The following is a 71,059-nucleotide window of genomic DNA, read 5'->3' as shown; positions in this document are numbered from 1 at the left end:
TAAAATGTATATTTTATGTATATATATTAATATTATTAGTGGCAGACTGACAATGACGTCTATTACTTCAGTAAAACTACGACTTTAGCTCAAACCTTTTTTTGTGTGTGAAAAAAAAAAAGTAAATAGAATTACACGTGTATTTTACATGCACACTTTTGAGACTCAAATTCTTCCACTCCAGTTGCCTGTTGATTTTTAAGAATGATAAGATTTTTTTCGTCTAAATGATAAGCATTGTTGACCTGTAACTATTCAATACCCTTATGAAAAGTTGATCATATCGGAACGAATTAAGGGAGAATGACGAAACTGAACCCCGCATGGTGAATTCACAATTCGCCTATCATATTAAGAACAGGAACAAACAGCCAGCATACGGCTTGAGGGTTCGGCTGAACTCAGTAACTTTGATTCAAATCCTGTATTTGTCTTAAAAAATTCATTGAATAGATATAAATTGTTACTTTCGAACCTAGTAACTTAAACGAATTAGCATCCCGAACCCAGAAGCTTCAAATCCTGGATTCGCCTCTGAGAACAAAGGAGAATTTTAGAATAAATTGCCATCCTTTTGCTCAAAACATACACGTCTAAATTGTGAATCTGTCACTTCATTATATTCCTCAAATGAGGGAAAAGGACAATGTTAGAAAAGGAACACAGGTCACGGATATGAAAAAGACAATAAAGAGTATAGGAAATAACTTATTGAATGTTAGTTTTTGGTTGTGGGCATGAATAATAGTGTGTACGGAATACAGACATTGCATGAGCGAAACTGTAAAGTGAGTCCGTGATGCTGCTTTGTCTTTATACCTAAAATAGTTTTAGAAAATGAAAAGAATATCTGTAGATTAATATTTTACCCTTCACTTATTGTGCCAAGCATGAGTCATTTTGATGAATGATTTTGTAATATTATTTCCATTATTGTTTGGTTTAACTTCTCCAGACATTTGGACATATACAGGCCTCACACCACGAGGGACCAAGCTACAATATTATGTACGGATTTTGATAATAAAATGAGCTATGGCCTATGAGTACGATGATAGCTTGACAAGTTCAAAACTCATAAACTTCAAATTTTGACTCTGTCTGCAAACCATTGGTCGAGAGATGAGCCTCATCAGGAGATTCAGAAAAATTCACTTATATATACAGTACAACATCTCGAGGAAGGGGATTCAATTGAGCCCATTTCGATAAATGTGGCTCTGCCTCTGCCCCACTCCATACACAAAATAAAGAGAAAACAACACGAGAAATGACAGAAATTACAAAAAATATTTGAAGAATTAGATAGTAATTTTTCCTTTTAAAATAGAAAAGGATATTTATATATATACAAGTCCCTTTAACAAAATGCGCAGTCAATATTACAACAAACAACATTGTGTATTTTGTACAAGTGACTTGTGGACTTAAAATGTGTTCATCTTGAAATGAGGATCTTTTTCAATCCTCCCCCTTGAGAACATCTAACTCTAAGAATTACATAAGAAATGAACCTGTAAAGCAAGATAAAACAAACCATAATGAGCAAATTCTTCCTTCTACTTCCTTCACCACCATATCCTTCTTCTTTAAGCACTTGTTCACCACTAGCCAAACACATCCCAAACATGTATTGCAAGCATTTTCCAGAACCAGAAAACTCATTAATCAAGAACCCTTCAAAAGGGTACTTAAAAAGTGACACATAATGCATCCCAATCCAATAATTTGGAATCTCATTTTTTGAAACAAAGTATCCAGAGAACAAAGCACATGATCCCATCACAGCACAAACCAATGAGTTCCCAATGATGAAATTTGGTACTAAGGCACTACAGCAAACAACAACTGAGTTTGCTGTGTATAAAGTCAGCCAAATTAGTAGCAAAAAGTGCATGAATGCCATAAACTGCTTTTTCAAACCAACCATCCAGTATAATGGGGTTGAAAAAAGCAATGCGAGAATGAGCAAAAATGGCAAGTAGACAAGGCTGTTTGCTATGACATATGATGAAACTCTATAGCTCCCACAAGAAGTTTCTTTCATTAGTATTTCCCTTTCTTGCAAGAATATTGGTAATGCTTCTGTTGTGCTTGACAATAAATATGTCAAGATGAAGGCAAAAAGGCCTACCCTTGCTTGTGCTCCAACTAAATTTTGTTCAAGATTGTAAAATACCGATCCTAACACAAGCCCTGAGACTAACATTTGTAGTGTCTTACAACCAAAAAGCTCCTTTGTTCTGTATATGATTTTGCAAAATCTTATAGTAAGAATCACAATCTCTTGCAATCTTGAATTTGCAAAACCACTTGGGAAATCATTATGGATAGGCTTTGGCATAGACTCTTCATCAATTAGCTTAGATTCTTGAAAAAGTTGCTGCAGAGTGGACTTACCTGCAAATGCTTGGTATCAATACAAACTTAGCTAAAGATATGGCACAATGAAAGAAAAAGATCCATATAGGTGATACTACTAGTTGAGGATAGGTTTTAGACTCGTATGGAACTTTTTTTTTTTTTTTTTTTTATAATTATTAGTATTACTTTTATATATTTTTAACGCTTTCTCACTTTTATTTCAATTTCAATTTATGAAGAATTAACCTAATTATACACAATTTAAAATTTGTGTATAATTAGTGTATAATCTATGTATACTGGATAAGAAAAAGTGAAATGTGAATCCGGTCGGTTGTTTGTGTAAAGATCCCATTTCATTTATTATGATGATGATATGATATGAGCTTAATTGAAGAAATGAGGATTCTTGTAGCCGACCCTACTTAAGACTTAAAGAGTGAACTTACCTGAATTCTTTATCATGAGCGTTGATTGAGGCAGCAATGTGTGGCTTTGTTTCTGGATTATATCGATCGATTCGATGGCGAATTCCAGGATGTTAACATGAAGGGGAAGTTGTAATCCCATTAGGATCAACCTTAAACTAAGTTGTTCAATGGTTCCATGATGCAAGATTGCACCATTAGCCAAAAGTAGGATGGAATTGAACAACTTCATGATCCTGAAACATGGCTGATGAATACTAAGAATTATCGTTCTACCACGAGTAACAGCCATGGTTTTAAGCATGTCAATGATCTGCAATGCTGAAGTACTGTCAAGACCTGAAGCAATGGCAAAGTCAGAAATTTCGATAAGGGTGTTCAAGTTCAATATATATATATATGTATAAAGAGTAATTTTTTACTTATATGCACAATACAATTTTCTATATACACAGTATAATTTTCCGAGTAAGGGTGTTCAACTGACCACCTTACCTGAAGTTGGCTCATCAAGAATCAATACTCTAGGGTCATGGATTAGTTCAACTCCAATGGAAACTCTCCTCCTTTCACCACCTGAAATCCCTCGAATTCGATCATCACCAATCCTTGCACCAGCAACATGTTGTAAGCCAAGTTCTTGAATCAAACACTTGACCCTTGAATTCAATTCTTTAGCAGGAAGTTTAAGTCTAAGGTTTGCACTAAAACTTAAAGTTTCTTGAACTGTTAATAGAGGAAATAGAGTGTCCTTTTGTGTAACATAGCCTGAAATCTTCTTGAACCTTGCTTTATCTACTGGTTTTTGGTTCACAAAAATGGACCCACTTTCTGGCTCAATCTTGCCTGCTAAAACTTCTAAAAAAGTAGACTTTCCAGCACCACTTGGACCAACAATGGCTAAAATTTCACCTGATTTTGCTCTGCATTTCACATCCTTAAGCACATGCCTTGTAGCCTTTGGATTATTTCCCTTTTCCAATTCTTTAACTTCATGCAATTCTTGAACTCCACTAGAACACTTGTGATGTTGGTTTCTGCGAAAAAAATTAAAAGGGGTATCTCTTTTTTGTGTATAGATTGTGTAGTTGATGCCTATTGCTTCAATTTCACAACCTTGTTTCTTCATTGAACAAGTTTAACTATAGCTAACTCACACTCACAAATTTGCTTTGTTCTTTGTACCTTTTTTACTCTCTTTTTCCCAAGTTTCTAGATTTTTATTTTGTACTTTAAACTCTTCTTAATATATTTTATTCATGAGATTCAAGAAATATTGGCAGTTAGTGGCTGGGAGTTGTCAAATTATAATGACCTCTAGTTTCTATTAGAGTTTTTGTTTGATAGTTTCACGTGAACTTGTTTCGTTGAATATAGGTTCACGTGTCACCTTGCATGACAATCTAGAATTCCAATTCAATTGGGAGTATAGTAGTAGTATTATTGATTCTTCAAGTTCATAGCATTATTGATTCTTCAAGTTCATAGCCTTATAGATTGTTCTTCACCACCTTCCAAAAAAAAAATGGTAAATTTAATTTAGTGTGTTGAAAAAAGATGATTTTTATGAGTTTTTTTTTTTTTGTTGTACTACAATGATGTCACCAGATTAGAGAAATATATTATCAACAAGGGTTATGATGGAGTGTTAAGTATTTTCAGAGACGAAGTAAGAATTTGAATTTATGAGTTTTGAATTTTAGAAGGCAAGTTACTGAGTGCTAGTGAAATTATTTATATATAAGTGAATTAAGTTCTTCTGAACCCGTAAGTTGCATTGTGATTCTGCTCGATCCGGAGTACTCTTTCATCCTAAACCATAGATATCGAATTAAAGTCCTTGATGTGAAGCCGCCTTGTTAAAGAACGTTTTATCCTTCTAAAGGTGGAATTTCCGGCGTGAATCCATCATTTAGTCGGCCCATTGCATGTTCCCAACACAGGGTGCAGTGGGAAAAAAACACGAATGGTATTATAGACATGATTGTGGCTTTGGATATTTTACTTTGCCAAGATAATGTTAGTCTCCTTGCAACTTGCAAGCTCTTTTGTGGCATTTATTTTTCTAAGTTGATATGTATAACCCGTGATTCTTCCTATTGTACAAAGTCAATTAAAAATTTTAAAAGAAAATTGGAAAAGATTAGAGTATCAAAAAGTAAAGTCATTTCATTAGAAACAAATATAGTTCATCATAACATTATATCCATGAAGTTGGCTGGATGATGCAAATTAAATATTACTAGCTTTAATTTACAATACTCCTTTTTGACTTGTAATATTTGGTTGTACAATCGTCGAAGCAGCTTTCCATTTTCTTTTCATCTGCAACCAAAAGAATAAAAAAGAACAAATATTAAGTTTGGATTCATGGTTTCAGAAAAAATTAGAGGGCTTAGTAACAAAAGCCTTGAAGGTTGGTTCTGGAAATACCTATCATTTTCTTTTGCGCGGATTGTCCTTCTTTTAGGGTGGTCTTTAATTTTTGTCCCTCAAATTGGTGGTCTTTAATTTTTATCCTTCGCCTAATACTCCAAGATTCTGGGTTCGAACCCCAGCTCAGTAAAAAAAAAAAAAAATCGCAAGGTAGAGGTTTGGCTTCGCAAGACAGAATTTTGCCTTCAAAACTCTGCCTTAAGGTAAAATTTGCCTAAAGGTAGGCCGATAAAATTCTGCCTTAAGGCAGAGCTTTCAAGTCGCTTTTGCTGCATTTTGAATTTCTATTTTCTAAATGCTTTGATGTTTGTAAAATTGCAAGCAGTGATTGCTGTGCATGATGACGTAAATGGGTCGATTGAAAAATCAAGCAGTGGCATGGATGAGTTGCCAATTTTCCATGCTGAGAATATGCAAAACAACATGAAAGTCATTTAGGCGAAATTCTGCCTTCAAGCAGAAACTCTCCCTTAAAATTCTACCTGAATCATGCAAAACTCTGCCTTAAGGTTCCAAACTTTGTCTTGCGATTTTTTATTTTTTTTTAAATTTGACTGACGACGGTTCGAACCCAAAACCGAAGGGTTCTAATGAAGGACAAAAATTAAAGACCACCAATTTAATGGGCAAAAATTACAGACCACCCCAAAATAGGGCATTCCTGTTAATCGCCCAATAGCTATTGGACTTGGTCCATCATAATAGGTGTTATTAGCCCGTTAGCCTATTGATTTGTCTTCCTAAACCCTACCTATAAATACACTATTATGGGTATTGGAAAATACAAGTTTTTTCACCATAATAAGTTGGCTAGGATTTAACCAAAAAAAAACGATATGCATCTTCTGGATGATATCTGGGTTATGGATAAAGGAAATTTGTCTGCTTTGAAGGATTCCGATGACACAAATTGTGGTTGCTGCATATCCGCATATAAGTCTCCTAACTAATATTTACAAGATTTAAAACTACAGTTGGCTTTTCCATATGAAAGATGAGGGTTCTACTTTCTCTGATTTACATATTTGCTAAGAATTTATAGTCCTGATTATATACAAATTATTGGTTTTCTATTTCCTTTTCTTTTTTGGAATCCAAAACTAATTAGATCACTTCAAACAATGAATTTTATAAATTGAAATCTTGGTTCCATCCCTGAAAATCAGGGGCGCAGCTAGCTAGGAGACGCAAGGGGTCGGGTTTCATTCAAATCCCAACAGCAACAACATAGGGGAGGGTAGAATGTACGCAAACTTTACTCTTACATTGGGAGGGTAGAGAGGTTGCTTTTGGTAGGTCCTCGGCATAAGGACAAGCGATTCAAAGCATGATGAAAAAGAAATAACAAATAAATCATGGCAACATATTATAAAAGCATGATAGAACAGTAATACTATTACTAGTATGGTTCATTCGAATCCCCTTCAAGTAAAAATTATACTGTATATAAAAGGTCAAAATTATACCTGTGTTGACATTGGCGCAGTTCTCATAACAACTAGTGTTATGAGTCATAGCTTGATAAATTCTAGGAATTGTGCATCTTTTTGTGCAAGCATGATTGCAGATGACAGGTTGAGCAGAAAGAATACATGTAAGTCTGCATAAGGTTTTGCAAGATATTTTACTGTCACTAATATTTGCTGCAATAACATGATTTGCTACCATCATGAAAAATATTGCAAATCCAAACACCATTCTGAGATGATTCATGGTTGTAATATATGTTTTTGATTTGATTAACAATGTTTAAAATAAAAAGATGATGCTATTTGTAAGTCAAGTTTGTTCACTCTGCATTTATTATATTGCATAAATGTTCAGGTATAATCAGATTTTGCTATTCTGTCTGTCCTTATCTTCTTCCATTCTCACCTGGTCAAAGTCAAAAAATGAATTAAATTTCTTTCTCTATACTAGTTCTTAGATTACTTTCTTGCTACTCCTTTAGTCCAAAATTATTCTAATTTTTTGCTTCTCAAGATTTAAATTAAGTGAATTTTGACTAATATTTTAAAATGTATCTCTTCATCATATTAACATGGAAAAAAAATGCAACATAAATACTACTTTATGTATAATCTTTTAATATCTATAAAGGGCAGCCTAGTGCACTAAGCTCCCGCTATGCATGGGGTCCGGGGAAGGGCCAGACCACAAGGGTCTATTGTACGCAGTCTTACCTTGCATTTCTGCAAGAGGCTGTTTCCACATATATTAAAATATTTTGTTATCTAACCGTATCTGACTTCTTTTTATGCTTTTATTGAGCCGGGGGTCTTTCGGAAACAGCCGTCCTACCTTGGTAGGAGTCAGGTCTGCGTACACTCTACCCTCCCCAGACCTTACGATGTGGGATTTCACTGGGATGTTGTTGTTGTTGTTGTTGTTGTTGATCTAATGTATTCGTAAACTAGTTAAATTGACTCTCGGAAAGAAAAAAAATAATACTTACTTTGAATAGAAGGGTAATTCGAGTTTTTTTTTTTTAATTATTTTTTACTTGCATAGTCCTCCAGACAGACAAAAATTGCAATCGCATATCATTATAACTTCGAACAAGCAATACTATATATTATGCCAAACTAAGCTTAACAACTCAAATTCACTCAGCCAATCAAGTCCAATTAATCCATGTTTAAATTCCAAATCGAAACGAGTTACAGGAATCATATCAATTACATATGGTTGTAACAAATACTCATGGTGATTGCTCTTAATTTTAGGATTAATTGCGGTCAGCATTGGTCTTTATAGTTTATATGATCCAAACCAATTTTAATGCATTAGTTAGTGGAAAACAACCAAGTTTAATGTTGTCTATATTAGTTAGTGAAATTCTTTGTGTGTGTGTGTTCTAACGACAGAAATATTAATAATTAATATGCATCATAACAAAATAGCAAATCCAGAATACATCATATTACATCCTAATCTATATGTATAAATTATCCAATGCACACTAATTGGTTACACATTTATCCAAGAGTCCGGAACTAAAATGACTCAATAAAAAATCAAGTGAACCAAAATACCCCAACAAAAAAAAAGTTACAAAACTACTTTTAGCGCAGTATTTTACTGCGCTAATTTTTTATTTTTTTTTGCATAGCGCAGTAAAATACTGCGCTACAGCGAGCACTAAAAAAAATTTTGGTAAACTTTTTTTTTTGCAACACTTAGTGTGTTTTTTCATACTTTGATCAATGATTAGTCGTGTGTCAAGACTCCAAAACGTCAATATTTTATATAGAACCTGATATTTTTTTGTGTACAATAATGTAGGCTCAATACATCAAGGATACGTAGACGTTCGGATCGTCATTTTAGGGGTTGCAAAGGTGCCCGAAGTAAGTTTTGTTTGAAAAACATTTAGTGTTTTTTTCATACTTTGACCAATGATTAGTCGTGTGTCAAGACTCCGAAACGTCAATATTTTATATAGAACCTGATATTTTTTTTTTGCGTATAATGATGTAGGCCTAATACATCAAGGATACGTAGACGTTCGAATAGTCATTTTAGGGGTTGAAAAGGTGCCCGAAGTAAGTTTTGTTTGAAAAAATTTAGTGTTTTTTTCATACTTTGACCACCGATTAGTCGTGTGTCAAGACTCCGAAACGTCAAAATTTTATATAGAACTTGATATTTTTTCTGCATACAATAATGTAGGCTCAATACATCAAGGAAACGTAGACGTTCAGATAGTCATTTTAGGGGTTGAAAAGGTACCCGAAGTAAGTTTTGTTTGGAAACTTTAGGGTGTTTTATTTTTTAAGACTTTGATTTAAGCGTGTTATTTTTTAATCAAGACATAACTTTATTTTGAATATAAATATAATTCTAAAAAATATAGGGAGAAAAACTAGTTGTAAAGTGGTCAAACTTTAGATGGTCATAACTTTGCGCTCGGGTGTCCGTTTTACGCGGTTGTTTTTTATTTGAACTTGTGTATTTTTTCGAGATCTATGCGAATAAACAGCCATAAGGCGGTTTGGCCGAGCCGATTTTTAAAAAAACACCTTTTATCCCGTTCAATTTCAATTTTCCCCCAAATTGGCCTGAAATTTTCAGTTTTATTTACTTATAAGATGATGATACGCAATAGATTTCAACGTAAAAATCCCGGGGTAATGTAGCTGTGAATGTCAATTACACTTCTGCGGTTTCAGTTTTTGAAAATAAAGCTGACTAATTTTCTCGACATATAAAGTTGACTAAAATAACCTTACAGTTAAACACTAAGTTTTTTCAAACAAAACTTACTTCAGACACCTTTTCAACCCCCTAAAATGACGATCTGAACGTCTACGTATCCTTGATGTATTGAGCCTACATTATTGTACGCAGAAAAAAATATCAGGTTCTATATAAAATATTGACGTTTCGGAGTCTTCACACACGACTAATCATTGGTCAAAGTATGAAAAACACACTAAGTGTTGCCAAAAAAAAAAAAAAAGTTTACCAAATTTTTTTTTTAGTGCTCGCTATTGCGCAGTATTTTACTGCGCTATGCAAAAAAAAAAAAACTTTAGCGCAGTATTTTACTGCGCTAAAGGTATTTTTGTAACATTTTTTTTTGTTGGGGTATTTTGGTTCAAAATGGTTTTTTTGGGGGCATTTTGATTCCGGACTCTTTATCCAACTGGCTGTTGATATTTCTGAAAATTTCATAATTAATTGGTTACACATTTATTTTACAACTAACTTAATTGTAGCAATATTGTTTAAAATAAATGCCCTTTGGTACTTTACTATAGTTCGGGGACAATGTACAACGTGATTACTTTTTTTCATTATTATTTGTGTATTATGCGGGTACTTATACTACTACAGCTACCTAACAACAAAAGTAATTTCTAGTTTACACTTTACATGCACCACATTACATTTTCATATGGGGAAAACGATCCACAATTAAAGTAAACCGCACTAGCTAGTTAAGTTGTGAGTAAGGTTAGATATATTGAATTTTTGGCTCTTCCTAAACATTGACGAGTGGATTTTAGAGGGTCACAACAATTCACATCAGTCTTTCCCAAAACTAAAAAAAGCTTTTTCTTTTAAAATAAAAAATTGAGCTTGTAGTAACTCAACTTTTAACTTTAATTTGCTCTTTCAACGTAACAAGTAGTTTGTGGATTGTGAACAAACAGCTGCATGATTTGCTGTCCAAAGGAACAACCAAACTTTTTTCCTTTGGTCTTATTCTTTTGAGAACGCACACATACACATCAAACTTTAATCTTCATTAGTTCAATCACTACATATAAAAGCTTTAATCAGAACAAGACATATATGCATAGATGGAGAAAAAAGCAAGGCTATCAATTCCTATTTTTGTCGGTAAAGATAATGTACTCTCAAATAAGACAATGTTCGGAGGCGAAAGCATGGTAAGTGTGAAAGTGATGTGAGTGATTTCATGCTGATAATATGCATGTCTACACAATTCCAGAAGTTGACGTTCGTAGGGTGTTTTATTTGTGGTTTTTCTCTGTAATACTTCACTTTTCTCTCCTTCATTCTCACATCTGTCCCTTATTTTGCTCTGATCTTTAATTTTTTCCCCTCAAGACAAACAATTTTTTTCGCGGGACATAAGTTTATATTTTCGCTTCATAATATTTCACAATTTATGTTGTACGCATCCCTCAAATAACTTATGCCCCGGTAGGCATATATAAGTTTAATTTTAAAGGGCAAAAAATTAAGAAACATCCATTTGAAGGGTAAACCGTACAATTGCCTTGTTATTATATTTGTTAGGTGTGTGAACAAAGTATTAAGGTGTATGACTCTTAATGACATGAGGCTTTTCATGGGAAATCGCGTGGGTTTAGCACAACAATTTACTAGCTCTAATATATTCAAACATTTAAAATTAATTTGAGACGAAGACTAGCTACTAACTAATCTTTATGTATACCCGTTCTGATTATACACAAATTCTATTCACAGTTTTATTAATTAGGAAAATACTGCCATATATATGGGGTTTTGGTCATTTAATTTGATTTTGGTATGCTTTGACGTTGTTGCTTTTCTATTTTTCATGATGATTGATGTTTCCTTACAAGGACTCCTGGACTATTCGGACACGAAGAAAAGAACTTATCATACTCAAATTTCATGCTTTGATTCCCTTTTTTACAATCTTGTCATTTTCGACAACATTTTTACGTGTGCATCTTTGTATTTGCACACGGAAAATCTTAGTAATACTACTGGTTTCTACTTTTGTGTCATATTTGATCATCATCATGAACATGGTCATCCACTCAGTTTATTAAATTCCACTAATTAAGCTAAGCAACCAAACGATGCTTATCTCAATAGAACTGTCTTTTTTTAGTATTAAAAGAGAATTAAACGACAAAAACATGCAAAGATGTTTGTAAGTGAAGTTACTTCAAATTAAAGGGAAAAAATATCCACTTCCTGCAAAAACAATTCATCAATACTTGTCTAACTTTGTTACCAGCCGCCGGTGAACTCTCAAGAAACCTTATCAAAATTCAAAATCTCCAATGTTTCATTTCTAATCAACACGTACCCTAAATCAGTGGCAAAGCCATAAAGGATAGTCAGTTGAATATTTTTAACCAAAAAATTAGCATGGTGTATATAAAATTTTGTATCGCATATATAAGTCATGAATTATACTTTTTATATATACATATTACCTTTTGAATATTTTTAACAAAATTCTTAATTTTGCCACCCCAGTACGAAACCCACGATCCATGGATTTAAAATTCTTATTATTAGATATAGATTATATTCACCATTATAACGGGATGTAATAGGATAAATGGGTTTGCCGCCCTTAACCAAAGGAAGCATTTTCCTCACATGAGTACTACGTGATTCTAATTAATCTGACTTAGTCAGACCAGTAAACTTCAAATATCAAATAATTAAAATGAAAAAGAATATGTAAATCATGTTCACATACCTATGGTATTACAAACATTTAGCAAAATCGCCACATGTAAGTCATGAATAGCAGATGTTATATATATATACATTATATATAATTATAATAAGGCTTTAAAAGAATACTTCAAATTTTGATAATTTGAACAATACATCACTAAGTTGACGACTTTAAGTTTCTCTTATAACATTAATTTAACAGCAGCCTTTGAAAACTTGTAACTTCAAACTTGATTCATCACAATTGCACGCTCTTCATTTGTAATCAACCTTAGCTTCACTACCTATCCTCGGCAAAATCAAATTAGTTTTATAGTCCATTACAATTAACGTTCCTTAGTATCTTAGTTAAATGACCTTTTTCATAGGAGATTTATACAGGTAAGAGATGCACGGTTTGGAATAGAGGTAGAGTAGTGTGGGGTCATGTTACTATATAATTCTTCTATAAAAAGAAAACAGCAGCATTCGTCAACTCTTATATATTTCATTCTTACTTCTTCTTCTTTAATTATCAACTCCCAAACTGACCCTAATTAAAGGGAAACCTATATAACTAGCCAGAAGAAGAAGCTTTATAAATATTCACTCTATATATAGTTCTCTGCTAGCTAGCTAGCTAGCTCATATTTATTTTGTTAGTGATGCTGATGGAGGATCAAAGGGTTGGTGATCTTCCTCCAGGATTTAGCTTTGATCCAACGGATGAAGAGCTTGTGTTATATTATCTCAAAAGTAAATTAGCTGCAAGTAATTTGCCGCTCTACCCAAGCATCAATATTCCTGTTCTTGATTTTTCTTCTTCTGATCCTTGGGAACTCAATGGTATGTTTATTGATATTTCTCCATTAGCACTTGTTTGTATTTTCGTTTTGCCCTTAATTAAAAGGATTAAATAGTTCTAATTTCTTGGATCAGCTAGCTTAACGATCACCTTTAATTAGAATCGTCTCCCACGAGAAAATATCATTTTTGGAGCTTGAGAAGGCCTTTCATAAAGTTTATTTTATAGTTTTACTATATATATATATATATATATATATATATCCCATTAAATTACATATTTTTCTTGTACGTCTATTCTTGAGTAATATGATCAATCTTCATTTTCAAACTTCTTGAAAGAAAAAGAAAAAAAACATTTTTGGAGCTTGAGATGACCTATTTTTAGTTGATTTTATTGTTTTACTATCCCATTAAAATACATTTTTCTTGGATATTCTAAATTATGTGATCAATCTTTCATTTTCAAACTTCTTGAGATGAATATTTTCAAAAAAGAAGATCAATTTTCCAAAATGTGTACTGTATTTATAAGACTTCTCTTAACAAACTTTACATATTAACATTTCAACTGAAAGATATTCTGCACCTCGTACTGTTTTTTATAGTTCAATTATGAACTTTCAAATTCTACTTTTATAAGACAAAACTTGTTCAAATCCACGTCAAATTAGCCCTGAACAAATTAAATCGCCCCACTTTCCTAGTTGATCAAATTAAGATGGAAGGGTAAAATATACTAGTATCTTTTATTTTTTCCTCTTATTCTAATTAATTGAAGTTCATGGGGATAATTTTCTTGGACTAATTTAAATATTTTTACCTGTTTCTTCTATGTTTGGATGATTATTAGAGAGGGCTTTGTGGAGCAAAAACAAGTGGTATTTCTTCAGCCAAGTGAAGGAAAATATTCGAGCTACTGCAAAAGGATATTGGAAGGAACTAAATATGAGTGAGCCAATTATACTCATAAGTTGTGGAGAGAAAATAGTAGGAATAAAAGAGTACTTTGTGTACTATATTAGTAATATTCATGAAAAAGTACAGACTAGTTGGATTATGGAACAATTTCACCTCTCTAGCAATAATTCCTTCAAGAAGAGAGAAAATGAGAAGCTATCGGTAAGTAAATACTAGTATTACTCCTTCCTTCTTATCTCATAGGATTTAATTCAAAGTTTCAAATTATGTAAACAAAAATTCAAGTTATGATCTATGTTGCTCGGATTGTAATTCAAAAATACTCCTGGGTGCGTGTCGGATTCCTAAAATTAAATGCATTTTTTTAGGACCCGACAGTACGGATGCGACAATATACTTTTGGAGAGTCAGAGCAACACAGATCGGTTGAATTTTTGTTTAGACAGTGTAAAAAACTTTTACATTATCAGTATTACATTAACAGTTTAACAAGCGATAATATACTTATTTATCGGTTGACAACACAAAAATTATGACAGCACAAAAATTATGTACACAATGTAAAAATTAATTGAAAGTTCATATCAAATGTTTTATACTAGGGAGTTATTTAGGTTTTCAATAAAAATTAATGTTGAATTTCAAATTTTCCCTTCGCTTAATGTTGAATTTAACCAGTCTGTTATGTTAAATCATCCTCTAAATCCATCTAAGAAAATTTATAAATGGAAAAACTTAAACTTTTATTTATATATGACGTGTGATAAAAACCACCTCTCTTGGAATTCATGAATTTTTCACCTTGCATTTTTTTCTTTTCGAATTTATATTTTTCTCTTTTCATTTTCAGGAATGGGTTCTATGTAGAGTGCATGAATCGATCAACGATTCTCAAGGCAAAAATTGTGATGATGAAGTTGAGCTCTCAGCTTTGGACGAAGTTTTTTTATCAATGGATTATGATCAAGAAGAGGAGGAAATAAGTTTTCCATGTTAATTAATTATATTAGAGCTAATTAATTGAAAGTATGGCTTGCAAGGACAGACTATATGTCTTAATTAATGTTGTAACACACGGTCTGTCATATAATTATACTTTAAGTACATATATATATATATATATATATATATATAATATCAATGTAATACTGGTTGATAACATGTAGTCTTTTATATCAATATACTTTTGAGTACATGTACATTTATGTAATATTATAGCACCATGTCTCTCATATAATTATACGTTGTGTATATATAATATTGAATGTGTTTCTCATATAAAATATCAATGTAATACTGGTTGATAACATGTAGTCTTTTATATCAATATACTTTTGAGTACATGTACATTTATGTAATATTATAGCACCATGTCTCTCATATAATTATACGTTGTGTATATATAATATTGAATGTGTTTCTCATATATTTTTATTGGTGGATTTGAATATTTTTCTCATAGGCGTATAGAAAATATTATAAAATTTGGGGTAGACACCTATATATAGGGCATACAATAAATTCCAACCCATTTATTGGTATGGGCTAACAAGAAATTAACCAATTTGCCTTGTCTAGCTAGTGTGCCCAAATTCATTTCTTGCTTGATCATCTAATTTACTAATAATATCCTCGCATAGGCTTATAGTTTTCCTCATTGTATACGGTAAAAAACGGATGCGAGGTAAACTGGTGGAGCGAGGGTACCGACTGATCTGCCTTCTTCGTCATTGGAACGACCAAGCCCGGTGACCCGAGCATTCGTGACCGTTGGTCCGAATTGATCGTGGTCGCTGGTCCGTTTGATCATAGTCGTTGGTCCGAATTGATCGTGGCCGCTGGTTCGTTTGATCATAGCCGTTGGTCCGTTTAATCGTGGCCGTTAGTCCGGGAAATTGTGGCCGTTAGTCCGGGAAATCGTGGCCGTTAGTCTGGGAGATCCTGGCGTTAGTCCGTTTTGGTCATGGCCGTTGATCCGGGAGATCCGTTACGCGGTTGCCACGCGTCGATAGCGTCCTGCCATGGTCAACCACCAACCATGCGTGCGTCAGATCGTACGGCCAACCTAATCCCACCAAATCTGCTCAGAGCTGTCCTTTTTATTATTATTCTAATCATTTGTATGGGAAGAGGCCCATAGAGGCACCACTATAAATAGAGCACATCCCCCTCCTTTGTAAGGGTTGGCTCATTTACTTTCCAAGAACATTTATAATAAAAGAGCTCATATACACAATCTCTCTCCCTCAATATCTGATCCGGCCAAGGCCATTTGTTTCCATTTATATTGTGCTTCTTCCATTAAGTATTAAACATAGCTTCTACATGTTCATGTCCATAGCAAATCGAGCAAATTATCGTTATTAGTCGTTTTATTACTAAATACTCACACGCTTATTTTCCACTATCAAACATATATCAAGATCCAAGCACATATCTTATACCCACATACAAATTCAATTGATTTCCCAAATTCGGGGTAAACAGTTTGGCGCCCACCGTGGGGCTAGGATAATAGTGGTCTTTGATCTTGATCTCTATCTTACCCATCAAAATCAGAAACATCTGTTGTCCGTCTCTGAAAAAACGGACCAACTGGCTAACAGTGGGCAATCTGGTCACGTCAACAACAACGAGATCGTGGCCGAAAATGAAGGCAGCGGGCCACGAGGATTGCCAAACCCCACTGACCCTTTAAATACTAACAATTCAATTACTTTGTCTGGGACACAAGTCCGGAAAGAACCAGATACCCCGAATGATAATATTGACTTGCGTTTAATTTTTGAAATGTTGCAGGACAGAGAGCGGCGATTGCCGAACAGGGAATCACAATAGCCCAGCTGCAGAACGGAGGAGATAAAACGACCCCGGAAAAGGCGAAGAGTGTTGCTGAACCCAGAAAAGATGAGGCACGGATGGTTGAAAGCAATGGCTCCGGAGCTGGTCCATCCACCGAGGTTCTGAGAATGCTCGAAACGTTGGCGAAGCGGGTGGACTCGACCGAAAAAAGGGTGGAGACATACAATTCTCGGGTGGATCAAATCCCGGGGGCTCCGCCTATCTTGAAAGGGCCGGATTCAAAGAGGTACATCCAAAGGCCTTTTCCTCCGAGTGCAGCTCCGAAATTGATCCCGAAGAGGTTCAAAATGCCGGATATCCAAAAATATGACGGCACAACGGACCTTCACGAACACGTGACCTCATACGCCTGTGATATAAAAGGCAATGATATGGAAGATGATGAAATCGAATCTGTGTTGCTGAAAAAGTTCGGGGAAACTCTGTCAAAAGGAGCATTGACTTGGTACGATCATCTGCCCGAGCATTCAATCACTTCTTTCGAAATGCTCGTCGATGCCTTCATAAAAGCACACGCCGGAGCCAAAAAGGTGCAGGCTCGAAAGGCGGATATTTTCCGTATAGCCCAAAGAGATAAGGAGCTATTGCGTGAATTTGTCAACCGGTTCCAAAGGGAACGAATGGAGCTCCCCCCGGTTCCGGAGGAATGGGTCGCACAAGTTTTCACAAAGGGGCTCAATGTTCAGAGCTCGACGGCTTCGTTCAAATTAAAGGAAAGCTTGCTGGAATACGAGGCTGTGACCTGGGCGGATGTCCATAACCGATACGAATCAAAAATTCGGATAGAGGACGACCACCTCGAGCTTCCCCCGGGGCCCGTAAAAATGAACAAAAGCTCGGAGAGATCACGAAAGAATTACGAACCGGAGGCCAGACCATCGAGGGAAAGGTATCGGCCATACTCTCGAAAACCAAGCTTCAAGTCGGAAAAATCAAGGGATGGCCCGAGTCATTTCTCCGGGCGGGGGTGATAAACTGGCCGAGTCCCCGGTTCAGGTATACCACCGAGGAGTCAAACGAGGAGGCCACGGCTGTGAAACTCGATCTCACGGATGAACTTCGCAAAAACGCGTTGGTCCGTATTGCAACCCAGAAGCAGAGAATGGAAAGGTACTACAATCGGAGAGCCAATTTTTGACATTTCTAAGTTGGGGACTTGGTGCTTCGGAAAGATACCTTGAGCACCAAGAATTCCAACGGAGGAAAACTGGGTCCGAACTGGGAAAGACCGTACAAGATAACCGAGGTAACGGGCAAAGGATCGTGTCAGCTGGAATCCGTGGACGGGCAACGATTGTGCAACAACCGGAACGTGGCTCATTTGAAGGGATATTACTGCTAAGGTATGGACACCTCATGTCCAACCTTTTTTTTTTTTTTGCAGGAAGTCAAGTACCGGATAAAGTTAGGATCTAGGTCTGAAAACGCGTGTTGCACTCTTTTCCTTAGTACGGTTTTGTCCCAAAATGGGTTTTTCGACAAGGTTTTTAATGAGGCAACAAGTATAACGTGTTACTTAACAAAATTAAGGACAAACGGCCGGGAACTCGGGGTCACGGCCTACGAGTGGGGACTTGATAGCGCTCGCCTGATCTTGCAGCTCGGATAAACACTAGGGGACTTATACCCACATCGAGGTTTACCCCGGTTAGTGGAAAACGGAGGAGCTCAACAAATCAAAACCGGACCTTCTGCATTAGGTTTCGGTGTAAGGACCAAACGATCATAATGAATCGTGTCCCATTTAGCATTTGCTACGACAAAACTAAGGCCCGGTCACCGGCCATAACCTCCAATGTAAGGACCAAACGATCATAATGAATCGTGTCTCATTTAGCATTTGCTACGGCAAAACTAAGGCCCGGTCACCGGCCATAGCCTTCGATGTAAGGACCAAACGATCGTAACGAATCATGTCCCGTTGTATATTTGCTACAGCAAAGGCAGAAGGAATTAAAATTCTCATATGTACAAACATTTTGCAAACGCAAAGTTATCAAAAGCTGGTATAACAAAATCTTGGGTGTCTTTCTATTAAAAGGACTTCGCCCCGATGGTAACCGCCGTATTCCGGCACTGCCCCACTCACATACTCTATATCGAGGATTGTGCCCGAAATTCAACAAAGGCGACAAGGTCACAATGACCCAAGCCAAAGCTCGGCAAATTCCCCCAAAACGGGGACTGCTACATCAAAAACTTTGCCAAGGTGGAAAAAATACCGACCCTAAAGAAACTGCCTATCGTAATTCGGAGACATCTGAACTTATGAAACATCGGATAAGTCCCACGGGCACGGTGAATTAACGACTATGAGTCGACCTGTCCTAAAACGGACCAACGATCATGACAAAAATAATGGCAAACATTCAAAACGAAGAAATAAGAAGGTAACGACGAGTTGACAGGGCCACCGGTTTCGGAAGTTATCCACTCCCCGTTACTCCGATAGATCGGAGATCCGGGAAGTGTGGGGCTATCTGTATACGGTAAAAACCGGATGCGAGGCAAACCGTTGGAGCGAGGGTACCGACTGATCTGCCTTCTTCGTCATTGGAACGACCAAGCCCGGTGACCCGAGCATTCGTGACCGTTGGTCCGAATTGATCGTAGCCGATGGTCCGTTTGATCATAGCCGTTGGTCCGAATTGATCGTGGCCGCTGGTCTGTTTGATCATAGCCGTTGGTCCGTTTAATCGTGGCCGTTAGTCCGGGAAATTGTGGCCGTTAGTCCGGGAAATCGTGGCCGTTAGTCTGGGAGATCCTGGCTGTTAGTCCGTTTTGGTCATGGCCGTTGATCCGGGAGATCCGTTACGCGGTTGCCACGCGTCGATAGCGTCCTGCCATGGTCAACCACCAACCATGCGTGCGTCAGATCGTACGGCCAACCTAATCCCACCAAATCTGCTCAGAGCTGTCCTTTTTATTATTATTCTAATCATTTGTATGGGAAGAGGCCCATAGAGGCACCACTATAAATAGAGCACATCCCCCTCCTTTGTAAGGGTTGACTCATTTACTTTCCAAGAACATTTATAATAAAAGAGCTCATATACACAATCTCTCTCCCTCAATATCTGATCCGGCCAAGGCCACTTGTTTCCATTTATATTGTGCTTCTTCCATTAAGTATTAAACATAGCTTCTACATGTTCATGTCCATAGCAAATCGAGCAAATTATCGTTATTAGCCGTTTTATTACTAAATACGCACACGCTTATTTTCCACTATCAAACATATATCAAGATCCAAGCACATATCCTATACCCGCATACAAATTCAATTGATTTCCCAAATTCGGGGTAAACACTCATGACTTACACATGTGAAATATTTGACTATGATATTATATGATTACCAGTGGGAAGAAGCCCCAATTTTTTGCGCGGATTGCACTTCAAAGGCACTGGTCTTTAATTTTTGCCCTTCGTTTAAAAAAGTGACCGAAAATATTTTGAGATTTCGGGTTCGAATTCCTGTTCAGTCAAAAATTAAAAAAATCGCAAGGCAGAGTTTGCCCTGCCTTAAGTTAGAGTATGCTACCTTAAGGAAAACTTTGCCTTGCGATTTTTGTTTTTTAATTTTTGACCGAGCGAGGGTTCAAACCCAGAACTCAGAGATTTTTAGGCGAAGGGCAAAAATTAAAGACCAGCAATTGGACTGCCCCCGAATAAGGGCAATCGTTGAGGGGCAATTCGCAGAATTGCCCTTCTTTTGGGGTGGTCTTTAAATTTTGCCCCTCATATTTGAAATCTTTAAGTTTTGCCCTTCGGCTAAACCCCATAGGTTCCAGGTTCGAACCCCCACACAATCAAAATTTTAAAAAAAAATTGCAAGGGAGAGTTTAAATTCGCTATGCCCCCACCGGCATACACTTGTGAAGGAATTACCAACGTTATGCTGGACCCGGCATACTTATGCCTTATGGGCAGACTTGGCATAAGTATGCCGGGTCCGGCATAACTTTGGTAATTCCTTCACAAGTTTATACCGGATCCGGCATAAAAGTTTGCCCATTAAAGGTATGCCCCTAACGACATAAACTTGTTAAGGAATTACCAAACTTATGTCGGTCCCGGCATACTTATACCTTATGGGCAGACTTGGCATAAGTATGTCGGGTCCGGCATAACTTTGATAATTCCTTCACAAGTTTATGCCTGGTCCGGCATAAAATTTTGCCTATTAAAAGTATGCCCCCACCGGATGAGGGTACCTAGGAAGAATTTCATTGTCCTCCTTCCAATATTATTACAGAACTAAAAGGCTTCATGGTAAAAACTTTGTGCGTGGCCTCTTCCACTCATCGTCATGCAAATGCTGTCAACAATTATCATAGTGTTAATACTCATGAAAAACTAGGCTTAGATATAATGGAACAAAATCACGACAACTACTCTTTTCTAACACTACCCCATAATATATTAACAAGAGCAATTATAATATATCCAATACAGGAAATGTAGCAAAGAAAGTCTTTAGGTCACATTGACACAAAAACCACTTGAATTTTAATAGAGCATTTTGATGTCACTAAAAATCTGTAAAAAGTTGACATGAGATCTCAAAGTTATGCCGGACCCGGCATAAACTTATGAAGGAATTACCAAAGTTATGTCGGACCCGGCATACTTATGCCAAGTTTGCCCATAAGGCATGAGTATGCCGGGTCCGGCATAACTTTGGTAATTCCTTCATAAGTTTATGCCGAGTCCGGCATACACGCGACCCAAACCTCGCCTTGCAGTTTTCTTTTTTAATTTATGCTTGAGCGGGGGTTCGAACTCAGAACCTCATGATTTCTGCGTGAACGCTCAGTGTTGCAGTGCGAAGGGCAAAAATTAAAGACCAGCAATATGAGGGACATAATTTAAAGACCACAAATATAAGGGGCAAAATTTAAAGACCACCCAAAAAGAAGGGCAATCCGCGCAAAAAAATGTAAGTGGATCCACGTCATAAAGCAGCCCGAACAAAAGGTACATACACAACGTCAGCAACCTTAATGCTAATTTACCAAAATGGTCTTCGGGGAAGTTTTATTTACAAAAAATAAGAGATAAAGTAAGTGTAAATAGAAGCAAGACTAGGAGATGCCGCCACTGCAAAGTAGAGATGCGGCACCACAAAGTGGAGATGCGGTCCCAAGTTCTTTACACGAATCAACAGAGAGTTTTCAAAAATATAACAAGATGCGAAGCAATATGCGGCACCGCAAACTCCAATATGCGGTCGCATACTCCAGCTCCGAGCAACCAGTGAATTAGACAAATTGCACCAGATTGCGGAGTACATGTGATACCGCAAACTCCAGATGCGGTCACATACTCATGCTACGAACGCATACTTGGTGCCGCATGTCGTTATTTAGGCAATTTTTGTACCTTTTGTTCTCCCTCTATAAATACTCTTGCCTAGGTTTTTGTGAACATCTTTGAATATTCCTTAGACAGACATTATTGTTGTCTTTTAGCATTTAGAGCATTGAATAGTGGTGGTTGAAGTTTTCAAAGAAAATCTTTCACTTTTGTCATCATCTTCCATTAATCATTGTAGGCTTTACGAATATTCTTTTTATCATTGCTTTGTATGTAATGAACATGAGTAGCTAAACCAGTTAGCTAACGTTGTGAGACCAAATGTGTTAGTTATGTGATTGAATTTTTATATTTCATCTACATTTGTATGTTAAAGGTATTTTCTATCAACTCTCCAAGCTTTAATGTCATTTAATCGTGGCCAACATTATTTGTGCCTAAATAATCTTACTTTGCTTGGAAAAGAAAGTAAGGGTTAGGAAAAGAGTTAATAGCAAGAATTTTGGGCTTTAAATCCCATCTAATAGCTTGAGCTACGAACAGGAAAGCTACTTGAAGCTAAAAATGGGGATTCAAATTTGTAACATTCTAAGGCTTGGAAAAGCTTAGTAATGAAGTTTACTAATTTGGTTGAAAGACTTTTGGTAAAATCAAGCAACCCATTGTTTATCACACTTAAACATATAAATTAGTGGAATCGATACCCAAATGCATTACTTTCCTTTGGAACCACAACCTTAGTCCTTTTATCAATAGATTATCTTTTTAACAATAATTAGCGAGAAATTAGTTAACAAACGTCAAACCAATCATTATTATCCCTTTTCCCTAGAAATATAGACTAATAGCCGAGCGTTACACTTAGTAAGTATATTTCTTCATCATATTCTCTATGAGATTCGACCTCAACCTCGTTGAGTTCTATATTTAAAAAAATGACTGCTTTACTCCTATTTTAAAGGTATAATTTGGACGTATTACTAAGAAGGAATGTCAACGAAGACATACCTGCTTCAGCTACTCACTGCCTCTTCTTATATATAGGAGAAAGAAATCTAAGTGGGCCCCACGTCAAAAAGCAGCCCGAACAAAAGATGCATACACAACGTCAGCAGCCTAAATGCTAATTTACCAAAATGGTCTTCAGGGAAGTTTTATTTACAAAAAATAACAGATAAAGTAAGTGTAAATAGAAGCAAGACCATGAGCAAATAATAAATAAGCTAAGCAGGCCTGCTTCAGCTACTCATGACTGCCTCTTCTTACCTAGGAGAAAGAAAGTTTGGATATTATAATTCAAATTCAAAGATATAATAACAAAAGTAAAGCTTAGTCAATGCGGAAATGATAAGTTTACTGTTAAGTTGCCACCACTAATGTATATTTGGCCATTAGTAGGGATGTTCATTGTTCGATTTGGGTCGGTTATTGATTAAAATCATAATCAAACCAATTTAGTCGGTTTTTAAATGTCTAAAATCATAATCAAACCAAATAAAATAATAACCACCGGTTTGGTTATTGTCGGTTTGGTTCGGTTTGGTTGGATTTTTCGGTTTATGACTAGCAGCCATGAGACTTATCAGTAAAACATTAAAAAGTTGAAAAAGACATGTCTTTTTTTTTTTGTTCAAACGATAACTTTTATTTATTGTTTAAGGTGGAACATACATCATAGAAATATTTTCACTATTAGTGATAGTGTCATACTCAAGTTACTCAAAGTTGCTAAATTATTACATATAGAGCTAAAAACTAACTAAGTAGTGGTTGCACCATTTTTGTCATCTTAATACACATACCTGAAAATAAAGTAGAGCATAGGAGTTTTTAGTTGTTGTTACAAACATACATATTAATTAAACATAAAGACTACCTAAAATTAAAATGAAAATATATGAAATAAAAAAACTTTGTGTAATGATTCCAAACTTTGGGGCAATACTTGCATTTTGTCCTCAATTCTCCCATTTTATTAAAAACACTTTGTGTAATGATCCCAAACTTCAGATGTTTTTCTATCATTATCCCTAAGGCTAGGGTCTCGACTACAAAGAGTTGTTCTTTTCTGCCTTTTAGGAGGATTACCCACGGAAGAAGTATTAGGGCATTACCATGTGCTTGAGTTGCAGCAAATGCTGATGTTACTGAAGTATTTTCTATAGGAACCTCCAAATCTACAACCTCTGTCCTTTTCACATGAAAAATATTAGAAATTTAGGACTCATTCAGGCAAGAAAAAAGAAAGGTATAAATTCGGGGAAAAAAAAAAAGAAACAACCTAAAATCAAATGGCTGACAAAGAAAGGCTAAAAATTTAAGTTAAAGACATTAGACTCTAACATGAGCTTCTGTTAGTAGGTTTACACTTAACACTTAGTTAAAAGACTTAAAGACATGAGCTTGGACATATTCTTAAAAACATGGGCCTTAAACAATCATGTGAAATAAGTAGACCAAAAATCAAATTAATGATTAAAAAGTATAAAATATTTATAATTATTTATGAAAAACTAATATTATACATATAAATAATTATAAAATTTATGTATATAATTTATCGGTTTGATTCGGTTATTTATTCGGTTATTTTTTAATATAATCATAACCAAACCAAATATTATCGGTTTTTAAAATTTAAAACCAAATCAAACCAAACCAAATCAAATGTCGATTTTTTTATTCAATTTGGTTTTGGTTTTAACTAAAACCGTGAACAGCCCTAACCATTAGCAATGTATTAGTGTACTTTTTTGGGTTGTTGAACTAAGAGGGTAAGAAAGAGACACATGAGAAAACTATGAAGAAATAGCTTCAATTAGTCACTGTTTGTCGTCTTTAAGAAATAATCACATTGTACAGTGAGTTACATGATAATATAGTGAAGTTTCACTTGTAGAAACGGTAGAATAACGATTATTTTTCAATACAAGAATCGAAAAGTAATTATTTGTGAATTCTACCCAAAATATCATGTACGGTGTTATAATAAGCGATTCTAATGAACCTATAGTATGTAGGTTTTCCCTTAGTCAGTCCTTTACGACGCGAATTTAAATAATTCGGACCAGTAAATTCTTGATTCCAAATGATCAAACCAAAAAGAAATGAACGCATCTAAAAAATATAAATATTCGTGGAATTAAAATATATTCTTGACGGAATTGAACAATATTTTCGTCATTTCTGTCCCGAAAGAAGAAGAACAATAGTCAATGAGCTTCATTTCTGACTTTTGACTTCAGATTTTGTGAATTTTAAAATTGGCCATGGATGGGACAAAACTATAGTCTTGGCAAAAATTTCTTCACATGGACATCTGAATTCCTTCTGACTATAATTATTAAATAATATAATTAATTATCTGTTTATTCATCCAAGGATCCAATCATCAATTCCTATTCGAGATTAACTCAAATCATACTTTGTGTAATCAGTAATCTGAGTGTCCTGTCATATGCACGAGTATTAAAATCAAATGTATTCTTTTATCCATTCTACCGCTTAATCATCATCTTTTCAAATTGAAAGTTTATCATTTATTGTATTGGTTACCTAGTAAAAATATTACTAGTACTCGTAGTATTTAACTAACGTGCAGCAACATATTATATTATATTGATGATGGAAAAAACCCCGTATATTATTCATATATACAACTTAAATTTGCCTCTCTACATATTATTGAACTCTTATGAAATTATAGCACGTGCCTGCCGCAGATCTAGCAGTTGTAGTTGCCAAAAAAGAAAACGAAATCAAAAAAAGAATGTGTCTTTCTGACCTTTGACTACAAATATGTAGGATAATGGGACGAAAGTGTACTTTTGTAGCAAAAGTGAGGGGCAGAATGCAGAAAACAAGTAATTGCCACGATCTACTTCTTATCCATGAAGATTATTTTAGTAACACTACCATAATTCCATTTGAATTTAATTTGATCCCTAAACAAAGGAATTACGATGCTTTTATCCCTCTTGCAGTAATATTTTCATTGATTAACTCCTCTCAGATTACTTCAACATATATATAACCCATTCATGATATTGTTGAAGAGTTCATTTCAATACAGAGACCTTAAATCCATTAATAAGCAAATGCATAGGATAGTCCAAGAGAAGATTAACAATGTGTTTGGTCACTTGGGCTAACTCAGCAATGAAAAAATATCCTTCATTAAGTAATATTGAAGTACTTCGCTTTTTCATATCATAGTATAATTAACTGATGCCATCCAACGTCTTGTCTTATAGGCCTTATCTTATCAATACAATAATCGAATTGATGTAATCAAAATTACAAAATACTCTATGTTTCTCTTGTATACACTACTCGTCAATTTTTTGAGCTACTATTCCCAGGAAATAAGAACTCAAAATATTGTTTCCAAGTTAATGTAAGAACCTAGTTTAGTCAAATTAACAAACTTAAGGGGACCGGTTTGGTTATTTCTTTTCATATCTTTGAGAACGTTTTTGCTTTGAATTTAAGTTCTTATACAGTTTACACTATCAAATCAACACAAAGTATATTTACAAGTAAACCTCCTTAAAATGTGGATTCATAAATCTTGAAATCCATCTTACTCATCCCAAGGTCAATTTGAAACGGGGATAAATGATCATAAGATTTAGTTAGGAGGTAAGGTATACTATTTTTGAAACTTGAAGGGTGCAAAGTGTAATGGAGCCCATAACAATCTTGTCATCTTATAATATGGATATGGAAGATCGTATCCTTTTAAATAAATCCAAATCTCCGACAATGAAGCTCTTTGCTTCCCTTACGCTAAAACCACTCTATTGACATTTTCGTTCTTCCAACACTACATTAAAACTTCCCTTTTTATCACAAACACACACACACAAAAAAAAAAAAAAAACTGAGAAACAATGGCCCTGTTCTTGTCAAAATCAAGAAAATTGATCAGTTTGAAACCCAAGATTGGTTTTTTACGTTCTGTTTATCATCATCATACACTTACATCACCAAATTTGAGAACCCCATTTGGAATTCTTGGTTTAATTCATCCCCATTTAGTCTCTTACCGTTTTGAATCAACCAAAGCTCAAACAGAATTGAATCCCATGCAGACCATTGACAATGATTCCCAGGTTTTTTTTTTCCCCTAATAATCCTAATGTACATATCTTACTTGCTTATAGTTTCTTTCTTTCAGCTATAACAATCAAATAAACAAAAAATGTTTGACTGACACTTTTTGTTATTAAGTGATGGTTAGACTCAAAGTCAGGACCCGTATCTGCTCTATTACCATGTTAAATTCATTGGTGTAGCTACATACACTAAAAGGTAGTCAATTGAAGATCCTTCTTCAGCAAATTATGCTGTATATTTATAAAATAATACTGTGTAGATGGGTCTAAAATTAAATCTCGAGCACCGTTAACTAAATTTTTTGCTTCGCCACTGATTGTGTGACAATACTTGCCCTTGTGCCGAGGGTTTACTGGAAACAACCTCTCTACCTCTTAAGGTAGGGGTAAAGTCTGCATATACTCTGCGTTCCGCGGACCCACTGAGCGGGATTTCACTTGGTATGTTGTTGGACTGATTGTGTGACAATCACAGAGAAAACACACTTTTTATTTGCTTAATTACTGTTTGGGATCAGTTTGATGCTACCTTATTTTGGTATCTCTTCTTGTTCTTATCTTTTGTAATGTGGGTGTCGACGTGTCGTGCGAGAGTGGGAGTACATGTGGCTTAAAATTGTGGCTGCTGGATAGGTTCAAGTTAACACACAATCTTTTATTTCTACTACTAATAGTAACAGTATAAGGTTTGGTAAGGTGCTAGCCGTGTTGGCTTATCTTGAAAAGAAAATCTGACTGTTTTGGAATACTTTTTCATCTGAAAAGAGTTTTCTGGATAACTATTGTACTAACCTCAAGAAAATGGAAAAAACGTGCTTGGTTACACGTCTCTGTCTGAATGATAAAGTATCCATTTTCAGAAAATATATCATAAGTGTGTCCCTTCACTTTCAGCTAATTTCTCATTTACTTTTCAGGTTTATGTCACAGATAAAATAATTATCTTTACCCAATCTGCTCCATCTAGGTCCATTTCATTTCATTCCTAAACAATTTGTCTTTTAAACTAGGCCGTATGGCCTAATTGATACCAGTGGCGGAGCCACACTATGCCGAGAGTGTTCATCCGAACCCTCTCGGCGGAAAAAAACACTGTTTTTACAAAGTTAAAATTATTTTTTATATATATATAGTAGATGTTGAACCCCCTTAGGCTTCTTCGTATGTTTACTTTTTTATATTTTGAACTCCCTCGGCGGGAATCCTGGCTCCGCCACTGATTGATACCTCTACTTGTCCCGTATTGACATTCCACCCCCATACTCCACGGGTTTTCTAGTGGACATCTATAGTTGTTTAAACCGACTAATTTAAACGCCTCTGACCATTGACTCAGACTATGTGGCGTATTAGTGGCTTAGTTGGCACAAGTGTGTGATATACACTTGCCTTTTAAATAAATTGGAGTTCTCCAAATATCGAGCAACTAAATCTCACATGGAAAAGATGATCTTTACCAGTTATTTTGTAAGTTTCATAATATATTCTACTCTGAGCATGCATGATCAATGGTGGAGTCAGGATTTTCACTAAGGGAAATATAATAAGTAAACACATGAAGAAGTCCAGAGGATTCAGTAACTACTGTATAGACATAAAAATAATTTTGACCTTGTATTTATAATGTAAATTTCTAGCAAAGGGAATGCAAATGAACCCCCTTGCGCCCCTTAGCTCCCCCCGTGCATTGGATCATAAACTTTCCTATTGATGTTAGGTCCTCAATTTCCCGGGAGGCAAGGTCAAATTCACCTCACATTTGAACTTTATTCCTGAAACAAGAGAGGAAAGAGTACACTGCTACCGGGTCCTTGACGACGATGGTTACCCACTGTCTAGCAAGTTCGTACAGGTAATCCAAAGAGATATTTAAGCAGATTAAACGTTGCATCAAGATTCAAATAGAGGAATGTTTATATCTTATCATTGGGCATTCATCTTGGTCAGATTGACAAGGAAGTTGCATTGAAAATGTATACTGATATGGTCACACTTCAAACAATGGATACAATCTTTTATGAAGCACAAAGACAAGGAAGAATATCTTTCTATGTTACCACACTTGGAGAAGAAGCTATCAACATTGCATCAGCTGCTGCACTTAATACGGACGATTTCATCTTTCCACAGGTTAGTCGTGCACTTAAACTTGCATCTAATCTGCAAAAGTCACATTTTATAGAACTACAGATGTAAAAAGTTGGTTAGGAAATATATGCACTTTCATTCACCAGGTGCATTTTGGAAATCTTTATTTGTCAAATCTTCTCAGAAGAATGCCACACTGATGTTATTTGAGATTTGAATTTTATCGACTTTATGTGCTAAATAGCTTTTGTTACCTCAAATTTGGGATAATCAAGAGATAAAAGCACATTTTTAACTGAAATCTTGATCAGATTTTCACTTGGCCAATGATTTGACTAGTAATGTCAAAGCTTATTCTTTTTTGTCTTTGCAGTATAGGGAGCCCGGAGTTCTATTATGGAGAGGGTTTACCATCCAAGAATTTGCCAATCAGTTGTTTGGAAACAAAAGCGATTATGGAAAAGGCAGGCAGATGCCTATCCATTATGGATCTAATAAGCACAATTATATTACAGTTGCATCAACAGTAGCGTAAGATACTCACGCTTTTGTACTTATACTCTATTTTGAGATTTTCAAACGTCTTTACTAAGATCTGTATGATATTTTGCTTCAGTACTCAGCTTCCACATGGTGTTGGTGCTGCCTATGCTCTGAAGATGGACGCAAAAAATGCATGTACAATTGTATATTTTGGAGATGGAGGCTCTAGTACGGGAGATTTCCATGCTGCTCTGAACTTTGCCGCGGTGTTAGATGCACCGGTTATCTTTTTCTGCCGGAACAATGGTTTTGCAATAAGTACGCCTGTTAGTGACCAGTTTCGAAGTAGGTTCCTCTCTTAGCTGCTCAATTATTTGCTGCTACTGTAATATGTAGTTTGCTACTAACAAGGACTATGTTCTATTTATGGTTACATAGGTGATGGTATCGTTACCAAAGGACAGGGCTATGGCGTTCGTAGTATCCGTGTGGATGGTAACGATGCTCTTGCTGTTTTCACCGCTGTCCATGAGGCACGAAAAATGGCTGTTAATGAACATAAACCTGTTCTAGTTGAGGTAAGTTCCACATAATAACTAGTTTGTGGTTGAGGCTTATAGCATGTTTGCCCAAGCTTTTTTTAGTCAAAATGCTTTTTTTTTTTCTCTTTTTTTTTTGGGCTAAAAGTGCTTTTTTTCCAAATTTATTGTTTGGCCAAGCTTTTAGAAGGAAAAAGAGTGCGTTTGAGTAGAAGCAAAAGTTGTTTTTGAGAAGCTGAAAAAAGTATTTTCTCCTCCAAAACATTTTTCTGAAAGAGCACTTAGAAACACCTTTTAAAAGCTTGACCAAACACTAATTTCTGCTCAAAAGTGTTTTTCAAATTGATTAGTCAAACACAAACTATTTCTCACCAAAAGTACTTTTTTTGAAGCACTTTTCTAAATAAGTTGATTTTAAAAGCTTGGCCAAACAGATTATTAGTAGATATCGAGAATCACCTGTCTTTTTTGTTTTGCTAGTATAGGAAGTGTTGTTAAGTGCTTCTTTATGTTCAACAGGCTCTTACTTATAGAGCGGGACATCATTCAACCTCAGATGACTCAACCAAATATCGTCCAGCTAAAGAAATCGAATGGTGGAGAACAGCAAGAGACCCTGTAAGTAGATTTAGGAAATGGATTGAAAGAGAAGGCTGGCTGAACTCTCAGGTTGAATCCGAACTTCGCAGTAATGTCAGGAAGCAGGTAAATTCTGCTCACACAAAGAAACTTCTAAGACTAATTCATTGTTGTCTAAATTGCTTTCTAGAACAGAAATCTGGCAAAAGTTTTCTTGAGAGATCATTGATCTATGCTACTAAAACACTTATAACTACGTGGCAATTAACGGTTGAAATACCCACTTAAAACCTGAGCTTTCGATTTTTTTCAATCTCACGCGCTTATCCCGCTCTTTGCCACTTCAGCATTTAGGGGAGTCGAAGCTGTCAAAATATCAAGTTGAGGGGTAATTAGGACTAGGCAAAGTTTTAGGTGTGCACTAAATAAAATGTGTCAAGTTTACGGGAGTCCCGAGGCATTCTACCTGTAAGGCTATAGATGTCAAGTTCAGGGGTAACTAGCACTAGGCAAAGTTTAGGTCTGCACTAAATAAAACATGTCAAGTTTTGGGAGATTCCTAGGTAAATTGCCTATAATATTAGATTGAGACAGGTTTAAACGGAGCAAATGGACAGTAAGAATTTCATATGACTGACCACAACTTATTTGGGATTGAGGTACAGTTGTTGTTGTTGGGTTGCAGAAAAGAGATCGATTAGTTGGTTTTCTGAACTCGCTTGTATATATTGTGTCTACAGGTATTGCAAGCGATTCAAGTTGCAGAAAAGGCTGAGAAGCCCCCTATTAAGGATGTATTTACAGATGTATATGATGTTCCTCCAACCAACCTCCAGGAACAGGAAATATTTATTCGTGAAACAATCAGAAAACATCCGCAGGATTATCCTACTGATGTTCCTCTCTAGTCGAAACTGCTTGTCTAATATTTTTTTTTCTTCATTTTTAGTGCTAAGTTATTATATGAAAATGCAAAATATCATTGATTAGATCGATATTAATGGAGTAAATTGTAATTAGCAAAGTTGTATTTGTTCGACATTTTCATAATAAAAATGATTTCTATCAAGAGAAACCACATCAGCCAGTGTTGCAATTAAGACAGTACTCGATATACTTGAAAAGTGAAACTGGAAAATTTGAGGAACAATATTGAATGAGCTCTTAATGACAAACACCAAGGCTGATAGATTTATTGAAAAGGGAAATTAAATTCATCAAGGCTGAGCTGACATAACAATAGCAATATCAGAAATGTGTAAAAGCAAAAGTAACAGGTGAAAAATGAGCAGCTGCAAATACAATTCTGGGCACTACAATTGTGTTACATATACACGAAGATAGCTGCAGTTTTATTGTTATTGGTTTTGATCATCATAAGGACGAAGCTTTCTCATTCAAAGACTCTTTAACAGCCTTTAGGAGAGCAGGCATCAGCTTTTGATTGGTGACGATTATGCCTTCGTGTAAATCAAGGTATCTTCCCTTTGAGAAGTCCAAAGGGTTTCCTGCAGCATCTGAGACTACACCTCCAGCTTCTGCAAAATTAGATGACAAATATCTGATGAGCAACAGGAAAAAAAAAAATGCTAGCTTAACCATGAAAAAATTGGCCTAGACTGATTTAAAATACGATGTGCAACAACAAAAGAAAATGCTAACTTAACCATAAAGGTCAAGGATACTAATACTTAACCTTGAAAACTATCTCCTAATTCAAGCTTGGGAGGACAGCAAAGGTTCTCTCTTCTTGGTCAAGGGTACTAATACTATAACTTATAATTATCATGAAGTACCAGCATTTGCAAAATCAAATTTCTTATGCTCAGCTTCTACGTTAAAAGTTAAAACCATAGATTCTCTGAGCAAGAATACTGATGAGAAATGATGACCCAAGTGAAGCAAAGGGGAGACATTAATTTAAAATGCAGAAAACATATTATGGACCTGCGACAACAAGATATCCTGCTGCATGATCCCATATCTTCTCACGATAGCCCTTATGAGGAAAACGGAGATATATTGCTCCATCTCCACGGGACAAAGCACCATACTTTGCCTGGCTGTCTATTCGAACTGGAGGCGCTTTGACACCAAGTTTCTGTTATAGAAGAAGAATAGGGACCTCATTAACATATGCATTATGATGGAAAATGAGAAGTCACACATATTAAGAGAAAATAACAACAACATACCCGTATAATCTGGGGAGGGTCGGTGTATGCAGACCTTACCCCTACCTTTGTGGGGTAGAGAAAATGAAAGACAAAAAGAAAACATTGAAAGAGAACTCATGATACCTTTGCTATCAAGCTAGATAGGTCATGCAAAGAATGTGCTGCTTCAAAAGATTCAAAAAATGATGCCTCTTCAGGGTTGTCTAAATCAGTTACATGCACCTGAAGGCAGTAGAGCAACCTAACAGCTGATTAGAGATAAAGGATCTGAAGTTGTTAGTGAATATTACAAAATACTCAGAAAATGAACCTTTATCGGTGTAGAGCCATCAAGAGACTGCATATAAGTTCCACCACCAACTTGGGCATAAAAAAGGCAACCAACTTTTTCTTGAGATAATGGAAGATTCGGACAGGCTAAGACGCCCAAAACTACCTTCCCTTCATCTAGCAATCCCAATGCAATTGCATATTGGTCTCCCCTTAGAAACCTGCAGAAAGATTAAGACTTTCTGAGAGGACTCATAAATATGTTTCCTTTAATCAGATGCACTTTCCTGAAATCAAAACTTAATTTACGTTCTGGGTCAGCCTGTTCTGAGATAATTTACCAATTATAATGAGCTAAATTAGCCATATCAAGAAATATATAATTTAACCTAATAACTAACCCTCATTTGAAAATGTCGTTAATTGCTATTAAGCTGAACTAAAATTAATTCAATTCCTCTCCTTTTACTTTTGTATTTTGCTATTGCCCTTATTTTCTCCCATTATTCCAGTTTTACTCTAGTTTTCTGTACTTTCAACAACATCACCATGCAAATGAAATGCATCCATAGAGAGTAGGAGCACTTGCCAAATGTGGCTATGATACATGTACTGGATCACTAGCCACACGGACGGACAAACAATAATGAAATCCAATGAGCTAAATCAAACTTTTGCATTGACATTTACTGACTTGAAACTAAGGATAGTCCTTTTATTTATCTCGCAAAACTGATATGAAAAAACTTATTTTCACTCACCCTTTGGTACCATCAATAGGATCCAACACCCAATGTTGACCGGAAGGACCCCCTTCAGATCTACCACTATCAATGGCAGCAAGCACATCTTCTTCGGATAATGGAGCATTACCATATGTTCCATCACTAGCAAGTGTTTCATTGACAAGCTTCATGATACGCTGTAATGTTTCTTTACCCTCTTCTTTACGAAGGTCTCCAGAATCCTAGAGAAACTTAGATTTAGAACTCCCATCCTTTAGTTTGATGCAAACAACATACATTTTCCACTGAAATGGGGAACTAAATAATGCAGAGATAAATAACAAACTGTACAGTAGAAATGATTTAAAAGAACAGGAAAGATTTGTTAATGTTCTGGTTATTTTCTACCATCTTTTCCTTCAAAAGTAATACCTTGCCTCGAATTAGATTAGCTATGCACAAATTGCTTTTTGTTGAAAATGTGTAACTTTTCAGAAAATCTTTTCAAGGTTTCATTTGAACGCAATCTTAATTAATAAACGATGAAGATAAACACAACATGGATTAAACAGCTAAGAGTTCAAACATTACCTCCTCAGCCACTAATGAAAATGATGCAGAACCCAACTCTTTCTGCAAAACAACGCTAACCACGGCCTGTGAGCCTGATAATCAAGTGTAAGTCATTTTCAAAAGGAGAGAATAAATTGCAGGCTCCGTTAACATGATAACAAACATAAAATGTATATTAGTTTCAGAACACAGTTTCTTTAATGCAGAAATGTGTGTGTGTGTGTGTGTGTGTGTGTGTGTGTGTGTGTGAGAGAGAGAGAGAGAGAGAGAGAGAGAGAGAGAGAGAGAGAGTAGGTGGAACATATATAGAGAGAATGAAAAAATGTCATAGAAAATAGACTGGTCCCTGCATATTACACCTTTGTTCTCTCTTTTGAAATCTTTGTATTAGCATAGAAGCATGTTATATTAATTTACCATAATCAGCCACCGTCACAGGAGATTTGTCAGACTTCGATTGAACATCTGCTTGCAACAGTGCTTTTTGGATTTTCTAAAGAAAATAGAGGAAGAGATGTCAGCTGAACTGCACAAAGAAATTGCCAAGATGAATATGCCAAAATAAATCAATCCAGTTTAAACATAATACTTCCTGTGTTTCAATTTGTTTGTCTTACTTTCCTTTTAAGTTTGTTTAAAACAAAATGTTATGTCAGCTGAACTGCACAAAGAAATTGCCAAGATGAATATGCCAAAATAAATCAATCCAGTTTAAACATAATACTCCCTGTGTTTCAATTTGTTTGTCTTACTTTCCTTTTAAGTCTGTTTAAAACAAAATGTCTCTTTCCTAATCTGGAAACTCTGTAATCTCAAGATCCCACATGCTATGTTCCCACAAGATTCAAAATTATTTACTTGCTTAAACTCTGTGCGAAGTCAAACTAAGACAAACAAATTGAAATGGAAGGAGTACAGTACCAAAAGTAGAAATAGAGATATCTTCTCGTGCAAGAGTGAGCGCGACGAACAAATCCATCCCCCGCCCCCCTCCCGAAAGAAATTACAAAAAACATGAACGTGTTTTGATAAGGTCTGATATTATGCATTTGGAGGCATAAGGTAGTAAATTGTAGAGTTAGAAAGGCTTCATGATAGACCCGCAAGGGTGGCTCAGTTGGTTGAACATGAGGCTTTCATAATGGAGGTCTCAGGTTCGAAACCCCCTGCCTACGACAACAGGGGATTTGCCTTCTGGGTCGAGCTCGTCGCACCGGGCTTCCCTAGTGCGGGTTACCTCTCCTATGTGGTTTGCGAGCTATTGCACAGGAGCTGGGTTTACCCTGTGCGCACCCGAAGGGTAGCGGCTGCGGGTTCCCATGTCATCCAAAAAAAAGAAAGGCTTCATGATAGGTAATGATCTGGTAGCAGTTCAAATACTTAAAAGGCTATTTGGTGAATATTAAAGGCTGTTTCTTTTATGCAGATTTGGTAAAAAGAAGAGGAAGTCCACAGAAAACATAATAAACCATTCTAGGTCTATCTGCAGCATACCTTAAGGAAAAATATTTATAACTTAACGCCAATAAATTAGAAGGACTCCGCTGGAACATATTCCCTTTCCTTAAACTCTTTCAAACAGAAAAATGAGTCACTCAAATTTCGAACCTTAGACATGTGAAAGAATGAATCCGCCTTTTTCTAGCATATTGGCATACTAGATGCAAAATCTCCTTGCTATAAAAGATGTTCAAGAAAAACAGAGACGAAAAAGAAACGAAAACTCTAATGTAAAAAAGACTCCAAATCCACTTTGTTAATTTCCAAACAGCTCCATCGACCTCAAAATAGGTCAAGTTTAGTGCTTTCCATTGCAAGCACTTCTATCGGACATTTTATAAAATTCAAAGGGTTGCTTCTTTAATGTCCTATTTTAGTCCGACGTTTACAAGGCAAATCCCAAAATCTAATGCTTGGGAAGCAGATCCTGCTGAGACGAAAAAGATAGAGAACATCTAATGTAAGACTCCAAATCCACTATTACAAGACAAACCCCAAAATCTAATGCTTGATGAGCCCCCCCCCCCCCCCCCCCCCCCCCTCCCCCTCCAATTCTAATACAAAGAAAGAAACTTTTCACTTTCTTGAAAATAAACTAAAGCCTATTCACCATCCTCATTCGAATATTCATCGCCAGAACTCTCATCTCTTATATATGCAACAAATGACCTAAGATGTAAAACAAAATATTGATAATAAATCTAATAACCCAACTATACAGCATATATTTTGAGCTCCCAAATTGTCTAAAACTCCATACTTCAACTTCCATTTCAAGAATAATAAATGTGAGAACAACTCATCCCTTATAATAGATAAAGGGCATATTAATCAGAAAGAGAAAGAAACATAAGAGCTTTCTCCATTCCACAATTACAATTCACACAAACTTCAAAAACAAAAAGGGGAAGAAACACCAAATTGTCTGAAATTTCATGTTTGAACTACCACTTCAAGAATAATAAAATGTAAGAACAACTCATTCCTTTTTTTAGGATAAAGGGGATATAATCAGAAAGAGAAAGGAAAGAAAGATTGGAGTTTTTTCCATTCCACAATTACAATTCACACAAATTTAAACACAAACATCAAAAACAGGCAATAAAATGTAAGAACAACTCATCCCTTCTACAGATAAAGGGGATATGTTAATCAGAAAGATAGGAACTTTATTCATTTAACAATTACAATTCACACAAATTTAAACACTAACATAAAAAAAACAAGATCAAAGATTACTTGACAAAGGCGAGCAGCGAGAGAGGCAGCATTCTTGGCAGCAGCAAGTTCTTTATCATAAGACATTGAAGCAGTAGCTCTTAGTGTTGATTTTGATGCTTTTAAAGTGAAACAAAGAGAGAAGGAGAAATGGGGTTTTGTATTTTTTAATGGGAGGGTTCGTGTCAAGGAATTTATAGTAGCAGATGATGACACTGTGAAAGTAGCCATGTCTATATTCTTGGAGTTGCTGGCTAATTGGGTGTAAATTTTATTTTATTAAAAGAAAAAATGGAAATATACAAAACTCCACTTATTTTTGTAGAAGGATACAATGAAAATATTAGTACAAAGTATTAACCAATCAAACACCCTTCTCAAAGTTATATTTTCTTTTTAAAAAACTCTCAACTTTTCAAAAGCTCAAGATGTAGTTTTTTTTAGCTTTGAAAGAGTTGCAAATTTGAGTTTTGGAAATCTTTTTATAAAAATGTTATATCTTCCTCTTTTTTCTTTCTTTTTTTTTCCTTTTTTTTTTGGCAAAAAAATAAATCAAACAAAGGTCGATTATACTTGTTTGATCATAGATACTCAAGTGCATTATTAGGATATAATGATTGACCAGCAGAATTTTGAAATATTGAACGTCAGCATTTGAAAGGTCAATAAATTATTAGAATATTTATTTGAAGAGTATTTCAAGTGAAATAATATTTTTGCTCACAAAATTCTAAGATTTTTTCTTTTATCCAAAGTACTTCAACTTCAACAATGTATTGTCCAGAAATGGAAATGAAAGAAAAAAGAAGCATGAGTGGGCTTGTGTAAGAAGGTTAAAGAAGCATAAATGGGCTTGCAATGGTTAGAACTTAGACTCTTTTTCTTTTTTGCACGGATTGTCCTTCCTTTGGGGTGGTCTTTAATTTTTGTCCACAAATTGGTGGTATTCAATCTTTGTCTTTCGCCTAGTACTTCGAGGTTTTGGTTCGAACCCCAGCTCAGTAAAAAAAAAAAAAAAAATTTGCAAGGCAGAAATTTGGATTCACAAGACAGAATTTTGCCTTCAAAACTCTGTTTTAAGGCTGAGTGGAAGTTGTGGCTAATGCTGAATGTAAGAACCGAACAAGTGGCATAAACGAAGCTCAAGAAAGGAGAAGGAAAAACTAAGAAAGAGGAGGATTCCTAAAGTGATTACAAAAAGCTGCGGTTAGATCCTATACAAATAAGCTAGGCTATGGTCAGGAAGCAGTAATCACCACAGGCCACATTAATGTGTAAAATTCTCAATGCTACTAAGTACTACACTCAAGCTAGCTACACAACGACTGAAGTTTCTCACACGCACAAATTCTCTACCAAGCAAATCCATGTGAAGCTCAGATGGCAGTTCCAAAGAGTCACCTAGAAGAGAAATTTTACCCAAACTCTGTCTTGCGATTTTTTATTTTTATTTTATAATTTTTGATTGAGCTGAGTTTCAAACCCGAAATCAAGGAAATCTTAGTGAAGTACAAAAATTAAAGACCACCCCAGCGAAGAACAATCCTGCAAATTAGTCGAACTTAGAACATTTTTTTGCACGGATTGCCCTTCTTTTGGGGTGGTCTTTAAATTTTGCCCCTCATATTTGTGTTCTTTAAGTTTTGCCCTTCGCTTGGATACCTAAGGTTCTGGGTTCGAACCCCCGCTCAGGCATAAAATAAAAAAATAATTTCGCAAGGCAGGGCTGGGGGGAGTGTATGCCGGATCCGGCATACAATCCTTAAGGAAAAACTAAAGTTATGCCGGAGGGGGTAGACTTTGCTTTGAGACATATATTTTTTTTTTTTTACTTTTCAAGGCAAACTTTTAATTATGCCTTAAGGAAAAATTCCGCCTTATGGGGCATACTTTTAGTTATGCCTTAACTAAAAGTGTGCCCCATAAAATATAACTAAAAGTATGCCCCATAAGGCGGAACTTTTCATTAAGGCAACACTAAAAGTTTGTCTTAAGGAAAAATTCTGCCTTATGAGGCATACTTTTGGTTATGCCTTAATTAAAAGTCTGCCCCATAAGGCATAGTTCCTTATGGAAAAGTTTTGCCTCATAAGGCATAACTAAAACTATGCCTTGAGGAAAAGTTATGCCCCCTCCGGCATAACTTTAGTTTTTCCTTAAGGACTTTATGCCGGATCCGGCATACACTCCTTCCAGCCCTGCCTTGCGAAATTATTTTTTTATTTTATGCCTGAGCGAGGGTTCGAACCCAGAACCTCAGGTATCCAAGCTAAGGGCAAAACTTAAAGACTACAAATATGAGGGGCAAAATTTAAAGACCACAAATATGAGGGGCAAAATTTAAAGACCACCCCAAAAGAAGGGCAATTCGCAGAATTGCCCAACTTAGAAGGGGTTTGGGCTTCTGACTTTGAAGCGATGGGGCCTAATAGTTGCATCCAAATGGGCCTAAAATAATTATATCCAAATGGTAATTTAAATCGAAAATCACATATAAATTTATATAAACCTCAAGTAAAGGTTATTATATTTAAAAACATTTTGTCTGTATTAGGGAGGGAATCTAATTCCCTGATTATTTTTCTTACATTTGTAGAATTAGTTTATTTTTTAATCCAAATAAGTCATACTTTTGGGACTTAACTAGACTGTATAGTTCATAAAACGACACTTTTACTCGTAGACCCAGGAGTTATTCCTGCGTTTTTTGTCCCACATGATTATTATATAGAATGTAGTATTTATCAATTTCTGAGTTGAGGCCTAACATTATGCTCAAGTTTTTATTGAAAGAGTAGTTGAAAATTACAATATATAATATTTCTGCTCCCATTACTAATCCCAGAGATCTTAGGGCTAAAAATATATTTAAAAATCACTACAATTCTCTAGGCATCTTTTTAATAATCTTATTCTATCCTAAGTTTTTAAAAGTTATTATTTCAAATTAAGTAATTAAACATAAGCATTTTTTGCCGCTTCACTTTTTAGTTTTTAGTTATGTAAATAGAAACCATCTCGTCACCAAATGTTCATAAATTATTGTACTAGTTTGATCTGTTTTAGTAACTTTTATTTGTATAATTTATATTATAAGGTTTAAGTTGAAACTTTTTAAGTGGCAGACAAGATTGTATTCAGAACACACAAAATTTCTCTAAATGTTAAATATTCATCGTTTTAGTTCTTTTATACTTGACTTTTGGCCCTTATTGTCTATGGTTCTTATTTCCCCCTTCTTTATATGTGTTGTCGACCGATGATACGGTGCACCAATATAATATAATTGCCTATACATAGGTGAAAAAAATTAAACTAGCTAGAAGGTGCAAATAGCACGCATACACTGAGGATAAAATACAATAAGGTCGCTTGAGATGATTTAGACATGTCATGCATCGTCCTATATAAGCACCGATCCTTAGATGTGAAACTATGATAAGTGAAGATGTTAAATGGGACGGAATAGACCTAAAACCGTATGGAATGAAGTTGTCTCGAAATACCTACAAATTCTTGATATCAATGCAGACTTAGCCAAAAATAGGACACAACAGAAGAAAATCATTCATTTATATTATTTGTATGATGATGATATGAAATGAGCTTAAATGCAGAAGTAGAAATTCATACAGTCAATCTAACTCGTTTGGACTGATGCATAGTTATTTTTTAACAAATAAGTGTATAATAAATCACATCAACTTAATGCAAATATACTATGTCCAAATCTGGAATCTGTATATGTGATTAGAGCTTATGTACTTAATAATAATTATAAGAAAACGAGAGATTGAGAGATGAGATCATAGGATGTGCACATGTACTGATATTTGACTATTACAGTCCACTACTGACCAATAAATAGAATCATGTACTCACTTTTAAAGTATGCAAAGAAAAAAAAGAAAAAAAGAAGTGGACAATATTAGCTGGAGCTGTTAAACTTTGACTAGGAAAAAACGAATGCTTTGTTTGGCCAGTCAAAAATATACTCAAATAGGTCAGTTCCTTATATAAGTATAACGTAGTTACTTCTTTTTGTTCCTATTTACGGATTCATCCAATTTTTATTTTGATACATGAACGTCAAAGTTAAAATCCTGTACGTTTTTGCATTCATTATAGCATCAATTGAGTTCTTTTATACCCAACTTGTAAGAAGAGAATCACATTTGGACTAAAGTAATCTAGAACATCAATAGGAAGAGAAAGAAAAGTAAAAGAAAGTGTGAAAGCGTGAATAATATTATTCCTTTTTATTAAAAACTTGAACTTGAGTATCTAAGTAGTTGAATTCCAAAGAGCACATGGAAATGATTTACTATAACAGAATTGAGACAGTTTTTGGGAGAAGTTAAATAAAGTTAACATAAGCTTCTTCTTTTTTAAGAAAATTTATGCTGTCGAACTCTTCATAGATGCATGTTGGAGCCTTGAAAAGATGTATTTTTGAAGAATTCGATATCATTTGCGGAGAATTCGAGCAACATATCTATTACTTATCACTAAGTGCCAAAACTAAATTTATTTACGCAAAGTAATAATTCTACAAAGTGTTGGTTGTGCGAATAAAGTTCTACATTAATAGTTGAAAAGAAAAGAAATATACATATAAGACATCCAGATATTTTAAATTGTGTGGGACCTTCTGGAGAAAACTGTGTCGGCCCTTTCACAAGGAAGTGCTTCCAGTGGCGGAGCCAGAGCCCGACAAGGGTTTTCCACCAAACGCCCTTCGCCGAAAAATTATATTGTGTAAACATGTCAATTATTACGTATTACAAACATATATTACATATGAATTCGAACACCCTTAATAAAATTTCTAACTCCGCCACTGAGTGCTTCCCTTTAAAATTTTAATGGACTTACTCAGTGCAAATTCAAATTAATAAGATCGAGTGCCGAATACTTAAATAATAAGTATGCAGACAAAGATATGGCTTTTGTTTGTTCTTTTTTCAAAAACATACTAACAGTTTTTTTTTTTTTTGTGATAAAGTAGGTGTCACATCTTTCTAATTCAAACAAGTATAAATTTGGGGATTCAAAGTTCAAAGACATGAATTTTTGATGGTTGTATTTTAAGTGGGTCAGTTTGACTGTAGTGATAATTTATTGCCAAAAAAGACAAAAAGTGGTCCCACTCACTCTCTCTTACTAAAATGATTCTATGTCATTAGTTGCAATCTACCAATCTTTTTTGCTTTACTTAGATAAGGCCTACTCCTCCTTTTAGCCAACTCTTGTGTCTGTATCTCTTTGTTCTCTTCTGATTTTTCAATCTTCCCACTAACATTTGGCCTACTACTTCCCTCATTTCATGTGCTTTGTTCCTCTTCAAACTCACAATCTTTGGCCTACTCTTCCACCATTTTTTTCTACTTTCTTGAATCTATAGATAGACAGAACAGTTTATAAGGATTCTTATAATCTTACATAGTCAAGTAAAGTTCTGATCGTTCTTGGCTTATCCATTCAAATGTCTCTCAGACAGTTCATTTTGTTATTCGTAAAAACTCAATGTTCTAACTCTATTGTCATTTCTACACACCCCCTTTAGACTTAAACTAAAATCCCACTTCAAAGTTTTCGTATTTACTTGAATCCTTCAAGTATATAATTGATTCTTGGAATTTTTTATCCAATGGAGGAGCCTGATATGGGAATTCCTCCCTTGTTTAGGTGTCCAATAAGTCTAGATTTATTTAAAGATCCAGTCACTTTATGCACAGGCCAAACATATGATAGATCCAGCATTGAAAAATGGCTTTCTTCTGGTAATTCAACTTGTCCTGTTACAATGCAGAAGCTTCATGATTCTTCTATTGTACCAAACACGACTCTTCGCCATTTGATCGATCAATGGCTTCAAATAAACTGCAGCCATGGTTATGATCTTGATTACTTTCAAACAGTCGATGATTCATTTGTTATTCTCAAGCATAATCTTCAGTCAAAGGAATCTACATTTGAGACGAAAGTTGAAGCACTAGAGAAAGTTCTTGCTTTATCAGAAAATTTGCCTTTCGAAAACTGTCCCTTGATTCAGCTCGATTTCTTCCAAATGATTCTTGAGTTAGCCTTGGAAAATGCAGTTGAAAGTTCAAATTTTGAAGATAATCTCATGTTTGTGGAGAAAGCACTAAGTTGTGGACTGAAATTGTTACCATTTAGTGACTTGGGAACTCTCAACATGCTCAAAGAAGATGAATCCAAGTTTACAAACTTCTTGATTTTGTTCAAGAAAGGTACTTTTTTCATCAAGAAAAGCTTGTGTCATTTCATATTGACAATTTCATCATCATTGCAGTTAAAAGAACTTTTATCCATGTTGGGTAAATCCAAAATTCTGATTCAAGAACTTCTTCATCTTATTGAGAACAAACTAGATGGTTCTGAAGAATCAATCAGAGCTCTTTATGCATTATCTTCTCTCGATCAGAATCGTGAAGTTATAGTGAAGGAAAGTGCAGTTAAGGCACTCATAACATACATTATGAATACTCCAAAGTGCCTATTATATAGAAGCTTTTTAGCACCAATAATGGCAATGAAAACAATTGAGACATTGTTAGTCGTACAAAGTGCAAAAGAGGAAGTTTTGAACCACCCAAATGGTGTTAGTGAAATTGTGAAGATGGTATTTAGAGTTTCATCAGATAATGAAGCAAGTGAAAGTGCAGTGAATTGTTTAATCATTTTGTGTCAAGATTTAATGGATGCTAGAGAAGAAGCTATTTGTTGTGGGGTTTTGACTAAATTGTTGTTACTCCTACAAAGCCAGTGTACTGAAAGGACCAAAAATAAGGCAAGAATGTTGCTCAAGTTGTTGAGATCCATGTGCACTGGGGACCAAAAACAAGCCTTCTAGATTCATATATTATTACATGATTTTACAGTTGATGTGCTCATTGTCTTTGGCTGTCTTTGCTATTAAAATTGTATCTAAAATCATATAAAGAGTTTTTCTACAACGACAATAAATATGTCTTAGTTCCAAACAAGTTGAAGTCGGCTATATAAATCTTTACTGACCATATTTCTCCTATTAAATCCGTCTTAGGCCAAAAAAATCTCTAAAAAGAAAAAAAGAGGCATGGTTTAAAAAATGAGCTTTGCAGTTTGGACTAGTAGACAATTCAAGATTAACTTATTTGAAAAGCCACCTTTTTAGGAATAAAAGATGCAAGATTTTAATGAACTTTTTAATATTCTCTCATAATATCAAGGTGCAAAAAGTAGTTCTCTTATCACCTTTAAGACAAACCAAAATTTTGTCCACACAAAATAAACAGTTCACCTATGTGCTGTTAGGACAAATTTTCATATGTTAAGGAAGGTACATTGTGTATAGAGTTAGAATTACTTTAATGTACATAATGGTATGTTTATCAATATATTTGTAAGAAAAATCCGTTTTTTCGTTTTATTGTTTCATTGAAATGTATGTGTATTAGTACTTATAGAATGTTCTGACTAAAAATAGAACCACATTCAAAAAATAAGTCTAATTTAATATTTCCAAGACTTTTATTGGTGAAACTACTTCAAGTTTAAAAATCAACTTATTAGGTACTGCTTATCTAGAATCAATATTATACGAAAGTTAGATTCCAACCAAACAAAAACGAAAGGAGAACAAACTGCATTTTGCACCAAGTATCTTTAAAAAATACATATCATGTTGAATCCTTCTAGAAAAAATAACTCTTGTTTTTGTCAAAATTGAAAAGAATGCTCTATTAATTGATCATAGCTTTGCTACTATGAGCTTTCAGTCAAAATATTACAACAATGGATAAGTTTTTGGGAAACGTGAAATGAGTGCTAAGAATTTGTTATTTCTACTTAAATTTGATTAGTATAAAATAAAAGTGGGGCATGCTATCTATGGTGTTGGTTCTTCGTTTATCAAAACAAAGACGTCACTTCTCTTTGTTCATCATCATGACAAAATCAAAAACAAATCTAATGTCAAAATGAAAGACCAAGAGTTAGAATGCACTTGAGAAGGGAAAAAAAAAGTCTAAATATGTGGCTAGCAATATGATTGAGGAAATTTCACAAATGGTGACTCAAATTTTACTTTATTGAATTATAATCACCAAATATTTAAAAAATTGTCACAAAAAAAAAATTGCTTAATTTTGTCCAAATATCATAGAAAACATATTTTTTTGTTCCTTCCAAGTAACTTTGTGTGATATTTAAATAAGTTGGTTGGATTTTTTGTTATAAAATATAATTTAAAATGATTTTCATGATATTTAGATAAAATGAAGTGGACTTTTTCGTTACAAAAGTATTGGGTCCAATAAAACTAGAGCTAAATAATCTTCCATGAAATTAAGCCTGAACGATTACAAGCATGTCGAAAAAGAAAATAGAAAGGAAAATTATAGAGGTAATAATATTTTTGGTCCCTCAGTTATTAATAAATTACTAGTATTAGTACCCGCGCGATGCGCGGTCAATATAAATTTTAATCAAGAATAGTTTTGATGTCTTATTGGAATACACATTGTTACATTAACCTATAACTTTTTACTCACCTTGTGCTTCGCTTCATGTTTTTACCCATTGCTCTCATTTTAGTATAAATAGTATTAGAACATGCACAATGCGCAAATAATTAAGATCATAAAATATTAAGCTTATCAAATTATGATTTTGCTTATTTGAGCACATTACATCACGTTAATTTAATTAAATCTCGACTACATCTCATTTCTTAATGCAATGAAGAAAAGAGTTGAGATTAAAAGAATATAGCCTGTGATACAAACAACATAAAAATATAACATTATTCAAAAATAATTTCCGAAGCAAAATCTCAATAAAGCATCTGCAAGATGATATTTCCTTTCCGAAATAAGGACTTAAACTTAAATACATAATGTGTGGATTTCCAACATAATTCTCTCCTTCATTCTTCTTGCTCTTTTCAGCTCAAAATAACAATATCAATTAAATCAGTCATTAAAAATAAACAATAATATATCTCACAATTAATATATATCCATTAGAATAGGAATTTTTATAGTTCAAACTGAGTTGATCTATAGCCATGCCATAGTAAACCATATCATGAAGGAGCTTGCATATTTTTCTTTTGCCTTTTAGGCTCCATTACTATAACGATTATCTGTATCAAAATTCCTTGTTATATGGTGTTTATCTTTATGAGAGGAGGAAGTGATATTTCTACTGTCAGTTAATCTTTCAGGAGTAAAAAGGAAAATTGAGAAAAAAGAAAAGAGAAGAAAAAGTTTGCCATATATAAATCTTCAATTAGAAACCCAAATCCTCTTGTATATATTTAAGGATAAGATCTCATTAACCTTATACAACATAATCAAAATACTAATTCCATCCAAAATACATGCATATAATTAAGAATTAATCGTACTTCGTGCTCACATTGACTTGAATAATATCCAGGTTTGAATTTTGGACTCAAGACTGGTCAGGAAACATAATATGTAAAGTGCTTCATTTTCATTTATTGTTAAAATACCTCACAAATGGAGCTTTATGAGGCACTACATCATCTTTGATTTTACCATATTCACAAGCACCGTTCTCTATATGCTGGAAAACCTCATGTATTAACTGCAAATAGAAAAACAGAATTCTTTTGATTATTGCATCTGCAAGAAGGCAGTTAAGAGAGATCTCTACTGTAGCAGTAACTGTTATAACTACTACAAAATGCATAGAATTATTCGCTCTTGCATTTCCATACGTTGTTTCTTTCCTTTAAGATACAATGTCATCATTATCAAGAACACAGTTATTTTCCCCTTACTGGCGAAAATACGGCTTCGGGGCTCCTTGTTTTGATTGGATGCTTCCTACAGTGTAGAGAAGAAACTAAACGCTATATTTCACAACAACATAGCAGAAACCCAAGTAGATAGCTACTCGAAGGAGATGTGTTCATCATAACTCCAATAATCATAACTTGTAGTATTAATTTTGTCAACAGATTAGTATCACAAAAGAGTGAAACTCCCAGCTAAGAAAAGAGAATGTACAACTCTCATAGACTGCATGCAAAAGACTCTTTTAGCAATGTTCATATCTCTTTCGGCATTAGTAGTGTCCACAAACTGAAAAAACGAGCTCAAAATTATTACTGCTCAGTCAGAGGAGAATATGATTAATCAAACTTAAAAAGACCAATCAAGCAGTGTCAAAAAGAGATCACATATACTAAGATCACAACTGTGGTTAACATTAGGTACAAACAACTTGAAACTACCCAAAATTTTAACATATTTCCAGTTTAGGCTTTCATTGGAAGCATATTAAGTATTGTTTTATTAAAGAATCACAGGGAAGGCAAGGGAAAGTCAGAGGTATGAAATGGTTAGACTTGATCAGAATACATGAACTAATGGGTCAAATTGGAAACCCAAAATCTTGGAGCTAGATCAAACATGAAGTGCACCTAAATAATGTAACTTCCCCATGGTGTATAAGCTTTACTTTTCATGCTAGGAAATGTCCTTGGCCTATCCTGGTAAGGGCCCAAGTTCCCTCCTTCCATGTCATCATCCATTGCAATGGTTTGAGAAGAATTTACCCTCCGTGCTACTGAGAAAGAGCTGAACTCACTGCTTTGTGGCACATCACCCCCTGAACCTAGTTGCTGTATTTTGAATTTCTTTTGATAAAACTTTCACTAATACCTTAGCTCGTGTTGAGGCAGCTGTGACGTTGACTTTTCACCCTATTAAACCTCTCAGATGAATTCTTGAGGTCCTGGGGAAAAAAGAACCAAAAAAATTCTATCAGATATTACATGTTCATAGATCAATGAACTTGCAAAGAAACCCATTTGAAGCTGAGCAAAGCTGACGCATCTAGATAGTAAAATAGGGAAACAAAATCTTACCCTAAAAATGTCAGTAACATCTAACTTTCAAAGCCGATAAGTTGAAAATCAGATGGAATGTCCAAAAACATTGCATAACTTACTCACAATTTAAGTCTTCAATCAATAATTATATTTTAAGTAATTTGATTTTATAATTTTTTCTTGCCTTATCAGGACATAAAATTAAACTCGAATAAAAATAGGAAAAAAACACCTATTCAGTTTGATGGGCTAATCTCCAAGTTAAAGACTGGATAAGGAAGAAGAACTACTATTTCAGCATTGATTATTTGATCTCACAACACAAGAATGGTTTCCACTTATCTAGTTCTCTTTTTCTAATTTTTTAATTAGTCCACTTGATATAATCTAGAGAATCGAATAGGGGCTTTCATCTAGGCGTTAGCTGAAATGAAATATGACACCTTGCCTCGAGGTTAAAAGTAGTTATTAATATGACAAAGCGAAATCACGGATAATCAAACAACCACTATCAAACAAAAGAGACTTAAAAGCAGCCAAGTTGAATAGAAGACGCAACGAACAACTGAACAAATTGAAAACCTCGAGGAAATAAGAAAGCAAAAGGAACCATTTCCAACTATAAACAGTACTGAAGAAATAAACGATTTGTTAATAAGCACATTTGAAACTGATCAATGCTGTAGCACTTATAGATATTGCGAAACACAATTGTCCAACCTAAAACAACAATACAGCAGTTACAACTACTTTAAACCCAATCAAACTGATAATTGAAGTGTAAACAGTCAATTAAATCAACTAATGCAGAAGATTCTTACAAACGACACTCACCGGAAAAAAGGATATGTTCAACCGCTTTGAATTCCTTTTTAAATTCAATCAAACTGATAATTGAAGTATAAACAGTTAATTAAATCAAGGGATGCAGAAGATACTTACGAACGACAATCACAGATCACGATCCGAAAAACTGACCAAGCGAAACACAGAACTCATCGCAGAAAAAATTCGAAGCAGCAATGCAGTTTTTAATTAGTCCACTTGATATAATCTAGAGAAAAAAATAGGGGCTTTCACCTAGGCGTTAGCTGAAATGAAATATGATACCTTGCCCCGAGGCTAAAGGGAGTTGTTAATATGACTAAGTGAAATCACGAAAAATCAAACAACCACTATCAAACGAAAGAGACTTAAAACAACCAAGTTGAACAGCAGAAGACGCAATGAACAACTGAACATATTGAAAACCTCGAGGAAATAAGAAAGCCAAAGGAACCTTTTTCAACTATAAACGTACCGAAGAAATCAACGATTTGCTAATAAGCACATTTAAAGTTGTTTTCAGATGAGCGAAACCAAGAGTAGATGTAAACTGCTAATACGTGATTAAAACTGCCCCATTCAGTTGGTTACTCAGTTAGCTTTCATATTCCTTGGGAATTTGCAGTTTTTTTTTTTTACTTTTTTTTTTTGTATTTTCAAGTTGGATTTTTTTTTGTGATGACACGTGTCATCATAATAGGCTTTTGCCTCTCCTATTATATATAGATAGATAGATAGATTGGACGCTCAAGTTGAGGTACATGTTGAGACATTGAAAGGACATCAGTAGGGTTGTCTTCACCTCTCCAATCCTAATTAAGTTTGCGGACAAACTCATCGCTGCAAAGCAATACTGAGAATTCTACACTTTGAAAGAACACAACATCATTAATTGTTGTATCCATCGTTTCATAGACTGAATATTTCAAACTACCAAATGCTAATTTCATAGCCATTAGAACACTAAGACGAAGTATTTCAGCAATATCCTGGAGTAACAGAATTGAGAATGAAAAAATATAATGAAACGAAAATTAAAAATTAAAGTTGCTGCGATGTAGTGCCTAAAACTTTAGTGATAAAAAAATTTATTTGGAAATTTTCAGCTAGCTCAAAAGAAGGTGGTTTAGTTTACTTAAAATGCATATATCTTCCTGGCTATTTTACTGATTTTGGCATACCTGAAACTCGTTTTGGCTATTATCCGTTGTGAAAGTATTTCTTGGTTGTATCTCTTCCCTTGCCCGTGAAACTCGTTTTGATTTGTGCCTTTTTGAGTAAAACACTGAGCAATTAAGAAGCAAACTTTACCAACCACAATGAAAATTTCAAATTGGCGGATCTTGAGTTAACTGATGAAAATGCCTCTCTATTCTCATTCCCAAAAAATAGGGATAAAATAGAATACTCATAATATGAATCTTTTTTAATATGTTTAAATCTGACATCTTCGAATAAGTTAAATGAACCTCCAAAGCCTACATCAATGAAACAAACGAAATTCAACAACAAATATTAACGAGATAACAAATTTGAATCTTTTGAGAACATTTACAGGGAAATTATGATTGATGAAGAAGAAAAAGAGAGACAAATCCTAGAAGTTTTTTACTTGAAGAGTCCAAAAAAATTCAAAATAGGTTTTTTTTTAATTTTTTTTCCTGATTATCGGATGTCCCAAAAAAATTCAAAATAAGTTTTTTTCAAAAACTTTTTTCTTGATTACAAACTTGGATTTTTTTTTAAATTTATTTAATGCAGTTATCTGTTTTGCGGATTTGCAGTTTTTTTTTTAGAATTTACAATTTTTATTTTATTTTTAAATTCTGATTTTTGTGGTGATGACACTTGTCATCCAAATATTCTTTTGCCTCTCCTATTATATATAGATAGCTAATTTTAATTCTTACGATCTTTGTAGAAGCATATTTAATTTTTAATTAATCAAAATGTGTATTTTTAGTCACTTTATAGAGGAAATATGTTATATTTGAACAATTCTTGGGATTATATTATTTTCAAATTATACCACATAGGCAGCTGAGCGGTAAAACAATTGGTAATGATTGTAACTTTGTGAATATACCTAAGAAAATAGATCAAAATTACACTTTCAATTAATTGAGGGAGCAATAGTAATATATTAACCAAAATTACATAGCCTTCTGTGATGACCTTCCAAGTCATCTTGCCACATAAGCACATATTTTAGACATGTGGATGCTTACATGGCAAAGATGCTAGCATTTATGGGAAGATTCTAGAGCCATGGAGAGTTTTCTTGGAGAGACTCTAGATTCTTATAAAATATTTAGGAAGACTTTCTTGAGAAGCCTTAGAATATTCTAGGCATGTAGAGAATTCTAGAGAGGGGACATACTTGTAAATATAGAGGGACTTGTGTAACAATTATTATTTATCCATTAGCCCGTAGGTGAGTAGTATAAATAGAGGGGCATACATTTGTAAAAACCATCAAGCAAAATCAATTAAGTCTTCTATAGTAAAAAGCTTCCTTCTAGCAAATTTCTCTTGTCATTCTCAATTACTGTTCCCTTAGCGATCTTGAGTGTAGTAAACTAGGCTGACTTGGCATAGCAAGATCGTGAGCAAGTTGTGCAAGAACGTGAGCGAGTTGTCAAGTGCCGCACGTGCGCTTAGTTGAAAACTAAGGGCGTGACACTTCAGTTGTAATTCGGGTCAATGAAGGAGCATTTTAATGGATAAGTTGTGGGTCGGACGCCAATGCACGATCCGACCCATCTGGTGAGTTGGGGAAAAATTATGCTCTATGTCTACTGGGAGAAAATACTTACGCCACATACCCCTAATTTTTAGTTTGTTACCCGAGTTAGCCAATATGTGTATAAACACCTTTTATACATCGCGTATAATGCTTTTCCCTAGGTATAATGTTGTATAATATTGTATATTGGGCTACGTAGCGTAATATTTTATGTTGGGCTGTATATTTTTTAAAATTTCCGGTCTTGTTTTTTGTAATGCTTTTCTTTTGTGGAATTTGATTGTTTGTCGGTTTAATTAGAAACTATAATGTTGGTTTGAGTAAGGTATATAGTGCACAAACTGATTAGAATTTATAGATTTATACTTTATAGATTTTTCACTTTATTTGAAATTTATGAAGTTGGAAAACAGGTTTGGAGAACTTTCCCAAATTTGGAATCCAACTCTTAAGTTGGATTTGGAAATTTATAACCTAACATTGATTTCGAGATAAAGTGAAAAATTATTCCGGAAAAAAAATGAATCATTCTCATGGCCAAACGGGTGCGAAGTTTGCATACTTAGAAACTATATAAGATGTGAAGCTTTGTAGTTATGAATCAGAATTTTGATTATTCCCTAAGCATGTATGGTCTAGATTTATTAGAGATAATGTATAGTACATGCTTTGTTCCCAAAATTCATTATGTGGTTCAATCTTCAATATATAAGGTTTAGATTGTTTAATTTTTATTTTTGGGCTAAATTGAAGTTTTTTGAAAATAAAATTTTAACTTTTGGAGAAACATCACATGTCGTAATATTACAAACCAAACTTAAAAAGTGTTAGTATATATTGGTGTAGTCTTTGTAGTATAAGGAATTTCTTTTCACTAGCATGTAAATGGGATAGGGAGAAAGTAACTTGTTGGTTATTTGGAATTGTTTCGGGTACAACACTAAGAATTCGATGAAGAAATAAGGGTGTGAAGTGGTAGTATCCTTCCCAACTATGATGGATTATCAAAGTTTGGTGTTATTGGAGCAGGTAAGGAGCTAGGTGCAAGGGGGTCTTATTTGAAGGATTCAGAGAAGACACAAATGTACAAGAAGCATAAGGATAACCCAGAGTTGTATACAGTTGAGCGCTTAGCAGGATCATGAGGCAGAGAGTTCATGCAATTCTATGGCTGAAGGAACTTGAGGAGGCGGAAGAGAAGAAGCTTGGACGTCCATTGGATGAATCTGTAGAGCTCTTGCTTAATACATGCCCAGAGTAAGTCAATTAAATTCTGAAGTCTTTTCCTTCAAAATCCTTTGAGATTTTGTTGTTACTTATAACTTTTGTCCATGTTTGATGTTAGTATTTTTTTTTTGGTTCTTTGATTAAGTAAGGGGTTTTATTAATTGTACCAAGAGGGTACCACAAAAGATCAAAACATGATCATAGCAACAGTCACAGCCTCACAGTGCCCACAAAATCCAAAAGAAATGCTGGATTTTACAGTGTATTGCTCCTACACCAAGAGTATATGTTTTGTATGCATTCATACTTTACAAAAGAAGTATGTAATTTTTCCCCTTTGAAATAACTATTGTTTCTTTTCCGCAAATAGTCCACATGATGTAAAGTGGGATTGTCTTCCACGTTGGCTTTAGTCTTCCATCAATTTTCTGTCCCTGCCAGCAATTGAGTAGGCGTTCTACATGTTGAAATATCACCCAGAAAAGAGTCCAAATCTTCCACATAAAGTTTCAATGCAAAAAGAGATGCCTATTGGTTTCTGGTGAGTCTTCACATAGAAAGTATCTGTTGCAGAGATAGAAGCCCCTCTTCTGTGATACATCTCGAGTTAAGCATGTTTCTTTTGCTGCTGTCTATCCAAAGCTGGCTTTCTTTGGGGATGCTTTTGTTCTCCTTCATATTTTCCATTGGCATTCGGCCCCTCATTGTCCTGCTTGCAGTAATTCCAATAGCTATTAACACTGAATACACCCCTACTGCTGGCCATCTACACTTGTAAATCGATCTTATTGTCATCAGTGGTTGCGGACTGTAATATTGATAATAGTTGACTGACTCAATCCCAATCATTAAAGTTTCTCCTTACGTGTAGTTGTCATTCGGAGTTTATAAAACAATCTGCAATAAGTATATGGGCAAACTTTTGCCCTTTCCTTAGTGAAATTTATTACTTTATCAAAAATAAAACAATCCGCAATAAGTGCATCTTATCTAGAACTATGTCCTATAAATCAAGGAATTCTTCTTTCAAAATCCCTGTGTCCATCCATCTATCTAATCAAGATTTGATATTCTTCCCATTTCCCACGTTCAGTTTAATATTCTCCTTAAACTCATCCCAGTATTTGCATGTGTTCTTTCACATAGCCACACGGCTAGGACTCAAAACAGTTTTTAGGAGACCAGAATCCTTCTTTCAATGCTTTATGGTGATGATTTCGTTCCACAGTGCTTCACAACTATTACCCAATTTCCAAAGACACTTGCCTAGGAGGCTTTTATTGTGCAGTTTGAGGGTTTTAAATCCCATACACCTCCACTTTTACATTTCATAACAGTGGCCGTCTAACCAATTTTAGCTTCTTTCCTTGCGAGTTATCCTCCCAAAGGAAATTGTTTCTCAAACTGTTTATTCTTTTTTCAATACAAGTTGGGATGGGGACAAGAGACATCATGTAGGTTGGAAGACCATCCAGGACACTATTTATTTATCAGCATAAGTCTTCTCCAAAAGGATAGATAGTGTTTTTTTCCCAAATAGATAGCTTCTTCTCACATTTATCAAGCATGCCTTTCCGTATCCCTTTATCGTTTCCTTTTGCACCAAGAAGCAACCCCAAATAGATGGTAGGAAAATTTTCAACCCTGCATCCTAAAATTTTACAAATTTTAGTATAGTCTTCACTGTTGACAACTTCCAGATTTATAACATGCTTGGCCAAGCTGTTGAGATCAACTTATTTTGAATAGTACTTCTTATCAAAAGTGCTTTTTGAAAATGTTAGTGGTTTGTATTTGGCCAGTATTTTCAAAGGTGCTTTTACATGTCAAATTAAAAAAGGAAGCTATTGTTAATTTTATGTTGGTAAATATGGTTTTTTTATATGGGTTTTCTTGTTCCGAAAAAATCAAAAGCACTTGTTTTTGGGAGAAGCTATTTTTTAGCTTCTGCTTAAAAGATGAAAAATAGCGCTTTTGACACAAAAAACATGCTAAGCATCTTCATTCTCTGACAAGTCTTTTTAAAAAAAAAAAAAAAAAAAAGAAATAGAAAAAACACTTTTGACCTTTCAGAAGCTTGGTCAAACAGGTTATTACTCTCAAACCATGTGCAGCTTCAAAGGTAAAAAAAATGGCGCTGAGGTACACAAATTATTCTCCATTGGCTTCACATAAAGGGAAGGTGCCATCAACATATAAAATGTGAGAAGGGGCCACCTTCCCGCCATCATTTTTTCCAATGCAAAAGCCCTTAAATCCATCCAATTATCTTCAGCTGTTTTAACATTAGATTCAAAGCCTCCTTTACGATCACAAACAGATAAGCAGATAGACGATCTGCTTGCCTTAATCTCCTTTATGATTTGAAATACCTTGCGGCTTTTGACAACCATGGTGTCCGGCCTGCTCTCGTGCCACCTCCCACCAGCAACAGGTATTAGGTAACTTTGCCCACCAAGGCTAGAACAAATGGGAAGAAATCACCTAGTGTTTTGCCTCTGCTGGTAATTGAACCTAGACCTCATTTTGCTCAACCCACTTTATTGATCACTAGGCCAGACCCTTAGATGCCCTTTTTGCTCCAATTTATGAACATAAAGAATCTGGTAGAAGAAATTCAAGACGATCCATTTTATCTACTTATCCTGAACCCCATCTGCCTCAAAACGTCCAATAGAAAAGGCCAATTGACATGGTCAAAGGCCTTCTCTAGGTCTAATTTACATATCGCTCGAGTCTTCCCTTTTCTCTAATATTCATCCAAGCATTCGTTTGAAAATAAAGCAGCATCTACAATTTGCTCGCCTTTAATGATTGCATGTTCAACAACATATCCAATGTAATTCTACAAGTGGGGTCTGCCGAGGATGGAGTGTACGCAGACCTTGCCCCTACCTCGTAGAGATAGAGAAATTGTTTTCGATAGCCCCTCAGCTTATGTAAAGCATTTCAAAGCAGTTTGAAAAAGGAAATACATAAATGAAAGTAGCAACAATAACAAATAGTGTGAAATGGAAAGCAGTATATAACATTTAGAAGAAAGAACGGTAACAACAACGAAATGATGCGATAACCGAAGCACAAGAAACATAGGTGGTAATAGAAATTGAAGAGCAAGAAACTACAAGAATAATATTAATATTGGTAAGAAATTAGGTGCAAGTACGACCACCAAATCAGTCTCCGCCATCCCACATTACTAGTGACGAACCTACAACCTCCAAACCAAACCCTGCCTATGCTCTTTGCATTCAACAAGATCAATTGATCTTCAATCTCCTTATTTTGTCCCTATGCGAAGAAACACTATTGATAGCCATTGGATCAAATACTTCGAAAGAAGTTTGGGATGCCCTCGTTGTTTCTCTATCGTCTCCTGTTAACTCCCGAATTCTAAATCTCATATTCCGTTTCGAAACTTAAAGCAAGACGATCTTATAGTCACTCAAATTTCAATACTTACATAATGCAAAACTCATCTCAGATGAATTGGACTCTGTTGGATGCCCTCTATGCCTTCCGGATCAGAATATTTTTATTTTTTAGTTTAAAGATATTGTCACCACCCTTTCAGCCCGACTTGAGCCAGTCACCTTTTTTGAACTTCACAGTCTCCTTTTAAACCATGAATCAATGGATCCTCAGTCTCCACCCTTTCGCTTTCTTCCCTGCCACAATCTGATTCCCATAGTCACCTTCAACTAATACAGTCAAACCTCTCTATAACGGCATCCGCATATAATATCTCTCTATAGCAGCTAAGTTTTTCCGGAACCGATTTTTTATGTTATATTTTACTTCTCTATAACAACATTTTACCTATAACAGCAACGACCAACTTTATAACTGTATGTTCTTTGTAAAATTACCCCCGTAGAACAACTATCTTCTTTTTTTGGTAATATAATAATTAACCATCTTTATAAAAATAGAATATTTATGATTACCAATAATAAGTGTAGAGACTTTGACCAAATATTAAATTTGATACTTTAATATACTATATTTATGGCAGAATATTATATATGAATACATCTTCTAATCTAAAAAATTCATTGTTTTCTATTTTTATTTATAAATAATTTTCAAAAAGGAAAACAATGTGAATAAGGAGTATGAATCCTATTTTTAGAGCAAGCAAAGAGACAAATCTTTGATTCCTAATCCTTTTAAAATGGAACCTATGAAACCAGCTACAATTATAAATTTATTTCATCATTCTTGAAAGAATTTAATTTTTAAGTAGATTTAAAACGTGTGACATAGAGCTTAAAACTTTATATATTCAATTATGAATATATTGAAATTGTATTATCTTTCTTTAATGTCTAAGTAGTGAAATATGCATATCTCTGAGAATTAAAATCTAAATAATTTTGTTAATTTTTATAACATTGAAAAATAAAAAATTAGATTTATGCATTTTTTTTGTCTATAACAGCCAACTATTATTTAAATGACAAATGCCGTTATAGGTGTATAACAACAATTCTCTATAACAACAAAAAAAATTCGGACCCAACGATGTTATAGAGAGGTTTGACTGTATTAACCAACGGAGTGCTCCATCTTCTTATTCTTCTTCTTCTTATTTTTTTTTTTGATACGGAACCAACGGAGTAGCCCATCTGAGCTGTTACACCCCGGAAAATTTTCGTTCGTGCACAGTGAATTGACTGACGAAGGGTAGTTATGAGTATCGAATTGATGATGTCTTAATGACATATTGGAGAAGAATTATAATGCCCCTTATATTGGTAATGAAGTGTCAAGTAAGTTTCAAGAAGGACCCATAAGCCAAGTATGGGCATAGGCCATCCAAAAGGGGTGAGTTAAAGAACCATTTTCGGATGATCTGGTTTGGAGGGACCAAAACGCTACTATAAAGTTGGAATTTGGGAAACACACCACATGATGAAAGTTGTAGATAATTGAAATAGATTTCCAACCATAGGTCGTGGGTCCCCACATCATATCGGGATCAAAAGTTATAGCCATTTTACGACAGACAGTTCGGGGCGAAATATCACATTCTGGCGCACTTTGCGGCGCGACATGCGGTTCCACAGTTCAACCGCAAAGTGTGCCAGTGAGAGTTGGTCAGCTGGCAAGCTTTGCGACCCAAGATACGTTCCGCATGTCATGCTTTGCGTTTCGCAAAGCGTGCCGCATGTCGTGTCGGTTCAGAATTTTCTGGACCACTTTAAATATACCCAACTCGTCCAAAATCATATTTTTCCTTCATTTTTGGTCAAGAAAACCTCTAGAACCTTCTCTAACACTCATCCACAAGAGAACTCAAGGGAAACCCATGATCAATAACACCAAATCCATGAACCCAAGTGTATGAAACCTAACCCAAGTGCATCTAATTCAAGAAAACCCAAAAGAGAGGAGATAGGGTTTTGGTGCTAAAAGGGAAAACTCCACTCAAGGATTGTTCAACCATCATCCAAGGTAAGTTTCATGACCATTACATGTTGTTTAAGGTATTGGAAGGTTAAGGTACTCGACTTGTAGAGAAGCATAGCAAATGGGTCATTCAAGAGTGAATAGTGTCATGTTTGAATAGTAGTTGAATTAAATCATGAATGTTAGGGTGTTGTGAGTATGAATACGTTATAAATAACTTGTAGACCATGAGGTAAGTGTGATACGTGGGAAAATACGATAGCGAACCTATAACCATAAATGTGAAGAAATTGGAGAGAAATGGTGGATTTTGCCTAAAGTATATGAATGATGATTGTTGCTTGCGATATTGTGAGTTGTGTTGTAGATGTTGGGAGTTGATATAAAATACGGGAAAAGTAGTACAAACAAAGGAAGTGCTGCCCAATTTTCTCTAGAATTAGTAGTGCGTTCTTATGGTTGGTTGACTAATGTTAGTACAAATCCTCTTTTGAAGGTAGAGGCGCGATATTGAAGGAGAATAAGCGAATGCTAGATTGCTTAAACGAGAAAGGTATGTGAGGCTTAACTCTTCTTCCAAAAGGCATGAATCCTTCAAGTTTTTCATAATCCTCCTATAAGATGAAGTTTATGAGTCCTTCTATATATGGAGTCACCTATGAGCATGATAATGATGATAATGAGATAGACTATAGAGATTCGAGAAACTGTGACACGATGTTCCTACAATGCTAATGATGCTATTATTGTTAACACTCGCCTTATGTTTTACTTCCTTCAAGGCGAGGCATGATACTCATAAAGGTCCATAATACACTCGGGGGTTCACGACCTTACGTCACCCCGACATAGTGTGGTTGTCTTAAAGCCTAATGTATGCTCCTAATGCTAATGTATGCTATGATGATAAGATAATGAATAATGATAACATGATGTTGTGATGATAAGATTTCCACCGCGCCTATATGGCCGGGTATGTCACCGCTAATGCGGGCTGCGTATGATTCCACCGTGCCTATATGGCCGGGCATGTCACCGCTAATGCGGGCTGCTATGTTTACACCGCACCTAGAGGGCCGGGTACGATCACCACTAGTGGGCGGCACATGAGGGTTACCCGGACGCGGGTGACGATACAGATTATAATGTGATGATGCATATGATGATGTACGCGATGATGTATGGGATGAGATAATATGTATACTATGATTGTATAAAATGTGATATAAGTAAGTAATGCATTTGCCTATGACACTTGTGCAGGTTATGTCCTTGTCTCATGACGCATGATCTTTTCATTATGTTTGCTTATTTCATTCCTGCCTTACATACTCAGTACAATATTCGTACTGACGTCCTTTTTCCTTGGACGCTGTGTTCATGCCCACAGGTAGACAGGGAGGAGACCTTGCTCCGGATTCTTAGAGGCCACTAGCTGACTGAAGGCACTCCATTGTCCCGGAGGTGCTTATGATACTTATTTTGTGTACAATTGTAGATCCCATCTCTTAGAGGCTCGTAGATACTCAATGTGGGTCATGTGGTCGCATGGTGCGGTTTTTGTGTAAATGTATAAATACCCATATATTGTTTTGCTAGCCTAAGGGCTCATGTGTATAAAACGTTTTGTCTCTAAATGGAAATGAGTTTTATTATAACTTGAGCATGAAATCAATAAATGATTATTGAATGAATCTAAGAGGTAATATTACGAGCGGTGCTCGGTGGTTAGTCCCGGGTACCCGTCGCGGCCCCTAGCTGGGTCGTGACATGAGCGCTCTTTCAATACAAACAAAGGACGTGATGACAGGTCCTTTCGAGGTCGTGGTGGTAGGGGTGGACGAAATCAGCAGTCCAAATTTATTTCATCCCAGCCTTAGCAATTTTGAGACACACGGTCTAGTAGTCACTCACCTTTCCTCTACTTCCTTTCAACGTTATAATTAGTCCATGAATCCCACGTCCTATCTCTCCTATCATTCTTCATCACCACATTCACAACAATGGGTTCCAGACACAAGCACCAAGCACCATACTACTTCAGACCTCACATCCTTTCATCAAGTTGAGTATAAGGGCCAAGATCAAGTGCATGTCGACAACAGTCATGGTCTTCTCATTCCTCATACTGGTAATTCTCTTCTTTATCACCTTCCCACACTTTTTCTTATGCAATATTCTTCATGTTCCTTCATTTACCAAACCCTTACTTCCTATCCAACGTTTTGCTCGTGACATAACGCTTACTTTGAGTTTTGTCCCTCTCATTTTCTTGTCAAGGATGGGGCTCCAAGAAGCTCTTCTTACCGGTTAGAGTAATGATTACTCCAACTACTCATGGCGGTATCCTATTTCGCATAAATCTGAGGTTATTATTGTGTTTCATTAGTTTTGAATTCTTGTTGAACGACAATTTAATACACCTATTAAAGCTATTAGATCCGGACTGGGGAGGGAAGTTTCGTCCATTATCGCCTATGTTAAATGAACTCGGCATAATCCATCATATTATATTCAAACATGCATGAGCAGCAAGGCAATGTCGAGCGTAAGCATCGACATATTGTTCAAACTGCTCTTAGTTTGCTTGCTCATAGCTCCACCGCGTTATTGGCAATTTGCATTTGAGTCAGTTGTATTTCTTATTAATCAGTTACCCTCAGTTACTAATCAAGGCGTATGTCCTTTGAATTAATTCAGAAATTTCCTCCAAACTACTCATTTCTCAAGGTCTTCGGCTGCTTGTACATCCCCTATCTTTGACCATATAACAAACACAAGTTTGACTTTAGGAGTAAGTCTTGTGTGTTCCTTAGCCATAGTCCTGCCCATCTCGGATACCGCTGTCTTGATCGTTCCTCCGGTCGAATTTACATTGCCAGACATGCTCGTTTTGATGAACAGCCCTTCCCTTTTGTTGTGCCCTCTATTCTCGGCCCACACCTTCTCCACCATCCACCTCTACTCCCTGGGTATCCTTTTTTCTTGTTGCGTCTCCATTTGCTGCTCCTTCACCTACTCTGTTTCAGGCAATTGTTCCTGATTTGCCTTCTCCCGCGACATCTCTCCCTAATGCTCCTTCCAATAATAGTCAGCCTACTACTCCTTACAACAATAGTCAGTTCCCATCTTCATGGTATGCTTCTCATGTTGGCTCTCCACAACAAAACACCAGTTCTTTCGCAAATATGTGCTAACTTCAAATGAATAATTCATTGACATGAAACTATTGAAAACATGTTAGTGACATTAAAATGCATCACAAACATATTACATAGTGTAACCCGTACACGCTCGTCCCTACAAGCATGAGTTTATTAAATAACGATACTAATAATCATTTATGTATTCAAAACTCGTAAAACATGAATCATTTGAGGGAAAATCATTTCTAAAGAGTTAGGTCTACTTACCTCGATTCCGAGCTTAAAGACTAGAACAAATAAAGCATGATTCTTCTGTCTTCAATAACTGCATGCATTGCGTGTGGATGTGAAGAAATAGACCATTATCTCGGCAATAATGAGCCAAGCTAGTATTTGTGTTCAATAGCTCCTCCACACGGTTCTTCTGAATCTCAAATAGTATTTAAGATCATCTGTTTTCGATATCTAATAAATCACTTAACGAAAGTAGATTATTTTTCAGTTATATACAGTATATGTGGGTACATATTGTGTACCAAGAACGAAAAAATGTGGATATGGTCACTCCGGGTATTATTTCTTGCCGTTCCATATATGAGCCTCTTCAAACCGGGCTTATTGCTATTGATTTCAAAATTTTGACAACCAACTATCGTGCTCAATGGGTGGATTGTCTTAGAAGTTGTGTAAGAAATGACATATGAAGCCAGAAGTCTACTGAATGACATATGAAGCCAGAAGTCTACTGTTTCATTCTCTTGAGACACCAAAATTCTTTTGCCACCAAAAGCTATTGGATCGGTCATATAGTCATAGAAGCTGGATTGTGGTCTATTTCATGACTGTACTGGTTGTCAGAATAACAATACAAAGTACAGATGAAGATTGGAAACAAGAAATGAAGCTGCCCTCCAGGCTATAAATAGGAAGGGGATAGCAGTTTGCTAAGCTCCTGGTCTGCCTTGGTATGATCGGCTATAGGGTATTAGGGTCTAGTTTGGTCAACTAAGTATTTGGCTACGCTTCTATTCAAATTTGTTATTTGGATATATCCATGGTTTAGCTATTATTTCCTCAATTCAAATTTGTTTGTCTTACTTTCATTTTTAGTCCGTTTAAAAAAATGCCTCTTTCTTTTTTGGCAACTCTTTAGTTCCACTTTCCACATGATCTATTTAAGACCACAAGATTAAAGGGCATTTTAGTACATTCCACATATCACTAGTTTAAGACCAGAAGATTAAAGGGCATTTTAGTACATTCCACATATCACTAGTTTAAGACCAGAAGATTAAAGGGCATTTTAGTACATTTCACATATCACTAGTTTAAGACCAGAAGATTAAAAAGTCATTCTTTTCTTTCTTAAATTCCGTGTCAAGTCAAAACCATACTAACAAATTGAAACGGAGGGAGAATGTTTTATATAATATTAATATTAGGCTGCTGGAATATATCTATTATCTGCTTTTAGCTGTTAAGAACTAATATAGGTGGCTGAGACTTTTAGCTCCTATTTTAACTTACCTAATTTTGAAGTAATTGCAATGGAACATTATAAAATCTGCCAAACACCCATGTTCTAGTGGTGGAAGGTCAACCAATGTATCATATTACATCTAGAATGCTTTTAGGTTCTCTAAAGAACTCAAATCTCTAATTTTGTTTCACTATTAAAAGTTCTAATTAGTCCTTACAGTCTTATTTGTTTGGAAGGGAAAGTAGTAATAAAATATCTAGGATCATAATGCATACTTATCGAATTCTTATTAATCGATCCAATCTCGAAAGAATACATATTCCATATCGTTAATTTTTTTTTTTAAAATATGAATTTTCTTATCGTCCCTACGTTGCCTCTATTTAAGGCACACTCAAGGTAGGGGTATTAAGTAGATCTTGGGCTTACCTAATAAAAGAACCTTCTAGTAGACCTGGAAAAGCCTTGTGTTGCTTTATGTTTTTCAATAACTAATCATCACTGTAGACTCATGATAATTATCGGATTTGATTGTTCGCATTCGTGGTTCTTTATTTGCTGGTTGGATAAACACTTCTCATTATTACCTGATTAGATGTTGTTTATACCACTATGAAATTGTTTACCACTAACCTAGTAGGTACGAGTCGAAAGCTAAATATAACTTAGAAAATCCACTAAAACAAACTTAGAAGAAGTTAAACACGGATGTGTTTCAAGGTTTCATTGTCAAATTGTTATGCAGCGGTGCTTCTCTAACATCTTTCCTTGGACAGAAACATCTTTACCTTCAGTGATATCATGGAGAAAGCGAGCATGGGCATGCTTGCTCTAGTCTAGCAATATGTTTGTGCTGATCACCTGGAAATTGTTATGAAAATGGATACTTAATTAAAAAAGCTGTTATGAAAGTACTTATCTTGCTTGTTCTGCAGGTTTTTCAATTCTCATGACAGGGAATTTCATGTTGCAACCTGCAACTCTTCCTTATAAACCCGACTTCAAGGTCATGCCCGAAGGTTGGGATGGGACTGCTAGGGATTTTGATGAGGTGCACTATGGAATATCAATGAAGGAAAATGAGATGTTGTATCAAGAGTTCGTCCAAAGGATGAACTTCAACAAGATGAAGGTTAGCATTTCTAGGAACCAAATGGAACAATAAGTTGTAACCATAATGATCTGAAGTATTTTTGCACCAAAATAAGATTTTGATCTGTCATGTGTGCTGTTATTCTGTTTTACTAACTCTGGGCTATGTGGTTTTGCTTTGGTTTTAGATGGCGAAAAAAGTGATATGCCACAAGTATAGGAATTTCACTGTTGAGATGCTAGGACCTCGTGGCAAACGTGGGGATTGTGGTGGCTGGAAGTTAGTTGTCGACCTGATGGTTCCAGTCGACCCCTTGATGAGTTTGAGAAGATGTTTGTCAAGAGAGAGACCCCCGTCGAAGGAAAAAAAAAAAATCTCCCTTGATTTTCTGGCATATGCAAGGTAGACCACAGTTAAAAGACGTGTTCTTAAATTGTTAGATTCTTCTCATAATTGATGCATTTCATGGTGTTTGTGGAAGTTTTTTTGTTGTCGTTCGTCAGAGCAGCATGCACTATTTTATAAAAATCTGTTTGCAGATTGTTCACATATGGTTTCTACAGCTCCTGATCCTCTCATCAAATTGTTTAAGTTAAAAGTTATAGTGGATCATTTTTCTACCTCCATAACTTCACATAGTTTTGTGAAAGATTGCTCATCTGATTTTATATGTTGGCCTTGCTACATTGACATGTGGTTTGTTAGAATTAAATGGGATGCATACTAACACATTCGGTCGAAAAAATACCGAGATCCATGGGCTAACAAACACGAAAAATTGAGGTGATCCTGAAACGTCAAAAAAGCAATGTCGGCCAGGTTGAAGCAACGAGTATTGATCCCTAAGCCGTTTCAGATGGACCCACCAAGTCTGGGCACAAACAAAGTCGATCGAAAAAAATCCCGAAAGCTAAGGTGATTTCCAGTTTTGTGACCCCGAAATGCCAAAAGAAGTGACATCAGTCATGATGAAGCTATGAGTATTAGTGTCAATATGTTTTGGATGGACCCACCAAGTTTGGGTCCAAATGGAGTCAGTCGAAAAAATTTCGCAAGATACATAGGCTAACACGCACAAAAGGCTAAGGTGATCTCGCATTCCGTGTTTCATGATCCTGAAACATCAAAGAAAGCAACGTTAATCATGTTGAAGCAACGAGTATTGGTCTCTAAGTCGTTTTAAATGGACGTATGAAGTTTGGGTACAAACGGAGTTGATCTAAAAATTCACAGGATCCATGGGCTAACATACACGAAAGGCTTAGGTGATCCTGAATTCCTATTTTGTGACCCCGAAATGCCAAAAGAAGCGACGTCAGTCATGATAAAGCTATGAGTATTGGTCAACAGGCCGTTTCGGATGGACCCACCAAGTTTGGGGATAAACGAAGTCGGTCAAAAAAATTCTGCAAGATTCATGAACTAACACATACCGAAGTTGAGATGATCTCGAATTTCTGTTTCTAGACCGAGAAACGCAAAAAAGCGAGGTTAGTCTTAACGAAGTTATTAGTATTGATCACCAGGTCATTTGCACTAATTTTGGGTCTAAATGGAGTCGGTTGTCTTTTTATTGAAAAATTCATGGACTCACACTCACAGAAAATTGAGATAATCTCGAATTTGTTTTTCATGACTCAGAAACGCAAAAAAAAAATGAGACCAGGCATGACGAAGCTAATAGTATTGGTTACCAGGCCATTTCTACCAAGTTTGGGTCTAAACGGAGCCAGTTTTTTTTTTTTTTTTTTTAAATCAATGGACTAAAACATACCGAAAGCTGAGATGATCTCGAATTTCTATTTCGTAACTTAGAAACACTAAAAATGCGACGTCAGTCATGACGAAGCTATTAGTACTGGTCAGCAAAACATTTTCATCAAATTTGTGTCTAAACGGAGCCGGTCGACTCTTTATTGAAAAATCCATATACTAACACTTACTGAAAGCTGAGATGATCTCGCATGTCTATTTGGCAACCCAGAAACGCAAAAAAGAATACTATGTTAGTCATAATGAAGCTATTAGTATTGGTCACCAGGCCATTTGAACCCAATCTGGATCTAAACAGAGCTGGCCAATTTTTGTTGAAACATTTATGGACTAACACACACCGAAAGCAGAATGACGTCGAATGTCTGTTTCGTGATCCAAAAAACACAAAATAAGTGAGGTCAGTCATGACGAAGTGATTGGTATTGGTCACCAGGCTATTTATACAATGTTGGATCTAAACGGAGCCGATCGATTATTTTTGAAAAATCTATGGACTAACACACATCGAAGTTGAGATGATCTCGAATTTCTGTTTCTAGATTGAGAAAGCAAAAAAAAAAAACGAGGTCAGTCATGACGAAGCTAATAGTATTGGTTACCAGGCCATTTCCACCAAGTTTGGGTCTAAACGGAGCCGGTCAATTTTTTTTTTTTTGTTTTTAAAAAATCAATGGACCAACACATACCGAAAGCTGAGATGATCTCAAATTTCTATTTCATAACTCAGGAACACTAAAAATGCGACATCAGTCATGACAAAGCTATTAGTATAGGTCACCAGACCAATTCCATCAAGTATATGTATAAACAGAGCCGACCAACTTTTTATTGAAAACTCCATGGACTAACACTCACCGAAAGCTGAGATGATCTCCAATGTCAGTTTCTTTGTCTAGTATTGGTCAATCTGAAGAAGCTATTAGTATTGGTCACCATGCCATTTGAATCAAATTTGGATTTAAACAGAGCCGATTGATTTTTTTTGAAAAATTTATGGACTAACACACATCGAAAGCAGAGATGACCTCGAATGTCTGTTTCGTGATCCAAAAACGCAAAATAAGCGAGGTCGGTCATGACAAAGCGATTAATATTGGTCACCAGAGTATTCATAAAAAGTTTGGATCTAAACGGAGTCGTTCGATTATTTTTGAAAAATCGATGGACTAACACACACCGAAGCTGAGATGATCTCGAATTTCTATTTCTAGACCAAGAAACGCAAAAAAAAAAAACCGAGATTAGTCTTAATAAAGCTATTAGTATTGTTCAGTAGGTCATTTCCACCAATTTTGGGTTAAACGGAGTTGGTCGTCTTTTTATTGAAAAATTCATTTCGTGACTCAGAAATGCAACAAAAAAAAAAGGCTAGTCATGACGAAGCAAATAGTATCGGTTACCAGGCCATTTCCCCCAGATTTGGGTCTAAACGAAGTCGGTCTTTATTTTTTTGAAAAATTAATGTACTAACACATACCGAAAGCTGAGATCTCTCAAATTTATATTTCATATCTCATAAACATTAAAAAAGACGTGACGTCAGTCATGACAAAGCTATAAGTACCGGTCACCAAACCATTTCCACCAGATTTGGAATTTGGATCTAAATAGAGCCGATCGATTTTTTTTTTTGAAAAATTTATGGACTAACACACACCGAAAGCAGAGATGACCTCAAATGTCTGTTTCGTGATCCAAAAATGCAAAATAAGTGAGGTTGGTCATGACAAAGCGATTAGTATTGGTCACTAGAGTATTCATACAAAGTTTGGGTCTAAACGGAGCCGGTCGACGTTTTATTAAAAACTTCATACACTAACACTCACTGAAAGCTGAGATGATCTCGAATGTTTATTTCGCGACCCAAAAACGCAAAAAAAAAAATTTTTGTCAGTTATGAAGAAGCTATTAGTATTGATCACCAGGCCATTTGAATCAAATTTTGATCTAAAAAGAGTCGGTCGATTTTTTTTGAAAAATTTATGGATTAACACACACCAAAAGTAAAGATGAACTCGAATTTCAGTTTCGTGATCCAAAAACCCAAAATAAGCGAGGTCGGTCATGACAAACCAATTAGTATTGGTCACCAGAGTATTCGTACAAAGTTTGTGTCTAAACGGAGCCGATCGACTTTTTATTAAAAACTTCATAGACTAACACTCACCGAAAGTTGAGATGATCTCGAATGTCTGTTTCGCGACCTAGAAATGCAAAACAAAACTTTGTCAGTCATGAAGAAGCTATTAGTATTGATCACCAGGCCATTTGAATCAAATTTTGATCTAAAAAGTGCCGGTCGATTTTTTTTGAAAAATTTATGGATGTTACACACCGAAAATAGAGATGAACTCGAATTTCTGTTTCGTGATCCAAAACCGCAAAATAAGCGAGGTCGGTCATGACAAAGCTATTAGTATTGGTCACCATTGTATTCATACAAAGTTCGGGTCTAAACGGAGCCGGTCGATTATTTTTGAAAAATCTATGGATTTACACACACCGAAGTTGAGATGATATCGAATTTCAGTTTCTAGACCGAGAAACGCAAAAAAAGCGAGGTTAGTCTTGACGAAGCTATTGGTATTGGTCACCAGGTCCCAATTTTGGGTCTAAACGGAGCTGGTCATCTTTTTATTGAAAAATCCATTGACTAACACTCACAGAAAATTGAGATGATCTCAAATGTGTTTTTCATGACTCAGAAACGCAAAAAAAATAAAAAAATGAAGTCAATCATAACGAAGCTAATAGTATTGGTTACCAGGCCATTTCCATCAAGTTTGGGCCTAAAAGGGGGCGGTTTTTTTTTTTTTTTTTTTTGAAAATCAATTGACTAACACATACCAAAAGCTCAGTTGCTCTCAAATTTATATTTCATATCTCAGAAACACTAAAAACGTGACGTCAGTCATGATCAAGCTATTAGTACTGGTCACCAAAGCATTTCCATCAAGTTTGGGTCTAAACGGAGCCAATTGTCTTTCTATTGAAAAAATCATGGACTAACACTCACTGAAATTGAGATGGTCACGAATTTATTTTTCGTGACTTAGAAACGCAAAAAAAGACGAGGTCAGTCATGACGAAGCTAATATTATTGGTTACTAGTCCATTTGCACCAAGTTTGGGTCTAAACGGAGCCGGTCAATTTTTTTTTTAAAAAAATCAATGGACTAACACATATCGAAAGCTGAGATGATCTCAAATTTCTATTTCGTAACTCAGAAACACTAAAAAAGCGATGTCAGTCACGACGAAGCTATTTGTACAGGTCACCAGGCCATTTCTATCAAGTTTGTATCTAAACAGAGCCGATCGACTTTTTATTGAAAACTCCATGGATTAACACTCACCGAAAGCTGAGATGATCTCGAGTGTCTGTTTCGCGACCCAGAAGCGGAAAAAAAGCATTGTCAGTCATGAAGAAGCTATTAGTATTGATCACCAGGCTATTTGAACCAAATTTGGATCTAAATAGAGCCGATCGATTTTTTTATTTTTTTTTTGAAAATCAATGGACTAACACTTACCGAAAGCTGAGATGATCTCGAATGTACGTTTCGCGACCCAGAAACGCAAAACAAGCTATGTCTGTCATGAAGAAGCTATTAGTATTGATCACCAGGCCATTTGAATCAAATTTGGATTTAAACAGAGCCGATCGATTTTTTTTGAAAAAATTGTGGACTAACACACACCGAAAGAAGAGATGAACTCGAGTGTCTGTTTCGGTATCCAAAAAAGCAGAATAAGCAGGTCAGTGATGACGAAGCAATTAGTATTTGTCACCAGGATATTCATACAAAGTTTGGGTCTAAACGGAGCCCGTCGATTATTTTTAAAAAATCTATGGACTAACACACGCCGAAGCTGAGATAGTCTCGAATTTTCTTTTCGATCGAGAAACACAAAAAAAGCGAGGTTAATCTTAAAGAAGCTATTAGTATTGGTGACCAGGTCATTTCAATCAATTTTGGGTCTAAACGGAGTCGGTTGTCTTTTTATTGAAAAATCCATGGAGTAACACTCACAGATACTGAGATGATCTTGAATTTATTTTTCGTGACTTAGAAACGCAAAAAAATGAGGCCAGTCATGACAAAGCTAATAGTATTGGTTACCAGGCCATTTCCACCAAGTTTGAGTCTAACGGAGCCGATCAATTTTTTTTTTTTAAATCAATGGACTAACACATACCGAAAACTGAGATGATCTCAAATTTCTATTTCATAACTCAGGAACACTAAAAACGCGACGTCAGTCATGACGAAGCTATTTGTACAGGTCACCAGACCATTTCCATCAAGTTTGTGTATAAACAGAGCATGTCGACTTTTTATTGAAAACTCCATGGACTAACACTCACCGAAAGCTGAGATGATCTCGAATGTCAATTTCTCGGTCTAGTATTGGCTAGTCTGAAGAAGCTATAAGTATTGGTCACCATGCCATTTGATCCAAAAATGTCTATTTCGTGATCAAAAAATGCAAAATAAGTGAGGTCGGTCATGACAAAGCGATTAGTATTGGTTACAAGAGTATTCATACAAAGTTTGGGTCTAAACGGAGCCGGTCGACTTTTTATTAAAAACTCCATGGACTAAGACTCACCGAAAGCTGAGATGATCTCGAATGTCTGTTTCGCGACCTAGAAACGTAAAAAAAAGGCTTTGTCAGTCATGAAGAAGCTATTAGTATTGATCACCAGGCCATTTGAATAAAATTTGGATCTAAAAAGAGACGGTCGATTTTTTTTAAAAAAATTTATAGAATACACACACCGAAAGTAGAGATGAACTCGAAATTCTATTTCGTAATCCAAAAATGCAAAATAAGCCATGTCGGTCATGACAAAGCGATTAGAATTGGTCACTAGAGTATTCATACAAAGTTTGGGTCTAAACGGAGCCAGTCGATTATTTTTGAAAAATCTATGGATTAACACACACCGAAGCTGAGATGATCTCGAATTTCTTCTCCTAGACCGAGAAATGCAAAAAAAGCGAGGTTAGTCTTGACGAAGCTATTAGTATTGGTCATTAGGTCCCAATTTTGGGTCTAAACGGAGCTAGTCATCTTTTTATTGAAAAATCCATGACTAACACACCGAAAATTGAGATGATCTCAAATGTGTTTTTTGTGACTCAGAAACGCAAA

General features: G+C 35.4%; 6 protein-coding genes, 1 long non-coding RNA gene and 1 pseudogene across 10 annotated transcripts; 4 read left to right on the top strand and 4 right to left on the bottom strand.

Moving 5' to 3' along the window:
* Nucleotides 1-1,306: 1,306 nt before the first annotated feature.
* Nucleotides 1,307-4,065, bottom strand: LOC132639979 (ABC transporter G family member 5). 2 transcript variants are annotated; one of them, XM_060356361.1, is made up of 3 exons: nt 3,288-4,065; nt 2,814-3,131; nt 1,307-2,409 (listed from the first exon to the last, which is right to left on the bottom strand). In XM_060356361.1, exons 1-3 carry the CDS (start codon nt 3,919-3,921, stop codon nt 1,439-1,441), a joined length of 1,923 nt encoding a protein of 640 aa, XP_060212344.1. In that variant the 5' UTR covers nt 3,922-4,065; the 3' UTR covers nt 1,307-1,438. The 2 variants fall into 2 exon arrangements, with proteins under 2 accessions (XP_060212344.1, XP_060212345.1); XM_060356362.1 differs by having other exon boundaries at nt 1,307-2,400; nt 3,288-4,063.
* An 876-nt stretch (nt 4,066-4,941) lies between these two features.
* On the bottom strand, nt 4,942-6,988 carry LOC132642149 (uncharacterized). Its single transcript, XM_060359412.1, has 2 exons — nt 6,695-6,988; nt 4,942-5,117 (listed from the first exon to the last, which is right to left on the bottom strand). The coding sequence occupies exons 1-2, from the start codon at nt 6,939-6,941 to the stop codon at nt 5,041-5,043; spliced, it is 324 nt and encodes a 107-aa protein (XP_060215395.1). The 5' UTR covers nt 6,942-6,988; the 3' UTR covers nt 4,942-5,040.
* Nucleotides 6,989-12,655: 5,667 nt separating this feature from the next.
* Nucleotides 12,656-14,913, top strand: LOC132639978 (NAC domain-containing protein 104-like). Its single transcript, XM_060356360.1, has 3 exons — nt 12,656-12,995; nt 13,807-14,075; nt 14,725-14,913. Exons 1-3 carry the CDS (start codon nt 12,815-12,817, stop codon nt 14,869-14,871), a joined length of 597 nt encoding a protein of 198 aa, XP_060212343.1. The 5' UTR covers nt 12,656-12,814; the 3' UTR covers nt 14,872-14,913.
* An 11,884-nt stretch (nt 14,914-26,797) lies between these two features.
* On the top strand, nt 26,798-31,939 carry LOC132639976 (2-oxoisovalerate dehydrogenase subunit alpha 2, mitochondrial). Of its 2 annotated transcripts, none has more exons than XM_060356357.1 (8): nt 26,798-27,169; nt 28,890-29,024; nt 29,120-29,302; nt 29,634-29,791; nt 29,877-30,088; nt 30,182-30,321; nt 30,802-30,987; nt 31,602-31,939. In XM_060356357.1, the coding sequence occupies exons 1-8, from the start codon at nt 26,948-26,950 to the stop codon at nt 31,767-31,769; spliced, it is 1,404 nt and encodes a 467-aa protein (XP_060212340.1). In that variant the 5' UTR covers nt 26,798-26,947; the 3' UTR covers nt 31,770-31,939. The 2 variants fall into 2 exon arrangements, with proteins under 2 accessions (XP_060212340.1, XP_060212341.1); XM_060356358.1 differs by lacking the exon at nt 26,798-27,169 and adding an exon at nt 28,507-28,639.
* Nucleotides 31,940-32,029: 90 nt separating this feature from the next.
* Nucleotides 32,030-37,652, bottom strand: LOC132639977 (SAL1 phosphatase-like). Its single transcript, XM_060356359.1, has 8 exons — nt 37,346-37,652; nt 35,024-35,099; nt 34,625-34,698; nt 34,070-34,275; nt 33,349-33,529; nt 33,162-33,260; nt 32,809-32,962; nt 32,030-32,399 (listed from the first exon to the last, which is right to left on the bottom strand). Exons 1-8 carry the CDS (start codon nt 37,553-37,555, stop codon nt 32,236-32,238), a joined length of 1,164 nt encoding a protein of 387 aa, XP_060212342.1. The 5' UTR covers nt 37,556-37,652; the 3' UTR covers nt 32,030-32,235.
* Nucleotides 37,653-42,528: 4,876 nt separating this feature from the next.
* On the top strand, nt 42,529-44,334 carry LOC132639975 (U-box domain-containing protein 26-like). Its single transcript, XM_060356356.1, has one exon. It carries the CDS (start codon nt 42,975-42,977, stop codon nt 44,199-44,201), a length of 1,227 nt encoding a protein of 408 aa, XP_060212339.1. The 5' UTR covers nt 42,529-42,974; the 3' UTR covers nt 44,202-44,334.
* Nucleotides 44,335-46,587: 2,253 nt separating this feature from the next.
* On the bottom strand, nt 46,588-51,078 carry LOC132639974 (uncharacterized). Of its 2 annotated transcripts, none has more exons than XR_009582130.1 (2): nt 50,201-51,078; nt 46,588-48,097 (listed from the first exon to the last, which is right to left on the bottom strand). It is a non-coding gene; the product is annotated as an uncharacterized LOC132639974 (long non-coding RNA). The 2 variants fall into 2 exon arrangements; XR_009582131.1 differs by lacking the exon at nt 50,201-51,078 and adding an exon at nt 49,137-50,194.
* Nucleotides 51,079-52,161: 1,083 nt separating this feature from the next.
* On the top strand, nt 52,162-64,507 carry LOC132642097 (protein GAMETE CELL DEFECTIVE 1, mitochondrial-like; annotated as a pseudogene).
* The last annotated feature ends 6,552 nt before the right edge of the window (nt 64,508-71,059 follow it).

This window comes from Lycium barbarum, chromosome 5, assembly GCF_019175385.1.
Source record: "Lycium barbarum isolate Lr01 chromosome 5, ASM1917538v2, whole genome shotgun sequence".
Taxonomy (NCBI): Eukaryota; Viridiplantae; Streptophyta; class Magnoliopsida; order Solanales; family Solanaceae; genus Lycium; species Lycium barbarum.
The sequence above is the reverse complement of the archived record's forward strand: the minus strand, read 5'-3'. Positions and strand labels throughout refer to the sequence as shown.

Bases quoted from the DNA above. Each gene is read 5' to 3' on its own strand.
- LOC132639979 (XM_060356361.1), bottom strand. From the start codon at position 3,921: ATGAAGAAACAAGGTTGTGAAATTGAAGCAATAGGCATCAACTACACA. The intron at 3,132-3,287 runs GTAAGGTGGTCA...CCATTGCTTCAG, and splicing joins TCTTGATGAGCCAACTTCAG to GTCTTGACAGTACTTCAGCA. The intron at 2,410-2,813 runs GTAAGTTCACTC...ATTGATACCAAG, and splicing joins GCTCATGATAAAGAATTCAG to CATTTGCAGGTAAGTCCACT.
- LOC132642149 (XM_060359412.1), bottom strand. From the start codon at position 6,941: ATGAATCATCTCAGAATGGTGTTTGGATTTGCAATATTTTTCATGATG. The intron at 5,118-6,694 runs GTATAATTTTGA...TTTTGGTTGCAG, and splicing joins CTGCGCCAATGTCAACACAG to ATGAAAAGAAAATGGAAAGC.
- LOC132639978 (XM_060356360.1), top strand. From the start codon at position 12,815: ATGCTGATGGAGGATCAAAGGGTTGGTGATCTTCCTCCAGGATTTAGC. The intron at 12,996-13,806 runs GTATGTTTATTG...GATGATTATTAG, and splicing joins TGATCCTTGGGAACTCAATG to AGAGGGCTTTGTGGAGCAAA. The intron at 14,076-14,724 runs GTAAGTAAATAC...TTTCATTTTCAG, and splicing joins GAGAAAATGAGAAGCTATCG to GAATGGGTTCTATGTAGAGT.
- LOC132639976 (XM_060356357.1), top strand. From the start codon at position 26,948: ATGGCCCTGTTCTTGTCAAAATCAAGAAAATTGATCAGTTTGAAACCC. The intron at 29,792-29,876 runs GTAAGATACTCA...ATTTTGCTTCAG, and splicing joins ACAGTTGCATCAACAGTAGC to TACTCAGCTTCCACATGGTG. The intron at 30,322-30,801 runs GTAAGTTCCACA...TATGTTCAACAG, and splicing joins ATAAACCTGTTCTAGTTGAG to GCTCTTACTTATAGAGCGGG.
- LOC132639977 (XM_060356359.1), bottom strand. From the start codon at position 37,555: ATGGCTACTTTCACAGTGTCATCATCTGCTACTATAAATTCCTTGACA. The intron at 35,100-37,345 runs GTAATCTTTGAT...TATTTTCTTTAG, and splicing joins TCGCTGCTCGCCTTTGTCAA to AAAATCCAAAAAGCACTGTT. The intron at 34,276-34,624 runs GTAATGTTTGAA...AAGTTTCTCTAG, and splicing joins TTTCATTAGTGGCTGAGGAG to GATTCTGGAGACCTTCGTAA.
- LOC132639975 (XM_060356356.1), top strand. From the start codon at position 42,975: ATGGAGGAGCCTGATATGGGAATTCCTCCCTTGTTTAGGTGTCCAATA.